This window comes from Salmo salar, chromosome ssa02 (genome assembly GCF_905237065.1).
Source record: "Salmo salar chromosome ssa02, Ssal_v3.1, whole genome shotgun sequence".
NCBI classification, from domain to species: domain Eukaryota; kingdom Metazoa; phylum Chordata; class Actinopteri; order Salmoniformes; family Salmonidae; genus Salmo; species Salmo salar.
The window spans coordinates 73,227,602-73,299,690 of record NC_059443.1 but is presented as its reverse complement, the minus strand read 5'-3'; the positions used below and the strand labels follow the sequence as shown (position 1 = coordinate 73,299,690).

Sequence of the window (72,089 nt, the reverse complement as noted above, 5' to 3'; positions counted from 1 at the left end):
GTTCCTATCACAGTAAGATCCTATTTTCTGTATATCATGTTGTCGTTTCTACTGTAGGTGCATACAGTATGTACAGTTGAAGTCTGAAGTTTACATACACCTTAGCCAAATACATTTAAACTCAGTTTTTCACAGTTCCTGACATTTAATCCTGGTAAAAATTCCTTGTCTTAGGTTAGTTAGGATCGCCACTTTATTTTAAGAATGTGAAATGTCAGAATAATAGCAGAGAGAATAATTTCTTTCAACTTTAATTTCTTTCATCACATTCCCAGTGGGTCAGAAGTTTACATACACTCAATTAGTATTTGGTAGCACTGCCTTTAAATTGTTTCACTTGGGTCAAACATTTCGGGTAGCCTTCCACAAGCTTCCCACAATAAGTTGGGGGAATTTTGGCCCATTCCTCCTGACAGAGCTGGAGTAACTGAGTCAGGTTCGTAGGCCTCCTTGCTCGCACACGCTTTTTCAGTTCTGCCCACAAATCTTCCATAGGATTGAGGTCAGGGCTTTGTGATGGTCACTCCAATACCTTGACTTTGTTGTCCTTAAGCCAGTTTGCCACAACCTTGGAAGTATGCTTGGGGTCATTGTCCATTTCGAAGACCCATTTGCGACCAAGCTTTAACTTCCTGACTGATGTCTTGAGGTGTTGCTTCAATATATCCCCATAATTTTCCTCCCTCATGATGGCATCTATTTTGTGAAGTGCACCAGTCCCTTCTGCAGCAAAGCACACCCACAACATGATGCTGCCACCCCCATGCTTCACGGTTGGGATGGTGTTCTTCGGCTTGCAAGCCTCCCCCTTTTCCTCCAAACATAACAATGGTCATTATGGCCAAGCAGTTCTATTTTTGTTTCATCAGACCAGAGGACATTTCTCCAAAAACTACAATCTTTGTCTCCATGTGCAGTTGCAAACTGTAGTCTGGCTTTTTTGTGGCAGTTTTGGAGCAGTGGCTTCTTCCTTGCTGAGCGGCCTTTCAGGTTATGTCGATATAGGACTTTTTTTTACTGTGGATATAGATACTTTTGTACCGGTTTCCTCCAGCATTTTCACAAAGTCCTATGCTGTTGTTCTGGGATTGATTTGCACTTTTCGCACCAAAGTACGTTCATCTCTAGGAGACAGAACGCGTCTCCTTCCTGAGCGGTATGACGCATTTTGAGGTCTTGGCTGATTTCTTTTGCAAAGAGGCACTAAGTTTGAAGGTAGGCCTTGAAATACCTCCACAGGTACACCTCCAATTGACTCAAATGAAGTCAATTAGCTTCTAAAGCCATGACTTAATTTTCTGGAATTTTCCAAGCTGTTTAAAGGCACAGTCAAGTAAGTGTATGTAAACTTGTGACCCACTGGAATTGTGATACAGTGAATTATAAGTGAAATAATCTGTCTGTAAACAATTGTTGGAAAAATGACTTGTGTCATGCACAAAGTAGATGTCCTAACTGAGTTTCCAAAACTATAGTTTGTTCTCAAGAAATTTGTGGAGATTAATGACTCTAACCTAAGTGTAGGTAAACATCAACTGTGTGTATATATGTAAGTGAATAGAGCATAATGTATGTGCAGTTTTATTCACATGTTTTCAATTACAAGTGACAAATAATGTATTCTGATTATTGCATATATTGTAATGGGCACCTGTGATGTGTGTAAAATACTTTTTTGAAGCTTGTACTGATTATAATGAGCTAATGCTAAGCTATTTGCCAGCTATGTGTGGCGCCATGTTTGTTGACATTATACAATGCATTCTGGGTGTCATGTAATCTGTCAGACCAAAGATGTTATAATGAGGTGAAGGAATGAGTTCACTCATCTTTCGGGTAAACTTCCGAAAGTGAATGAAGGGAAATGGATGATCATAGACGACACACCACCTTCAACATGAATACTATAAACAGACCAAACTCATCGTCTCATCTTATTATCTTTGGTTGATGCCAAAAAAACAAGCATGGAGGCGCGCACAAACTGCCATCGTCTGAATACTTTTGATTTCTAGGAAGTGTTTTACCCAATTATTTTGATCAATGGTGAGCTCACCTGTGATGTGATTAATAATAAATAATAATTGCTATTAGCTAATTCATATTGTAGTTTATGTCAGCCGAGAGTTATAAAAATATGTCCGCTTGTGTTGCGTCAATCTTTCCTCAATTAGCGCTAGGACAAATGTAGCCTACATTTTTCCGGTTTGGATGATTGTGTTATGATGTAGCCACTTCTGTGAATGTCTGAACATTGCATCCAAAAATAAACTGCTCAAATTCTGGACATAACTTTGTAAGGACTGTGTTTGTGTAAATAGTTTCTGAAAAAAGTGTGGCCAGCTCAAATGCTGATTGTCATTCGAAACTGGCCGTTCTAAAGAAGTGTTCTAATCACAGCGGTTTGATCATAGCTACAGGGACCACTGTAGAATGATCACACCCCTGTGTTGGTACATGTGAAAAGGTTCATCTTCCACACAGACCATAGCCTGGCATGGCGCAGTGCTATATTAACACACTACTTCACTTGCTTTGGCAATGTTAACATATGTTTCCCATGCCAATAAAGCCCTTCAATTTAATTGAATTGAGAGAGAGAGAGAGAGAGAGAGAGAGAGAGATCGAGATCGAGACAGAGAGAGAGAGGGTGAGATTCCATCACACAGCTCTACAATGTCAAGAGATGAAACAAGAGAAGAGTCCCCTCAGCCAGCTGGTTCTGAGGCTCAGTTCACAAACCCAAACCAACTTCATAGAGCCTCAGCACAGCACTCAGAAAATTTGGTCCAACCAAATCATCACATAGCAAAAAGAAAAATATATCGCCTATTGGAGACACCACAAAAAAATCAAAGTCAACTTCAATGCTATTTGGCTCTAAACAGACAGTACATGGTGGCAGACTATCTGACCACAGTGAATGATAGAAAACGGAGGAAAACACTGACTAGGTACAGACAGAGTGAGCACTGTCTGGCTATAGAGACCTGGCTACCCAGAGAGGACAGGCTGTGCTCACTCTGCTTCAGGGGAGAGGTAGAGACAGAGTTGTATTTCCTACTACTCAGACCTAAGAGAATCTTTCTTTCCCAAAATTATCATTCAGTACAAAGAATTTGAAACTATTAAATTAAGGAAAAATCTCATATTTATTGGGTGAAAAGCCAAAATGTGCAGTTTTGGCAGCCAAATATGTGTCCTCCTGCCAAAGCTTGAGGGACAGCCAGTGAAAAGTGCAATGTAATGTCGATAATATTTCCCATGTAGTTTTGGCTTTCATACCAGGTCATGTGGCTTCGCAGTCAGGTTGAGGCTGGTCTACTACTATTGCTTTAATGTAATATTATTCTCATTAATATTGTTGTTGTAGTTCTGTTGATGGTAATCCCATTTCCACTACTACTGGGGCGGCAGATAGCCTAGTGGTTAGAGTGTTGGGCCAGTAACCGAAAGGTTGTTCTTTCCCTGAACAAGGCAGTTAACCCACTGTTCCTAGGCCGTCATTGTAAATAAGAATTTGTTCTTAACTGACTTGTCTAGTTAAATAAAGGTTAAATAAAATACATAAAAATAAATAAACTACTATTAGTGCTGTTAGTACCACCATTTGTGTTATATGTATACTTTGACCATGTAAGTAATATAACTTGCCATGTCAATGAAGTCTATTTAACCTGTTGGGTCTAGGGGGCAGCATTTGCACGTCTGGATAAAAAAAATGTACCCGATTTAATCTGGTTACTAATCCTACCCAGTAACTAGAATATGCATATACTTATTATATATGGATAGAAAACACTCTAAAGTTTCCAAAACTGTTTGAATGGTGTCTGTGAGTATAACAGAACTCATTTGGCAGGCAAAACCCTGAGACATTTTCTGACAGGAAGTGGATACCTGATGTGTTGTATTGACTTTAAACCTATCCCATTGAAAAACACAGGGGTTTAGGAATATTTTGGCACTTCCTATTGCTTCCACTAGATGTCGCCAGCCTTTACAAAGTGTTTTGAGTCTTCTGGAGGGAGATCTGACCGAACAAGAGCCATGGAACGATGATGGCCCATTAGACACCTTGCGCCGAAGTTCATGTTGGGTACCCTCGTTCCAATACGTTATAAAAGAGTATGCATTCGTCCACCTTGAATATTATTCATGTTCTGGTTAAAAAAGGCCCTAATGATTTATGCTATACAACGTTTGACATGTTTGAACGAACGGAAATATATTTTTTCCCCTCGTTCATGACGAGAAGTCCGGCTGGCTTACATCATGTGCTAACGAGACGGAGATTTTTGGACATAAATGATGAACTTTTTTGAACAAAACTACATTCGTTATGGACCTGTGATACCTGGAAGTGACATCTGATGAAGAGAATCAAAGGTAATGGATTATTTACATAGTATTTTCGATTTTAGATCTCCCCAACATGACGTCTAGTCTGTATCGCAACGCGTATTTTTCTGGGCGCAGTGCTCAGATTATTGCAAAGTGTGATTTCCCAGTAAGGTTATTTTTAAATCTGGCAAGTTGATTGCGTTCAAGAGATGTAAATCTATAATTCTTTAAATGACAATATAATATTTTACCAATGTTTTCTAATTTTAATTATTTAATTTGTTACGCTGACTTGACTGCCGGTTATTGGAGGGAAACGATTTCCTCAACATCAATGCCATAGTAAAACGCTGTTTTTGGATATAAATATGAACTTGATAGAACTAAAAATGCATGCATTGTCTAACATAATGTCCTAGGAGTGTCATCTGATGGAGATTGTAAAAGGTTAGTGCATCATTTTAGCTGGTTTTATGGTTTTGGTGACCCTGTCTTTGACTTGACAAAACATTACACACAACTCTTGTAAATGTACTGTCCTAACATACTCTAAATTTATGCTTTCGCCGTAAAACCTTTTTGAAATCGTAAAACGTGGTTAGATTAAGGAGATGTTTATCTTTCAAATGGTGTAACATAGTTGTATTTTTGAAAAATTTGAATTTTGACATTTATTTGGATTCAAATTTGCCGCTCTTGAAATGCACCTGCTGTTGATGGAGTGCACCACGGGTGGCACGCTAGCGTCCCACCTAGCCCCAAGAGGTTAATTGAAATTGAATTGAATTGAGAGAGAAGAGAAGACAACAGCAGAGAGAGACAAGAGAAGATAAGAGAACAGAGAGAGAGAATAGATAGAGAGAGAAGAGAAGACAACAGCAGAGAGAGAGAAGAAGAGAAGAGCAGATAAGAGAACAGAGAGAGAATAGATAGAGAGAAGATAATAGAGAGAGAAGAGAAGACAACAGAGAGTGAGAAGAGAAGACGAGAGAGAGAGAGAGAAAAGAGAGAAAAAAGAGAAGACAACAGAAGGAGAGAGAGAGAGGAGAGAAAAGTGAACACAACAGAGAGAGAGAGAGAGAGAGAGTGGGCGAGCGAGAAGACGAGAGAGGGAGACAGAGAGAAAGAGAGAGAAAGACAACAGAGGGAGATAGAGAGAGAAGAGAAGACAGCAGAGAGAGAGAAGAGCAGACAACAGAGAGATAGAGAGAGAAAACAGAGAGAGAGAAGGCAACGGAGAGAGAAAACAACAGAGAGAGAGGACAACAGAGAGAGAAGAGAAGACAACAGAGAGAGAAGACAAGAGACACAGAGAGAGAGAGAGAGAGAGTGCAGAGAGATTCATTGAAACATTGAACTCAAATTAAATGATAACTCACAATACCAAAACAATAAAGAAGGTGTTGATTCAGCTACTCAAAACATCCATTGCATATTCCAAAAAGCAGCATCAAAAGCAAATTTGCAAAAACCAAAGAAATGCATCATCAGAAACAAAAAACAAAGTGTTTCTGAAAAATGGTTTGATAACGAATGTAAAACAATTAGAAAACACCTAAGACAAATGTTAAATGAAAAACATTAGCAGCAAAACAACCCAGAGCTACACTATGAATACTTGAAACTCTGAAACAATATAAACATACACTGAAACACAAGAAATCGAATTATACCAATAAGACACTTGAGCACGACAAAGCCACAAGAATTAGCCATACAAGATTAAGGAATTTGGAAACGTATTTTGATAATCTATACAAAAACGTCCCACAAAAAGACTTAAAACATAACCAATTAGAAATTCAAGAAAAATGTAACATCTTTGAATCAGTCAACAAGAACCAAATGAAAAGCTATAATCTATAAAACCAAAGAAGGCTTGTGGTCTAGATAATATCTGAAATGAGATGCTGAAAAACAGCACACCTAAGTTGCAAAATCCTGGGCTTAAATTGTTCAACATTGTACTAACTTCTGGCTGCTTTCCTGAAGTATGGAAGCAGGGGCTCATCTCCCCTCTCCACAAAAGTGGAGACAAATCAGACCCCAATAATTACAGGGGAATTTGTGTAAACAGCAACTTGGGATAGGTTTTCTGTAGCATTTTGAATTCAAGAATTCAAACCTTTCTTCAAGAAAAAAAATGTAATAAGTAAATGTTAAATTGGCTTTCTTCCCAACCATCGCACTACTGACCATATATACACCTTACACACACAAATAAATAAACATGTCCACCAAACAAAAGAGGGCAAAATCTTTAATTGCTTTATTGACTTTTAAAAAGCATTCGATTCTGTTTGGCACAAAGGGCTATTCTTCAAAATTCTCCAAAGTGGGCTTGGTGGTAAGGTGTATGACTTAATAAAATGTATGTACACAGAAAACAAGTGTGCAATAAAAAGTCTAAAACCAAAGACAATAATTATTTTCACAACGTCGAGGTGTGAGACAAGGCTGCAGTTTGAGTCCAAACCTTTTCAACATTTATATCAATGAATTAGCAGACATGTTGGACCCTTCTCCAGCCCCAGGACTCACACTATTTGACACAGAGGTAAAATACCTGCTATATGCTGATGATTTGGTTCTTCTATCACCAACCAAAAAAGGTCTTCAACAGAACCTTTACATTCTAGAGCAATATTGCCATTATTGGGCCCTGGCAGTAAAAAAAGAAAAAAATGAAAATCATGATTTTCCAGAAAAAACCCAGATGTCAGAAACACATATATAAATTCACCCTGAACAACACCATAATTGAACACACTACCTTGGTCTGACCATATCTGCATCAGGAAACTTTAATATGGCAGCAAATAGCACTCAAAGAAAAAGCCCGCAGAGCATTGTATGCAATAAAAATGAAATTTTTGAAAATCAACATCCCAATTAGAATTTGGACCCAAATATTTGACAGTGTAATTCTACCAATAGCTCTTTATGGAAGTGAGATTTGGGGGCTACTTGTCACGACTCCTGCCGAGGGTGACTCCTCTCCCTGTTCGGGTGGCGCTCGGCTGTCATCGTCACCGGCCTACTAGCTGCCACCGATCCCTTTTTCCTTTTCTGTTGGTTTTGTCTTTATTGGTTTCACCTGTGTTCCATTAGTGATTAGTTGGGTATTTATGCCCGTTTCCCCACCTGTTTATATGTGCGGGCTTATTTCTGTCTTTCACTGTGTGTAAGTGGAACGTGTTTTTGGGTCCTTGTATTTTTGATTACACCCTGTTGTTGTTTTGGGGTGTATACTCTCTTTGCCAGTGCATTTATTAAAGCACGATAGCGAATGCTCTTGTTTCCTGCGCCTGACTCCACACCCACTACATCAAGCGTTACACTACTCAATAGGATAGGGGGCGCCACAGCGCATTTTGAAAAAAAATAGTTCCCATTTTCAACGGCCTACTAATCAAACTCAGAAGCTAGGGCATGCATATACTTATTATATATGGATAGAAAACACCCTAAAGTTTCTAAAACTGTTTGAATGGTGTCTGTGAGTATAACAGAACTCAAATGGCAGTCAAAACCCCGAGACCGATTGAAACAGGAAGTGGAATTCAGAATTGTGGACTCGACTTCTCATCTTTCCCTATAAATCACACCGTTAACCATGGTTCAGTGAGCACTTCCTATTGCTTCCACTAGATGTCGCCAGTCTTTTCACAGTGGTTTGAGCCTTATACAGTCGAAACTCAGTGAATGAGAGTCATTGGAAATTGGTCACAGGGGATGGGCCATCACCATTATGACGCCGGCGGCCATGTCTACCCCCACCTTTGGAAACGGTTTTAAAGGCAATGAAATCATCCCCCTCAAATCTTATTGGCTCTCTTGGTGTTACAGGCCCTGAAGATGAATGTTTTACAACGTTTGACATGTTTGAACGAACCTACAGGCGGGAGAATCTCATTTTATCCGGAACTTTAGCCCTGCGCTTCGAGAGAGCCCTAGGACGCGCTACCAACAGCAGGCTAATGGAACGTGAAGTATGGACTTTTTCGACCGAAAATACATCTGTTGTGGACCTGGGATGCTTTCTGATGAAGACAACTAAAGGTAGGTGATTATTGACAATATTATACAAGATGAGATGTGACATGCGATTGTTCCAAGATGGCGCCGAGCTCTGTATATTAGCTCATTTTCTGAGTATCGCATCTCCTTTTATCGCAAAGTGTGATTACCCAGTAAAGTTAATTTAAAATCTGGTATGACAGGTGTTCTCAAGAGATATTCATCTATAAATGTTAGATTGACAATATAAATTTAAAAAATCGTTATCGGATAGTAATTTAGGGAATTGTAGCATTGTTTACCGGGACGCATTTGAGGGGAAATTATTTAGTCAACGTCAGACGCCGATGTAAAATGCTGTTTTTATATATAAATATGACCTTTATTGAACAAAAGAATGCATGCATTGTATAACATGATGTCCTAGGTGTGTCATCTGATGAAGTTTGTAAAAGGTTAGTGCTGCATTTAGCTGTTTTTTGATTATTTGTGATGCAAGTGGTTGGTCGGAAAATGGCTCTGTTGCTGCTTTTTACGATGGACTCATCTAACATAATCTAATGATTTGCTTTTCCTGTAAAACCTTTTTGTAATCGGACGACGTGGGTCGATTCAGGAGAGGTGTATCTATAAAAAATATATATATATATTAATTTTGTTTTTTTAATTATGATTTTTTTTAATGCTAATTGGCGATATGATTTTTCGCTGGATTTTGATCCCGCTGACGGGATGAGACGCTGAAGAGGTTTTAATATGTGGGACAATGTCACGCTTGTCGTCGGTTAAAGAGGACCAAAACGCAGCAGGTATGTGAATGCTCATCTCGACGTTTTAATGAATACAAAATGAACACCAAAATAACAAACAGAAATAACAATCGACTGACAGTCTGCAAGGCACAAGGCTAACACAGAACAATCACCCACAAATAACAAACACAAACACACCCTAATATATGGGACTCTCAATCAAAGGCAGATAGACAACACCTGCCTTCAACTGAGAGTCCCAACCCCAATTAACCAAACATAGAAACAGACATACTAGACTAAACATAGAATACCTGAAAACCAAACAGTGCCCAAAAACCCCGGAATACTTAAACCAAATGCCCCTTCAACAAAACACACCACCCCGAACCACATAAAACAAATACCCTCTGCCACGTCCTGAACAAACTACAATACCAATTAACCTTATACTGGCCAGGACGTGACAGACAAACATCCAATTGAAGCCCTACATGCAGAATTCTGTCAGAAAATGTTACAAGTCCAGAGAAATACACCAACTTATGCATGTAGGGCAGAATTTGACTGCTTTCCAGTGGTAATGAAAATACAGAAAAGATCATGAACTCTGTCTACATCTAAATTCAAGTCCAAATTCAAGTCTGAAATGTAAAGCACTTCAAACCCAAGAGCTGAGCCCAGAAACGAGCCCTCTCAGTCAGCTGGTGTTGGACCTAACCAACCAAGCTGACACCAGGACTGCTTCAAAAGAAAGAATTCCAATAAACAATATCATGAACCAATCAAAGGACTCATATTTACAACATTGGAAAAACAAAACAAAATCCCAAAGCCGACTAAATTGCTATCTGACCCTGAACAGAGAATATGAATTGGCTGATTATCTCTACTCTGTCAGAGATACGAAGCAGAGACAGATTCTTACCAAGTACAGGCTGAGTGACCACCGATTGGCAATAGAAACCAGCAGACATAAAAAGACATGGCAACCCAAAGAGGAGTGTGTATGTGGTCACTGCACAACAGGGGAGGTAGAAACAGAGATGTACTTTTTCCTTTACTGTGAGAAATATTCCTCACCAAGAGATTCATTATTCACAGAAATTACTACATTTATTCCAAATTTGAACTTATTAAACCAAGATGAAAAACTAAAAATACTCATGGGCGAAGGAACAATGGCTTCTCTTGCAGCCAAATATGTACTTGCCTGCCATAGCCTGAGGGACACTGAATTGTATTTTTTTTTTCAAATTTTATTTCGCCTTTATTTAACCAGGTAGGCCAGTTGAGAACAGGTTCTCATTTACGACTGCGACCTGGCCAAGATAAAGCAAAGCAGATCTACTGTCACGCCCTGACCTTAGAGACGTTTATTTTCCTCTAGTTTGGTGATTCACCATAGTGAAGGCATAGACTCAGGTTTTCCAGGTCTCTATGTTTTTGGTTGGAAAGGTTTCTCAATTTCTTTCTTAGATTTTTGCATTCTTCATCAAACCATTTGTCATTGTTGTTCATTTTCATCGGTTTTCTATTTGAGATTGTTAGATTTGATAGGGAAGCTGTGGCACGGGTGTCGTAGGATTTAGACCAGGACGCAGCGGGAAAATGTATACTCATCTTCTTTTATTAATGGACAAAGAAGGAAAACCAAAACAAACACGTATACAAAAAACACGTATACAAAAAACACGTATACAAAAAACACGACGACAAAAACAGGCCGGTAAGGCACAAAGCTATACACAGCAACAATCTCCCACAAAATCCCATGACAAAAACACTCCTAAATATAGGACCTTCAATCAGAGGCAACGATAGACAGCTGCCTCCAATTGAAGGCCCCAATCCCCATTACCAAAACATAGAAATACAAACACCTAGACAGAACATAGAAAACTAACATAGAACAATAACCAAAACCCTGGACTAATAAATCAAATACCCCTCTACATACACAACCACCCCGAACCATATAAACCAAATACCCCCTCTACATGAACACATACACTCCCTGAACCACATAAAACAAATACCCCCTGCCACGTCCTGACCAAACTATAATAACAAATAACCCCTATTACTGGTCAGGACGTGACAGTACACCCCCCCCCAAAGGTGCAGACCCCGGAGGCACCTCACACAAATAACCAAAAATAACCCCCAAAACAAAATAAATCCCAAAACTACATGGGAGGGAAGGGAGGGTGGCCACCGACGGTGGGTGGTCACCGACGGTGCTCCTGCAACACCCCCCCTTTCCCCAATACTCCCCCCTCAGGAGGTGGCTCAGGAGCTGGACGCAGACCCCGCTCCACCCCTGGCTCACTCCACTCACATAAAGTCTCTACAGCGATGTCCCTCTCCGTCGACCCCGGACTGTAGGGTGACTCTGGGAGCTCTGGACCGTAGGGCGACTCTGGGAGCACTGTTGCCGGAAGTTCTGGATGAGGCACTGTTGCCGGAAGTTCTGGACGAGGCACTGTTGCCGGAAGTTCTGGACGAGGCACTGTTGCCGGAAGTTTGGGACTGGGCTGACGCACTGGAAGCCTGATGCGTGGGGCTGGTAGTGGAGGTACCAGACTGGGGACACGCACCTCAGGGCTAGTGCGGGGAGCAGGAACAGGACGAGTTGGACTGGGCTGACGCACTGGAAGCCTGGTGCTGGTTTAGGAGACACCAGACTACGTACCTCAGGGTCAGCACGAGAAGCAGGAACTGGATACACCGGGACATGGGTAAGCACTGGAGGTCTGGAGCGCACCTCTTGCACAACCCGTCCTGGCTGGATAGAAATAGCAGCCCTGCACAAGCGGAGTGCTGGTACAGGGCGAACTGGGCTGTGCAGAGGCCTGATGGTTGCCGTGCATAGAGCAGGCGTAGGGTAGCCTGGGCCTAGGAGGTGCACTGGTGGCCAGATGCACTGTGCAGGCATCCTCCTTCCAGGCTGGATGCCCACTCTAGCACGGCACTTGCGAGGGGCTGGGATCGCTCGCACCGGACTGTGCGTGCGCATGGGCGAGATTGTGCGCACTACCGCATACTCCGGCGCTCTCCACTCCAAATGCTTCCCATAATAAGCACGGGGAGCTGGCTTAGGGCTCACCCTTGCCCCAGCCAAACTACCCGTGTGCCCCCCCAAAAATAATTATTGGGGGTGCCTCTCGTGCTTCCCCATCGGCGCATACATAGCTTCATACCGGCGCCGCTCCGCCTTGGCTGCCTCTATCTCCTCCGGTGGGCGACGATATTCCCCAGCCTGGTGCCATGGTCCAGCCCCTTCCAGAATTTCCTCCCATGTACCTGATTCTACTGGGCTCTGTTGCTGCTCCCTTCTCCGCTGCTTGGTCCGTGTATGGCGGGAGATTCTGTCACGGTTGTCATAGGGTTTAGACCAAGACGCAGCGGGAAAATGTATACTCATCTTCTTTTATTAAAGGACAAAGAAGGAAAACCAAAACAAACCCGTATACAAAAAACACGACGACAAAGAACAGGCCGGTAAGGCACAAAGCTATACACAGCAACAATCTCCCACAAAATCCCATGACAAAAACATTCCTAAATATAGGACCTTCAATCAGAGGCAACGATAGACAGCTGCCTCCAATTGAAGGCCCCAATCCCCATTACCAAAACATAGAAATACAAACACCTAGACAGAACATAGAAAAACTAACATAGAACAATAACCAAAACCCTGGACTAATAAATCAAATACCCCTCTACATACACAACCACCCTGAACCATATAAACCAAATACCCCCTCTACATGAACACATACACACCCTGAACCACATAAAACAAATACTCCCTGCCACGTTCTGACCAAACTATAATAACAAATAACCCCTATTACTGGTCAGGACGTGACAAGCTGAGAGTTCAAATATACTGTTAAGATGTTCTACTGCCAAGTTTACACCTTCACTATTACAGTGGAATGTTTTACCCAGGAATTTGTCTAAAAGGGATTGAATTTGTTGTTGCCTAATTGTTTTTTGGTAGGTTTCCACACTACATTCCTTCCATCTATAGCATTTCTTAATGTTACTCAGTTCCTTTGGTTTTGATGCCTCATGATTGAGTATTGCTCTGTTCAAGTAGACTATGATTTTGCTGTGATCTGATAGGGGTGTTAGTGGGCTGACTATGAACGCCTGAGAGACTCTGGGTTGAGGTCAGTGATAAAGTAGTCTACAGTACTACTGCCAAGGGATGAGCTGTAGGTGTACCTACCATAGGAGTCCCCTCGAAGCCTACCATCTTCTCTTGCCCTCGCTCTTTTGGCTTCTCTTCTCTCTCTCTCTCTCTTTTGTCTTCTCTCTCTCTCTGTTGTCTTATCTTCTCTCTCTCTCTCTCTCTCTCTCTCTCACTGTTGTCCTCGCACTCTCTCTGTTGTCCCCTCTCTCTCTCTCTCTCTCTCTCTCTCTCTCTCTCTCTCTCTCTCTTGCTCTCTCTCTGTTGTCTTCTCTTCTCTTTCTCTCTCTTTTGGCTTCTCTTCTCTCTCTCTCTCTCTCTGTTGTCTTCTCTTCTCTCTCTCGCTCTGTTGTCTTCTCTTCTCTCTCTCTCTCTCTGTTGTCTTCTCTTCTCTCTCTCGCTCTCTCTGTTGGCTTCTCTTTTCTCTCTCTGTGTTGTCTTATCTTCTCTCTCTCTGTTGTCCTCTCTCTGTTGTCTTCTTTTCTCTCTCATTCTCTCTCTCGCTCTGTTGTCTTCTCTTCTCTCTCTCTCTCTCTCTCTCTCTCTCTCTCTCTGTTGGCTTCTCTTTTCTCTCTCTGTGTTGTCTTATCTTCTCTCTCTCTGTTGTCCTCTCTCTGTTGTCTTCTTTTCTCTCTCATTCTCTCTCTCTCTCTGTTGTCTTCTCTTCTCTCTCTCTCTCTCTCCCTTTTGGCTTCTCTTCTCTCTCTCTCTGTTGTCTTATCTTCTCTCTCTCTCTGTTGTACTCTCTCTCTCTGTTGTCTTCTCTCTCTCACTGTCTCTATCTCTGTTGTCTTCTCTCTCTCTCTTTGTTGTCTACTCTTCTCTTTCTCTCTCTTGGTTGTCTTCTCTTCTCTTCTCTCTCTCTGTTGTCTTCTCATTCTAAAATTCAAATTCAAATTCAAGCTGCTTTATTGGCATGAAAAACATTGTGTCAATATTGCCAAAGCAACAATGTATACAATATACAGGGTAATAAAATAATAAATAATAATATAAAATGGTAGTAAATAATAATATTAAAAAAGTCAATAGTAGAAATATAATAAATATAAAAAGCTAAACATATAAAATGAAACTATAACAAACTCATAACTAAATAACGGTCATCTTCACCGTTACATCAGTACTACAACTACCATCATCATTACTACTACTACTACCACCATCCTCATTAAACTGCTATCATTACCATCACCCTACTACCCATACAATTTGGAATGATAATCACAACAACAATAATAATAGTAACAACAATAATAGTAATAATAAGTAAGTTACTGCTTACTATACAGATGCTATTATTCCATACAACTCTCCTTCTGTGGCCTCCAACTGCTCTTAAATGCTATTAAAACGAAATGCATGCACTTCAACCGATCACTGCCTGCACCTGCCTGCCCGTCCAGCATCACTACTCAAATCAAAATCAAATCAAATGTATTTATATAGCCCTTCGTACATTAGCTGATATCTCAAAGTGCTGTACAGAAACCCAGCCTAAAACCCCAAACAGCAAGCAATGCATGTGAAAGAAGCACGGTGGCTAGGAAAAACCCCCTAGGAAAAACTCCCTAGAAAGGCCAAAACCTAGGAAGAAACCTAGAGAGGAACCAGGCTATGAGGGGTGGCCAGTCCTCTTCTGGCTGTGCAGGGTGGATATTATAACAGAACATGGTCAAGATGTTAAAATGTTCATAAATGACCAGCATGGTCAAATAATAATAATCATAGTAGTTGTCGAGGGTGCAACAAGCACGTCCGGTGAACAGGTCAGGGTTCCATAGCCGCAGGCAGAACAGTTGAAACTGGAGCAGCAGCACGGCCAGGTGGACTGGGGACAGCAAGGAGTCATCATGCCAGGTAGTCCTGAGGCACGGTCCTAGGGCTCAGGTCCTCCGAGAGAAAGAAAGAAAGAGAGAAAGAGAGAATTAGAGAGAGCATATTTAAATTCACACAGGACACCGGATAAGACAAGAGAAATACTCCAGATGTAACAGACTGACCCTAGCCCCCCGACACATAAACTACTGCAGCATAAATACTGGAGGCTGAGACAGGAGGGATCAGAAGACACTGTGGCCCCATCCGATGATACCCCCGGACAGGGCCAAACAGGCACTACTCTGGATGGTTCTGACTTAGAATATGTGGACAACTACAAATTCCTAGGTTTCTGGTTAGACTGGATGCAGTCTATCACAGTGCCATCTGTTTTGTCACCAAAGCCCCATATACCACCCACCACTGCGACCTGTATGCTCTCGTCGGCTGGCCCTCGCTACATATTTGTCGCCAGACCCACTGGCTCCAGGTCATCTATGTCTTGCAAGGTAAAGCTCCGTCTTATCTCAGCTCACTGGTCACAATAACAACACCCACCCGTAGCACGCGCTCCAGCAGGTATATCTCACTGGTCATCCCCAAAGCCAACACCCACTTTGGCCACCTTTTCTTCCAGTTCTCTGCTGCCAGTGACTGGAACGAATTGCAAAAATCACTGAGTTGGAGACATATCTCCCTCACTAACATTAAGCATCAGCTATCTGAACAGCTAACCGATCACTGCAGCTGTACATAGCCCATCTGTAAATAGCCCACCCATCTACCTACCTTATCCCCATATTGTTTTTATTTACGTTTTTGCTCTTTTGCACACCGGTATTTCTACTTGCACATCATCATCTGCTCATCTATCACTCCAGTGTTAATTTGCTAAATTGTAATTACTTCGCTACTATGGCCTATTTATTGCCTTACCTCCTTACTCCATTTGCACACATTGTATATCGATTTTTCTATTGTGTTATTGACTGTACTATTGTTTATCCGATGTGTAACTATGTGTTGTTTTTTTGTAGCTGTCACGATCGCTATCTTCGAACTCCCTGTCATAGACCAGCCAAGGCGCAGCGTGCCGGTAATTCCACATACTTTATTAGTGAAACCGAACAAAACAAGAAACAGGTGAAAACAGAAAGAAACGTGACGTTCTGGGGCTGCTCAAAGGCAGCTACACAAAAACAAGATCCCACAACTCAAGGAGGGAAAAAGGGCTGCCTAAGTATGGTTCCCAATCAGAGACAATGATGGACAGCTGCCTCTGATTGGAAACCACACTCAGTCAAAACAAAGAAATAGAAAAACTAGATTACCCACCCCACATCACACCCTACACTACGGAAAAAGAAGGAACAGCACGTCAGAAATCAGCTCAATGTAATTGAAGAATCCATAGACTCTAGCCACTACTGGGAAAATTGGAAAACACTAAACAAACAACACGAAGATTTATCAATCCGAAATGGAAATGTATGGGTAAACCACTTCTCCAATCTCTTTGACTCTATAACAAAGAACAAACAGCAAAAACATATACATGATCAAATACAAATCTTAGAACCAACTATTAAAGACTACCAGAACCAACTGGATTCTCCAATTACCTTGAATGAGCTAGAGGACCAAATAAAAACCCTCCAACCCAAAAAGGCATGTGGTGTTGATGGTATCCTTAATGAAATGACCAAATTCCATTTGGCTATACTAAAACTCTTTAACATCATCCCTAGCTCTGGCATCTTCCCCAATATTTGGAACGAAGGACTGATCATCCCAATCCACAAAGTTGGAGACAAATTTGACCCCAATAACTACCGTGGGATAAGCGTCAACAGTAACCTTGGGAGAATCCTCTGCATTATCATTAACAGCAGACTCGTACATTTCCTCAGTGAAAACAATGTCAAATTGGCTTTTTAACAAATTACCGTACAACAGACCACGTATTCACCCTGCACACCCTAATTGACAAATGAATCCTACAGACGAAGAAACGTATATGTGACATTTTTCAAAAAAACGAGATATACATGAAAAATCATTATTGGACACCCTTTTTCTATAGTGAACCGGTTTCACAAGCTTTCCACGCGCTAATTAACAATATGTTTAAATTTAAAGATAGGCTCTCGTGGAATAACCGTTTATGTGCACCACTCAGAATGGACGGACAAGCGCACAACTTTTCTGTTGCTGATGAAAATCACCGAAATGTGGGAAAGAAACGTAAAACAAAACTAAAAGAATGGAAAGACAGGCAAAGGAAGATCTTACGGGATGCGGGAAAACCCTATACAAATCGTAAGGGTCAAGAAAAAACTGGGGAAAGCTGTCCAAAAGAGGTATGTGGAAGAACCGTATATCAAACAATCAAGCTAGCTAGCTATAGAGTACAGTAACTAACATGTATGTTCTGGGTTGTCTAATTTGTAACTATAGAGAAAACATATTAGCTAAAGTTCGTTGGCTACTAACTTATACATTATCGTTACAAATGTTATTGCTAGATTATAGAAGAAACATAGCTAGCTACTTTTTGTCCATCCACCGGATGATTCGACATGGCTACAGTAGCTAGCTAGTTATATGTATCATTACACTGTATCCTGCAGGGAAGAGCGTGTTCCACGACGTGCAGAAAGGATTGTGGAAAGTTGATTGATGAGCGCAAGCTGCATCTGTTCAACAGTTTCTACACTGTCCCATACGAGAAACAACAAGCACAACCAGCAAAACCATTCAAGGTGATGAGGATGCAATGTGAAGACTTCAGTCACCTCCCAGATTCTGTTCTCAAGCGACCAGCTGGACTACAGACCACTTCAGTGAGGTGGTTAAAAGTCACATGTATTGCACAGAGAATAGTTTACTAACATCCCATCAACATGCAACATGTTGTTCTAACAATAAAATATCCTAATGATTCCCTTTTTTTAATTCATTACAATATACATCTCTGTCACCACATTTAGCATCAACTCTAAGCAGTTAATACTTATTTACAGCTGTCACCTCAGTACAGGACGTTTCTTGCCTTTAGCATGGGTTTAACGCAATTCAAAACTTAATTGCAGATCATAGTGTTAAACGCAAAGAGAATGGTTTTCTGAACGTTTTGTAATATTGACCTTAGGGACCTGCATAATGGACATGCATATTGGCACATCACATTGATCCATATTTGATATGTACAAGTTGTGCTTCTTTTGATTGAGTTAATTTAATTGTATTCTATTTTTGTAGTTATTCTATGGTATGTTCACATTGAGGGCTTCATTTTAAATGAGACTAAGATTTCATGACTCAACTTTTAAGAAAAGTCATCGGTGCTAAAGTTGATAGACCACCTTTAAATGAACCTCCATTAAATGAATTAACTACATATTGCATTTAAGTTATTTACATGAAGGGCATCTGTACTTGAAAGTACTTAAAACATCATATCAGGTATTAAAAAAGGACATCTTACAAGTGTCATGCAAAATGTCACATATACTGTTCTTCCACAAACTGAAATCATCACTGGAGATATACTGTTCTTCCACATTCTAAAAATGAAAACGACAATAAAAAAAGTATTTTTTGAAATAACAAAAAAATATCAATTGTTGTTGGAAGATATGAGTATGGTGAATTATTTGTCAACCATAAAACACCCAATGTGGTACACACAATGAATAATATAAAAATAACTGATTATCTTAAAATGGAAAAATTGTCACATATATGGTTCTTCGTCTGTAGGATTCAAATAAACAAACTAAAACAAAGGCAAAGTCTTCTCATACTTTGTTGATTTCAAAAAAGCCTTCGACTCAGTTTGGCATGAGGGTCTGCTATACAAATTGATGGAAAGTGGTGATGGGGGAAAAACATACGATGATCTGATGCTTCTGTCACCAACCAAGGAGGGCCTACAGCAGCACCTAGATATTCTGCACAGATTCTGCCAGACCTGGGCCCTGACTGTAAATCTCAGTAAGACCAAAATAACTGTGTTCCAAAAAAGGTCCAGTCGCCAGGCCCACAAATACAAATTCCATCTAGACACCATTGCCCTAGAGCGCACAAAAAACTATACATACCTTGGCCTAAACATCAGCGCCACAGGTAACTTCCACAAAGCTGTGAATGATCTGAGAGACAAGGCAAGAAGGGCCTCCTACGCCATCAAAAGGAACAAAAGGAACATCAAGTATTTTTAGGATCTGGCTAAAAATACTTGAATCAGTTATAGAACCCATTGCCCTTTACGGTTGTGAGGTCTGGGGTCCGCTCACCAACCAAGAATTCACAAAATGGGACAAACACCAAATTGAGACTCTGCGTGCAGAATTCTGCAAAAATATCTTCTGTGTACAACGTAGAACACCAAATAATGCATGCAGAGCAGAATTAGGCTGATACCCGCTAATTATCAAAATCCAGAAAAGAGCCATTAAATTCTACAACCACCTAAAATTAAGCGATTCCCAAACCTTCCTTAACAAAGCCATCACCTACAGAGAAATTAACCTGGAGGAGAGTCCCCTTAGGAAGCTGGTCCTGGGGCTCTGTTCACAAACACAAACAGACCCCACAGAGACCCAGGACAACATCACAATTAGACCCAACCAAATCATGAGAAAACAAAAAGATAATTACTTGACTCATTGGAAAGAATTAACAAAACAAACTGAGCAAACTAGAATGCTATTTGACCCTAAACAGAGAGTACACAGTGGCAGAATACCTGACCACCCATACTTTTTAAAACCTTTATTTAAGGTTAAGAACAAATTCTTATTTTCAATGACAGCCTAGTGGGTTAACTGCCTTGTTCAGGGGCAGAACAACAGATTTGTACCTTGTCAGCTCAGGGATTTGAACTTGCAACCTTGTGGTTACTAGTCCAATGCTCTAACCACTAGGCTACCCTGCCGCCCCAACTTCAGGAAAGCTTTGACTATGTACAAACTCAGAGAGCATAGCCTTGCTATTGAGAAAGGCCGACGTAGGCAGACCTGGCTCTCAAAAGAAGACAGGCTATGTGCACACTACCCACAAAATGAGGTAGAAACTGAGCTGCACTTCCTAACCTCCTGCCCAATGTATGACCATATTAGAGACACATATTTCCCTCAGATTACACAGATCCACAAAGAATTTGAAAACAATCCCGATGTTGATAAACTCTCATATCTATTGGGTGAAATACCACAGTGTGCCATCACAGCAGCAAGATTTGTGACCTGTTGCCACAAGAAAAGGTCAACCAGTGAAGAACAAACACCATTGTAAATACAACCCATATTTATGTTTATTTATTTTCCCTTTTGTACTTTAACCATTTGTGCATCGTTACAACACTGTATATAGACATAATATGACATTTGAAATGTCTTTATTCTTTTTAAACTTCTGTGAGTGTAATGTTTACTGTTCATTTAAATGTTTTATTTCACTGTTGTATATTATCTACCTCACTTGCTTTGGCAATGTTAACATATGTTTCCCATGCCAATAAAGCCCCTTGAATTGAATTAAATTGAGAAGAGAAGATAACAGAAAGACAGAGAAGAGAAGACAACAGAGAGGGAAGAGTAAAAAGAGAAAATTGAATACAGACACTGTGGGTTTTTAGTCAGAGATAAGAGGAAGGGAGATGAGGAGTGGTGGAGGGAGGGAGATGAGGAGGGAGGGAGGGAGGGAGGGAGGGAGGGAGGGAGGGAGGGAGGGAGGGAGGGAGGGAGGGAGGGAGGGAGGGAGGGAGGGAGGGAGGGAGGGAGGGAGGGAGGGAGGGAGGGAGGGAGGGAGGGAGGGAGTATCTTTGAGTGGGTTTATAATGGCTTCTGCCTGTTTGCCAAGCAGAGACCCAGTTCCATTGTACTGATCTGTCCATCGTGTGTGTGTGTGTGTGTGTGTGTGTGTGTGTGTGTGTGTGTGTGTGTGTGTGTGTGTGTGTGTGTGTGTGTGTGTGTGTGTGTGTGTGTGTGTGTGTGTGTGTGTGTGTGTGTGTGTGTGTGTGTGTTGATGTTTAATTTGCATGCTGGAAGATTCAAGGATAGAAATTTATGGAACAGGAAGATGAGAGACAGAGAGAGAGAGACAGAGAGAGAGAGAGAGAGAGAGAGAGAGAGAGAAGGAGAGACAGAGAGAGGGGGGAAAGAGGGAGAGAGAGAGAGTGAAAGAAAGGGAGATGGCGATATGGGGGTAGGGGTTACATGGGGATAGGAGTCTTGTCCGATGCACTCATGCTGGTCTGTTTAAACCAATGAAGATAACAGGATGTGTACTACTGCTCTCTCTTCATACCCATCCCCCCTCTTTCTCTCTCTTTTTCCATCTCTCTCCACCCCACCCCTCTCTCTCTGTCTTTCTCTCTCTTTTTCCCTGTCTCTCTCTCTCCACCACCCCTTTCTCTCTTTCTCTCCCCTCTCTTTCTAGACTATCTCTCTCCACCTCCCCTCTCTCTGTCTTTCTCCCACTCTCTCTCTCCACCCCCTCTCTTTCTCCCTCTCCCTCTCCCCCTCTCTCTCCACCCCACCCCCCTCTCTTTCTCCCTCTCCCCCTCTCTCTTTCTCCCTCTCCTTCCCCTCCATCACTTTTTAAAGAGACTGAGGAAGGGGGTGGAAAGGAAATGATGGATCGATGAGAGTTGAAAGAGTGATGTGCCCTTTCTTTTTGTCTTGGCAGACCTAAGGGAACGTTTGGCTTAGACACGCTTCCTGATTGTCTCTGGATCACTTCCTGGTTTGGCCTGTATATCACATACTGAAAACACTTATAACATAACAAATATGTTAACACAGCAATTACCACACTAAACAACACTCACACCAAACCCACCGCTTTCGCACACGCACATACATACACACACTAACTCTATCACTCACTGACACAAACACGCAAACACACGAGCACACAATCACACACACACACTCCGTTCTCTTTTGCCAAAGTCCCTATACGCTCAATACCAGCCACAGGCCAACTGGCCAGCAGCCTTCCTCCTGCCATCATCTGGTTCCATCACATCACTATGACAGTCAACAGCAGCTCTAGTCTACAGTAGTCTGGATGACAGCTCTTCTCACATCACTATGACAGTCAACAGAAGCTCTAGTCTACAGTAGTCTGGATGACAGCTCTTCTCACATCACATCACTATGACAGTCAACAGAAGCTCAAGTCTACAGTAGTCTGGATGACAGCTCTTCTCACATCACATCACTATGACAGTCAACAGCAGCTCTAGTCTACAGTAGTCTGGATGACAGCTCTTCTCACATCATTATGACAGTCAACAGAAGCTCTAGTCTACAGTAGTCTGGATGACAGCTCTTCTCACATCACTATGACAGTCAACAGAAGCTCTAGTCTACAGTAGTCTGGATGACAGCTCTTCTCACATCATTATGACAGTCAACAGCAGCTCTAGTCTACAGTAGTCTGGATGACAGCTCTTCTCACATCACATCACTATGACAGTCAACAGAAGATCTAGTCTACAGTAGTCTGGATGACAGCTCTTCTCACATCATTATGACAGTCAACAGAAGATCTAGTCTACAGTAGTCTGGATGACAGCTCTTCTCACATCATTATGACAGTCAACAGAAGCTCTAGTCTACAGTAGTCTGGATGACAGCTCTTCTCACATCACATCACTATGACAGTCAACAACAGCTCTAGTCTACAGTAGTCTGGATGACAGCTCTTCTCACATCACATCACTATGACAGTCAACAGAAGCTCTAGTCTACAGTAGTCTGGATGACAGCTCTTCTCACATCACTATGACAGTCAACAGCAGCTCTAGTCTACAGTAGTCTGGATGACAGCTCTTCTCACAACATTATGACAGTCAACAGAAGCTCTAGTCTACAGTAGTCTGGATGACAGCTCTTCTCACATCACAACATTATGACAGTCAACAGCAGCTCTAGTCTACAGTAGTCTGGATGACAGCTCTTCTCACATAACAACATTATGACAGACAACAGCAGCTCTAGTCTACAGTAGTCTGGATGACAGCTCTTCTCACATCATTATGACAGTCAACAGAAGCTCTAGTCTACAGTAGTCTGGATGACAGCTCTTCTCACATCACATCACTATGACAGTCAACAGCAGCTCTAGTCTACAGTAGTCTGGATGACAGCTCTTCTCACATCACATCACTATGACAGTCAACAGCAGCTCTAGTCTACAGTAGTCTCGATGACAGCTCTTCTCACATCACTATGACAGTCAACAGCAGCTCTAGTCTACAGTAGTCTGGATGACAGCTCTTCTCACAACATTATGACAGTCAACAGAAGCTCTAGTCTACAGTAGTCTGGATGACAGCTCTTCTCACATCACAACATTATGACAGTCAACAGCAGCTCTAGTCTACAGTAGTCTGGATGACAGCTCTTCTCACATCACAACATTATGACAGACAACAGCAGCTCTAGTCTACAGTAGTCTGGATGACAGCTCTTCTCACATCATTATGACAGTCAACAGAAGCTCTAGTCTACAGTAGTCTGGATGACAGCTCTTCTCACATCACATCACTATGACAGTCAACAGCAGCTCTAGTCTACAGTAGTCTGGATGACAGCTCTTCTCACATCACATCACTATGACAGTCAACAGCAGCTCTAGTCTACAGTAGTCTGGATGACAGCTCTTCTCACATCACAACATTATGACAGTCAACAGCAGCTCTAGTCTACAGTAGTCTGGATGACAGCTCTTCTCACAACATTATGACAGACAACAGCAGCTCTAGTCTACAGTAGTCTGGATGACAGCTCTTCTCACATCATTATGACAGTCAACAGAAGCTCTAGTCTACAGTAGTCTGGATGACAGCTCTTCTCACATCACATCACTATGACAGTCAACAGCAGCTCTAGTCTACAGTAGTCTGGATGACAGCTCTTCTCACATCACATCACTATGACAGTCAACAGCAGCTCTAGTCTACAGTAGTCTGGATGACAGCTCTTCTCACATCACATCACTATGACAGTCAACAGCAGCTCTAGTCTACAGTAGTCTGGATGACAGCTCTTCTCTTCTCTTATTCCCTTTTATACCATTGTTATACTCGTTTCTGTTTGGCTTGAAGGGGCATTCTAGAGCGTGTGTTATTTCCGTACTTAATGACCTGCAATATTCAATGGCTGCGACCATCATTTTTACATGGTATATTGTTTGTCTGTTTTTGACAGCAGCAGTCGAATTGAAAACATTATTGCCATTGTTAAATCAGATGTTCATAACAGAAAGCTAGGACTGGTGGTTTGGCTGGCTAAACTAGCGAGTCTGTTTTGTTACCATGGCAACTACTGTAGCTATCTAGCAAACTTGCTAGCTACTGCAGTGGATGATGTCACATTTCTACTGGCAAATGAATACATTCTAGGGGCAAACATGTTAAATTATAGCCATGGTATGAAAGGGATAATCAACTCAGAGCTATGCGTTCTCTGGAAAATAATCCAACAGCGCTAACACACCTTCCACGTCATGCATTATTTCCCAGAGAACACATAGCCCCTCGTTGATTATCCCTTACTTAAACAGAAGAGAGAGAATGAGAGAAAAGAAAGGGAGAAGATAGGTTGTTATGAAGGGATGAGGAGTGGAGAGAGGGACATTTATACCAGATTTTATCAGTGTGTGTGTGTATCTTGCCCACCTCCCTTCTCTGTCCTCATAGCTTTGTGTGTCGGTGTCTCTGCACATGTGCGTGGGCCTGCTGAATGATTGCCTGTGGGCTTGTGAGCCTACTTGTTTGTGTACCTTGCCCACATCCCCACTCTGTCCTTATAGCTTTGTGTGTTTGTGTCTCTGCATGCTTGCCTGTGGGCTTGTGTGTGTGTGTGTGTGTGTGTGTGTGTGTGTGTGTGTGTGTGTGTGTGTGTGTGTGTGTGTGTGTGTGTGTGTGTGTGTGTGTGTGTGTGTGTGTGTGTGTGTGTGCACTCCTATACTTCTTAAAATAATTTGTAAAGATAAGTTAAGTCCTTACAGGGTTCTGCAGTGTTGAAGGGATGTAGATGAACCTGACAGGGTGCTGCAGTGTTGAAGGGATGTAGGTGAACCTGACAGGGTGCTGCAGTGTTGAAGGGATGTAGATGAACCTGACAGGGTGCTGCAGTGTTGAAGGGATGTAGGTGAACCTGACAGGGTGCTGCAGTGTTGAAGGGATGTAGGTGAACCTGACAGGGTGCTGCAGTGTTGAAGGGATGTAGGTGAACCTGACAGGGTGCTGCAGTGTTGAAGGGATGTAGATGAACCTGACAGGGTGCTGCAGTGTTGAAGGGATGTAGATGAACCTGACAAGGTGCTGCAGTGTTGAAGGGATGTAGGTGAACCTGACAGGGTGATGCAGTGTTGAAGGGATGTAGATGAACCTGACAGGGTGATGCAGTGTTGAAGGGATGTAGATGAACCTGACAGGGTGCTGCAGTGTTGAAGGGATGTAGATGAACCTGACAGGGTGATGCAGTGTTGAAGGGATGTAGGTGAACCTGACAGGGTGCTGCAGTGTTGAAGGGATGTAGATGAACCTGACAGGGTGATGCAGTGTTGAAGGGATGTAGATGAACCTGACAGGGTGCTGCAGTGTTGAAGGGATGTAGATGAACCTGACAGGGTGCTGCAGTGTTGAAGGGATGTAGATGAACCTGACAGGGTGCTGCAGTGTTGAAGGGATGTAGATGAACCTGACAGGGTGCTGCAGTGTTGAAGGGATGTAGATGAACCTGACAGGGTGATGCAGTGTTGAAGGGATGTAGATGAACGTGACAGGGTGCTGCAGTGTTGAAGGGATGTAGATGAACCTGACAGGGTGCTGCAGTGTTGAAGGGATGTAGATGAACCTGACAGGGTGCTGCAGTGTTGAAGGGATGTAGATGAACCTGACAGGGTGCTGCAGTGTTGAAGGGATGTAGATGAACCTGACAGGGTGCTGCAGTGTTGAAGGGATGTAGATGAACCTGACAGGGTGCTGCAGTGTGTGAGTGTGTGTGTAGGTGTCCTTGACTGTGGCTCAGTAGTTTTATGATGTTCCTTTATGTGTAGGAGGAGGACTTTCTGCTAACATCAGCACAGGAGTCACCTTTTACTTTATGATAATATCCTTTATTTTTTAAACATATATTACACACACACACACACACACACACACACACACACACACACACACACACACACACACACACACACTATGCATATTTATCTAATATATTACCTTTTTCTGTTTGTGTGTGTGTGTGTGTGTGTGTGTGTGTGTGTGTGTGTGTGTGTGTGTGTGTGTGTGTGTGTGTGTGTGTGTGTGTGTGTGTGTGTGTGTGTGTGTGTGTGTGTGCTCCTACCTGCGTGCGCGCGTGCGTGTGTGTGTGTGTGTGTGTCTGCGTACATGCGTGCGTGATATATGTTTAAGAAATAAAGCATATTATGATAAAGGAAAAACTGAATGAATAACATATTTTAAATATGAAGCATAACCAGAAGCAACAGTATTGTAAAACACACGAGGGGATTAGAGGAAACGTCATTATTCCAGTAAAAATATCAATAATGGATGCTGTGAGTTGGATGAATTCCCATAGAACCTGCAGACAGAGAAGCCTATTCCTTACAGAAGAAGGCAGGGAGGAACAGGCTGCATTTCTTCATCAAGGCCGCCATTATTATCCATATAATGATCAACTATTTAGACTGACCCACTGGGTCCAACTACCTTACACCACATTACTGGGTAATAATATCACATTACTGCTAAACCAGGGTCCTGTATAAACTCTAACACAGATCTCTGCTGCCACTCCATGGCCATTATTAAATCTAACAGTATGCGTTGCTACCATCAATTTTCGTAATTTAGCAGACACTCATCCAGAGCACCTTTGACTAGTGAGTGCATACATTTTCTCACTAGTCCCACATGGGAATCAAACCCACAACCCTAGCATTCCACACACCATGCTCTACCCACTAAGCCACATGGGACAATAAAGAACACAATACAAATCCTATTGACACAATGGACTGGACCATCTACTTCTAACACAATACAGGCCAAAACAGTATGTAGAAAATAAACTACCACCAAATAATATATTTATTTTATTTAACAGTCTACCTCTCTTATTGCACTTTTTCTCAGTGACACTCCTCTCTCTCATCCCTCCTCTCTCTCATCCCTCCTCTCTCATCCCTCCTCTCTCTCTTTCCCTCCTCTCTCTCATCCCTCCTCTCTCTCCATCCCTCCTCTCTCTCATCCCTCCTCTCTCTCATCCCTCCTCTCTCTCCTTCCCTCCTCTCTCTCATCCCTCCTCTCTCATCCCTCCTCTCTCTCTCCCTCCTCTCTCTCCTTCCCTCCTCTCTCTCCTTCACTCCTCTCTCTCATCCCTCCTCTCTCTCATCCCTCCTCTCTCTCATCCCTCCTCTCTCATCTCTCCTCTCTCTCTTTCCCTCCTCTCTCTCATCCCTCCTCTCTCTCCATCCCTCCTCTCTCTCATCCCTCCTCTCTCTCTTTCCCTCCTCTCTCTCCTTCCCTCCTCTCTCTCCTTCACTCCTCTCTCTCATCCCTCCTCTCTCTCATCCCTCCTCTCTCATCCCTCCTCTCTCTCTTTCCCTCCTCTCTCTCATCCCTCCTCTCTCTCCATCCCTCCTCTCTCTCATCCCTCCTCTCTCTCTTTCCCTCCTCTCTCTCCTTCCCTCCTCTCTCTCATCCCTCCTCTCTCATCCCTCCTCTCTCTCTTTCCCTCCTCTCTCTCATCCCTCCTCTCTCTCCATCCCTCCTCTCTCTCATCCCTCCTCTCTCTCTTTCCCTCCTCTCTCTCCTTCCCTCCTCTCTCTCCTTCACTCCTCTCTCTCATCCCTCCTCTCTCTCATCCCTCCTCTCTCATCCCTCCTCTCTCTCTTTCCCTCCTCTCTCTCATCCCTCCTCTCTCTCCATCCCTCCTCTCTCTCATCCCTCCTCTCTCTCTTTCCCTCCTCTCTCTCCTTCCCTCCTCTCTCTCATCCCTCCTCTCTCATCCCTCCTCTCTCTCTTTCCCTCCTCTCTCTCATCCCTCCTCTCTCTCTTTCCCTCCTCTCTCTCCTTCCCTCCTCTCTCTCATCCCTCCTCTCTCATCCCTCCTCTCTCTCTTTCCCTCCTCTCTCTCCTTCCCTCCTCTCTCTCCTTCACTCCTCTCTCTCATCCCTCCTCTCTCTCATCCCTCCTCTCTCATCACTCCTCTCTCTCCTTCCCTCCTCTCTCTCATCCCTCCTCTCTCTCATCCCTCCTCTCTCATCCCTCCTCTCTCTCTTTCCCTCCTCTCTCTCATCCCTCCTCTCTCTTTCCCTCCTCTCTCTCATCCCTCCTCTCTCTTTCCCTCCTCTCTCTCCTTCCCTCCTCTCTCTCCTTCACTCCTCTCTCTCCATCCCTCCTCTCTCTCCATCCCTCCTCTTGTCCATCCTTCCTTATCTCATTCCCTCCTCTTTGCCTTCCCTCCTCTCTCTCCTTCCCTCCTCTCTCTCATCCCCCTCTCTCTCCTTCCCTCCTTTTCTCCATTCCCCCTCTCTCTCCTTCCCTGCTCTCTCTCCATCCACCTCTCTCCTTCCCCCATCTTCTCCATCCCACTCTCTCTCACCTCCCCTCCTTTCCTCTATCCTCCTCTCTCTCCTTCCCTCCTCTATCTCCTTCCCTTCCCTCCTCTTCTCCATACCCTCTCTCTCCTTCCCTCCTCTTCTCCTTTCCTTCTCTCTCCTTCCCTCTTCTTCTCCTTTCCTCCTCTTCTCCTTTCCTCCTCTTCTCCTTCCCTCCTCTTCTCCTTCCCTCCTCTCTCTCCTTCCCACCTCTTCTCCATTCCCTCTCTCTCCTTCCCTCCTCTTCTCCTTCCCTCCTCTCTCTCCTTCCCTCCTCTCTCTCCATTCACCTCTCTCCTTCCCCCCTCTTCTCCATCCCACTCTCTCTCCTCCCCTCCTTTTCTCCATTCTCTTCTCTCTCCTTACCTCCTCTCTCCTTCCCTCCTCTTCTCCTTTCCTCCTCTATCTCCTTCCCTTCCCTTCCCTTCCCTTCCCTCCTCTTCTCCATCCCCTCTCTCTCCTTCCCTCCTCTTCTCCTTTCCTCCTCTCTCCCCTTCCCTCCTCTTCTCCTTTCCTCCTCTTCTCCTTTCCTCCTCTTCTCCTTTCCTCCTCTATCTTCTTCCCTTCCCTCCTCTTCTCCATCCCCTCTCTCTCCTTCCCTCCTCTTCTCCTTTCCTCCTCTCTCTCCTTCCCTCCTCTTCTCCACCCCCCTCTCTCTCCTCCACTACTCTCCCCCCTCCCCACTCCTCAGCAGCAGATCCCTACTGCCCCCCACTCCCGAGGCTCCTCCCACACAGGGATTTTTTCTCCCAGTCGTTGTGTTCGAAGTGGGCCGTGGTGGCAAAGGAGGAGTAGCCTGGTGGTGATCTGGTGGTGATCTGGTGGTGATCTGGGGCGGCAGGTAGCCTAGTGGTTAGAGTGTTGGGCCAGCAACCGAAAGGTTGCTAGATCGAGTCCCTGATCTGACAAGGTAAAAATCTGTTGTTCTGCCCCTGAACAATTGAGCTCAGGTGCATCCTGTTTCCATTCATTATCCATGAGGTCGAAGGAATTGTCCGTAGAGCTCTGAGACAGGATTGTGTCGAGGCACAGATCTGGGGAAGGATACCAAAACATTTCTGCAGAATTGAAGATCCCCAAGAACACAGAGGACTCCATCATTCAGAAATGGAAGAAGTTTGGAACTACCAAGACTCTCCCTAGAGCTGGCTGCCTGGCCAAACTGAGCAATCGGGAGAGAAGGGCCTTGGTCAGGGAGGTGACCAAGGACCCGATGGTCACTCTGACAGAGCTCTAGAGTTCCTCTGTGGAGATGGGAGAACCTTCCAGAAGGACAACCATCTCTGCAGCACTCCACCAATCAGGTCTTTATGGTAGAGTGGCCAGACGGAAGCCACTCCCCAGTAAAAGGCAGTCCACTTGGAGTTTGCCAAAAGGCACATAAAGACTCTCAGACCATGAGAAACAAGATTCTCTGGTCTTATGAAACCAAGATTGAACTCTTTGGCCTGAATGCTAAGAGGAAACCTGGCACCATCCCTATGGTGAAGCATGGTGGTGGCAGCATCCCTACGGTGAAGCATGGTGGTGGCAGCATCCCTACGATGAAGCATGGTGGTGGCACCATCCCTAGGAGGGAAGGAGAGAGAGGGGGATGAGAGAGAGGAGAGAGAGGAGGGAAGGCAAAGAGGAGGGAAGGAGACAAGGAAGGATGGAGAAGAGGAGGGATGGAGAGAGAGGAGGGATGGAGAGAGAGGAGGGAAGGAGAGAGAGGAGGGATGAGAGAGGAGGGATGAGAGAGAGGAGTGTCACTGAGAAAAAGTGGAATAAGAGAGGTGAAGCATGGTGGTGGCAGCATTCCTACGGTGAAGCATGGTGGTGGCAGCATCATGCTGTGGGGATGTTTTTCAGCGGCAGGGACTGAGAGACTAGTCAGGATCGAGGGAAAGATGAACATAGCAAAGTACAGAGAGCTCCTTGATGAAAACCTGCTCCAGAGCGCTCAGGACCTCAGACTGGGGCGAAGGTTCACCTTCAACAGGACAATGACCCTAAGCACACAGCCAAGACAACGCAGGAGTGGCTTCAGGACAAGTCTCTGAATGTCCTTGAATAGCCCTGCCAGAGCCTGGACTTGAACCTGATTGAACATTTCTTGTGAGACCTGAAAATAGCTGTCCTCATCCAACCTGACAGAGCTTGAGAGGATCTGCAGAGAGGAATGGGAGAAACTCCCCAAATACAGGTGTGCCAAGCTTGTAGCGTCATACCCAAGAAGACTCAAGGCTTTAATCGCTGCAACAAAATACTGAGTAAAGGATCTGAATACTTATGTAAATGTGATATTTAAGTTTTTTATTTGTGATAAATTAGCAAAAATGTCTAAAAACCTGTTTTTGCTTCGTCATTGTGGGGAATTGTGTGTAGATTGATGAAGGGAAAAAACGATGTAATCAATTTTAGAATAAGGCTGTAACGTAACAAAATGTGGAAAAGTCAAGGGGTCTGAATGTTTTCCTAAGGCACTGTATAGAGGGTGAGTATCAGAATCAGTTCCATGTTCACTGGGAGATCCCTTTGGCCTCTTCTGCAGGCACAGTTCATCAGTTATATTGGGAGACTTTACGATACCGCTCTCTAATCCATTTCAGACAACAGTCCCAGGCAAGCTAATCATGGGCTCCCGAGTGGCGCAGCAGTCTAAGGCACTGCATCTCAGCGCTAGAGCCGTCACTACAGACCTGGTTTGATTCCAGGCTGTATCACAACCGGCCGAGATTGGGAGTCCCATAGGGTGGCTCATAATTGGCCCAACGTCGTCTGGGTTAGGGCTTGGCCGGGGTAGGCCATCATTGTAAATGAGAATTTGTTCTTAACTGACTTGCCGAGTTAGATAAAGGTTAAGTATTTACCACTTGGTAAATAGACGTGGTATTTTATCCAATGATCTGAGCCCTGCTCTGCTCTACCTTTCTCTCCATCTCTTCCTCCCTCTCCCTGTCCGATCCTATCTTCTATTTCCTCACGTCTCTCTCCATCTCTTCCTCCCTCTCCCTATCCGATCCTATCTTCTATTTCCTCACGTCTCTCTCCATCTCTTCCTCCCACTCCCTGTCCGATTCTATCTTCTATTTCCTCACGTCTCTCTCTCTCTTTCTAACCATCCTCTTCCCCTCTTTCTCATTACCTCTCCTCCTCCATCACTTCCCTTTCTCTCTACCTCTCTATCTCTCCATATAGGACCAGGTTATAAATGGTTTATACACTCATCTCTGTCTCTATATAGGACCAGGTTATAAATGGTTTATACACTCATCTCTGTCTCCATATAGGACCAGGTTATATATTGTTTATACACTCATCTCTGTCTCCATATAGGACCAGGTTATAAATGGTTTATACACTCATCTCTGTCTCCATATAGGACCAGGTTATAAATGGTTTATACACTCATCTCTGTCTCCATATAGGACCAGGTTATAAATGGTTTATACATTAATCTCTGTCTCCATATAGGACCAGGTTATAAATGGTTTATACACTCATCTCTGTCTCTATATAGGACCAGGTTATAAATGGTTTATACACTCATCTCTGTCTCCATATAGGACCAGGTTTCTACACAGGTGTGTTTGTGGTCATAGTTCATTAGCTTACTTAATATTTCCCTTCATTTAATTAATCTTAATTAATGAACCACTCCCATCTATCCATCCATCCACCCATCCAAGAAGCCTTTGCTTTAAGAACAGATTAAAATCATTTGACTCATGTCTAATTTGGAATTGATTGAATTAAGTTGTTGGTCAAAAAAGATATGGTATTTTCCTTTATTTTCTCTCTCTATCTAAAGGGTCAGATTCAGTTCCAATGCTTTAATTTATCGCTTAGCAACGAATCATAATTTACATTTTCACTTAGTCTACCGTTGACTTCAAATCAAAATCAAATTAAATTGAATTTGTCAAATGCCAACGTAAACAACTGGTCTAGACTAACAGTGAAATGCTTACTTACAGGTCCTTCCCAACGACGCAGAGAGAAAGATAATAGAGAAATAATAGAAAAGTAAAACACGTAATACTACAAGTAATAATAGATACATAATGAGTAATGATACATGTCTATACATGTCTAAGGCTGGGATTCTATCTGAAGGCAGGTTAAAGGTACTGCGGCTTTTAAAAGGCAATTTCCGATTTCGCCGACATACGCAGTGGTTACTGTAAAAGGGAACATTGTCTTTAAAAGCCCCAATAGCCTTCCTACAACCAGCGAACGGTTTGAATCCGGGCATAAGTGAAAATCTGATTTTTGGAAGTCTGGTTTTATAGTCCAATCCACCTTTCTCAGTCAGTTACACTTAACAACCACACGGTGGCAGTACCACACATGTTATTGTGTCTCGTCTAAAAGAGTAGACTTCTACAGTGGTTCTCAGTCCTCTCGTCTGGGACTCCCAGACGTTTCACCATTTTGTTGTAGCCCTGAACTAGCTCACCTGAATCACCTGGTCAAGGGGGTCGTTCCAGTGGTAAGGGAAAAGCGACCGACTGTACACGAAAGTCGGACACTGATGTGGCTCAGTGCAACAGTGTTGCCATTGTTTATAATAATTGTTCTTTATAATGTCGACTCATATCACATACTCACAAACTAAAAATATATGTGTGTATATTATACAATCAATTGGTGAGAGAAAGAGCCTGAAATATCCCATTCATTTGTACATGTCCGCTGTATATGAACTGTAGCAAAGGTGTTCCTGTTTCAGTCGCGTCTCTTGTCACGTTCGCATGGTTCAAACAAAAACAGACGGATGATTGGTTGACAATAGAGACTCCCACAATGCAGGCGATGCCTGCAGGATAAAGTTGGTGAAGAGCAGTTTGAAAAACCACTGGACTACCGTACCTCTAACAAGAAGCTTTATCGTGCATTCCCTTTAGCCTGCATTTCGAAGGTACTGAAGTTATACACACGTTCAGTAGACAGCAGGTTGTGTGGCTCATGAAGGAATCAAACTTCCAAACTTGGTGTTGATAGAACCATACAGTATCAGAGAAAGAGAGAGAGAGAGAGAGAGAGAGAGAGAGAGTGAGAGCGAGAGAGAAAGAGAGAGAGAGAGAGAGAGAGAGAGAGAGAGAGAGAGGGAGGGCAGGAGAGGAGAGATAGAGAGCAGGAGAGATGAAGAGAGGAAAAGAGACAGGGGAGGAAGGAGATGAAGGAGAGGAGAGTGAGGGCAGAAGAGGTGAGAGAGAGGGCAGAAAAGGAGAGAGAGGGAGAGGGAGAATGAGAGAGAGAGAGGGAGAGAGTCCATGCAGTACTACAATCAACAGAATGATCATAACATGGTTGTGAAGGGACTGCTGACTGTGTCCCAAATGGCACCCTATTCCCTATGGGCCCTCTGGTCAAAAGTAGTGCACTACATAGGGAATAGGGTGCAATTTGGGACGGCATAATATCACCATTGACATTGAGTGGAACGATGAGTTTAGTCCGATTTTGTTCAAATGTAAGGGGGAGGGGTGATGATGAAACCAAACAAGAAGTACAGGCTAGACTCCTGACCATTACTACTTCCTCTAAACATGACTACAGTGTGAAGTCAATGGTGAGAGATGGGGTGGCAGAGGGAGTGAAAGAATGGGAGGAGAGAAAGAGATGGAGAGGGAGAGGGAGAGGGAGAGGGAGAGGGAGAGAGAGGGAGAGAGGGAGAGAGGAGAGAGAGAGACAGACAGACAGACAGACAGACAGACAGACAGACAGACAGACAGACAGACAGACAGACAGACAGACAGACAGACAGACAGACAGACAGACAGACAGACAGACAGACAGACAGACAGACAGACAGACAGACAGAGATGACAGAAAGAAAGTGACAGTGGTGAGTTGGTAGAGAACTGAAAAGGAGAGGGAGAAAGAGGGAGAGGGAGGAAGAGAGAGAGAGAGAGAGAGAGAGAGAGCAATGTAATCGGCCACAGACCACACGCACACACAAACACAGACGCACACAGATATCAGGAAGTAATCTGTTCAGTGCTGACTGTGCAGGCTGCTGTCTTGTATGTAAGCAGAAGAGTGTGTACCGAACGTCAGCGTGTGCACGTCAGTGTGTGTGTCTGCCGACAACAGGTTGCAAGTATGACCCTCTCACTCCAGACCTAAGGATCTCTGACCCCACTGGACAGACACATGGACACACAGCTACACGGACCAACACCATGGGCTCAAGATTAAAGTAAGTCTAACGGCTCTCTATTTTCTCTCAATCTTTCTAGTCTCTCCTCTCTGTTGTTGCGGCTTCTATCACTTCCTCTCTCTCGGCTGCACAGGAAGCAGGTTTGCACAGTTGCCCGCGGTAACACTGTTGCCGTCGGCAATGCGATGATACTAGTAGCCGTATTCAAAGAAGAATCAAGGCCTCACTTGTATTCTTCCACTACTTATGCTCTGTTCACCTGAATACGTTCTCCTTCCGCAGTTTGTTATGAATACTCAAACATTGAATACCACTATCTTTAAAGTTGATCATTTATTTCTACTTTTAAAGTTGATACTTTTCATTGTCAGTGATCTGGTAGTAGAGACAGGATAGAGGCCTCTACATGAGACAACCAAACAGACTGTCAGTCCACAGCCCTGGTCCTTCCTCCTATGTTCCTTGTTTATATTACTGGTGAGGTGTGATGTTCTTGTTGTGGTTTTACATTTCAGCAGGCACTCTTATCCAGAACGACTTCCAGGAGCAATTAGGGTAAAGTGACTTGCTCAAGGGCACGTCGTCAGATCTTTGACCTTGTCAGCTAGGGGATTCAAACCAGTGACCTTTCGGTTACGGGCCCAACGTTCTTAACCACCAGGCTACCTACCACCTAGATGTGTTCTGCTCTTGTTCCTAATGTGATGTGTTCTGATCTTGTTCCTACTGTAATGTGTTCTGATCTTGTTCCTACTGTAATGTGTTCTGCTCTTGTTCCTACTGTAATGTGTTCTGATCTTGTTCCTACTGTGATGTGTTCTGATCTTGTTCCTACTGTAATGTGTTCTGATCTTGTTCCTACTGTAATGTGTTCTGATCTTGTTCCTACTGTGATGTGTTCTGATCTTGTTCATACTGTAATGTGTTCTGATCTTGTTCCAACTGTAATGTGTTCTGATCTTGATCCTACTGTAATGTGTTCTGCTCTTGTTCCTACTGTAATGTGTTCTGATCTTGTTCCTACTGTAATGTGTTCTGATCTTGTTCCTACTGTGATGTGTTCTGATCTTGTTCCTACTGTGATGTGTTCTGATCTTGTTCCTACTGTAATGTGTTCTGATCTTGTTCCTACTGTGATGTGTTCTGATCTTGTTCCTACTGTAATGTGTTCTGATCTTGTTCCTACTGTGATGTGTTCTGATCTTGTTCATACTGTAATGTGTTCTGATCTTGTTCCTACTGTAATGTGTTCTGCTCTTGTTCCTACTGTAATGTGTTCTGATCTTGTTCCTACTGTAATGTGTTCTGCTCTTGTTCCTACTGTAATGTGTTCTGCTCTTGTTCCTACTGTAATGTGTTCTGATCTTGTTCCTACTGTAATGTGTTCTGATCTTGTTCCTACTGTAATGTGTTCTGCTCTTTTTCCTACTGTAATGTGTGCTGCTCTTGTTCCTACTGTAATGTGTGCTGCTCTTGTTCCTACTGAAATGTGTTCTGCTCTTGTTCCTACTGTAATGTGTTCTGATCTTGTTCCTACTGTAATGTGTTCTGATCTTGTTCCTACTGTGATGTGTTCTGCTCTTCTTCCTACTGTGATGTGTTCTGATCTTGTTCATACTGTAATGTGTTCTGATCTTGTTCCTACTGTGATGTGTTCTGATCTTGTTCATACTGTAATGTGTTCTGCTCTTGTTCCTACTGTGATGTGTTCTGCTCTTGTTCCTACTGTGATGTGTTCTGATCTTGTTCATACTGTAATGTGTTCTGATCTTGTTCATACTGTAATGTGTTCTGATCTTGTTCCTACTGTGATGTGTTCTGATCTTGTTCCTACTGTAATGTGTTCTGCTCTTGTTCCTACTGTAATGTGTGCTGCTGTACTTCTTTGTGTCATTTCGGCAACTAAATGGTCCTTTAGTCAAATGCAAATCATTTTATAAAGTTTTTCTGGATTTTTTGGTTGTTATTCTGTCTCTCACTGTTCAAATAAACCTACCATTAAAATTATAGACTGATCATTTCTTTGTCAGTGGGCAAACGTACAAAATCAGCAGGGGATCAAATACTTTTTTCCCTCACTGTACTGGAGGAGAAGTGCTGGTGAGAGGTACTGGAGGACAGGTACCGGAGGTGAAGTGCTGGAGGAGAAGTACTGGAGGAGAGGTACAGGAGGAAAAGTACTGGAGGAGTGGTTTGGGAAACACTACTCTATCACTACTGTTAATGTCATGGTGTTGTTGTGTGTTTCTGTCTTCAGAGAAAACCCTGACAGGACCTTCTACTGGTTCTTTGAAGCATCTTGTCCAATCGCAAGAGACAAAGGTGAGTTTTTAGACACACACACACACGGACACACACACACGCACGCACGCACGCACACACGCACACACACACACACACACACACACACACACACACACACACACACACACACACACACACACACACACACACACACACACACACACACACACACACAGTTGAAGTCGGAAGTTTACATACACCTTAGCCAAATACATTTAAACTACATTTTTCACAATTCCTGACAATTAATCAAAGTAAAAATTCCCTGTTGTAGGTCAGTTAGGATCACCACTTTATTTTAAGAATGTGAAATGTAGAGAGAGTAGAGAGAATAATTAATTTCAGCTTTTATTTCTTTCATGACATTCCTAGGGTGTCAGAAGTTTACATACACTCAATTAGTATTTGGTAGCATTGCCTTTAAATTGTTTCACTTGGGTCAAATGTTTCGGGTCACCTTCCACAAGTTTTCCCACAATAAGTTGGGTGAATTTTGGCCCATTCCTGCTGACAGAGCTGGTGTAACTAAGTCAGGTTTGTAGGCCTCCTTGCTCGCACACACTTTTTCAGTTCTGCCCACACATTTTCTATAGGATTGAGGTCAGGGCTTTGTGATGGCCACTCCAATACCTTGACTTTGTTGTCCTTCAGCCATTTTGCCACAACTTTGGAAGTGTGCTTGGGGTCATTGTCCATTTGGAAGACCCATTTGCGACCAAGCTTTAACTTCCTGACTGATGTCTTGAGATATTGTTTCAATATATCCACATAATTTTCCTACCTCATGATTTCATCTATTTTGTGAAGTACACCAGTCCCTCCTGCAGCAAAGCACCCCCACAATATGATGCTGCCACCCCCGTGCTTCACGGTTGGGATGGTGTTCTTCGGGTTGCAAGCCTCTCCCTTTTTCCTCCAAATATAATGATGGTCTTTATGTCCAAACAGTTCTATTTTTGTTACATCAGACCAGAGGACATTTCTCCAAAAAATACGATCCTTGTCCCCATGTGCAGTTGCAAACCGTAGTCTGGCTTTTTTAATGGCGGTTTTGGAGCAGTGGCTTCTTCCTTGCTGATCGGCCTTTCAGGTTATGTCAATATAGGACTCGTTTTTCTGTGGATATAGAAACTTTTGTACCTGTTTCCTCCAGCATCTTCACAAGGTCCTTTGCTGTTGTTCTGGGATTGATTTGCACTTTTCGCACCAAAGTCTCTAGGAGACAGAATGTGTCTCCTTCTTGAGTGGTATGATGGCTGCGTGGTCCCATGGTGTTTATACTTGCGTACTATTGTTTGCACAGATGAACGTGGTACCTTCAGGCGTTTGGAAATTGCTTTGAGTTTGAAGGTAGGCCTTGAAATACATCCACAGGTACACCTCCAATTGACTCAAATGATGTCAATTAGCCTATCAGAAGCTTCTAAAGCCATCACATAATTTTCTGGAATTTTCCAAGCTGTTTAAAGAGACAGTCAACTTAGTGTATGTAAACTTCTAACCCACTGGAATTGTGATACAGTGAATTATAAATTAAATAATCTGTCTGTAAATAATTGTTGTAACAATGACTTGTGTCATCCTAACCGACTTGCCAAAACTATAGTTTGTTAACAAGAAATTTGTGGAGTGGTTGAAAAACGAGTTTAAATGACTCCAACCTAAGTGTATGTAAACTTCCAACTTCAATTGTACACACACACACACTCATTTCTGGTGTAGGTAAGAATCTCACAAACTTCCTGTCATGTGACCCACCCAGAAAACCACAGCAGCCTGCCTGGTTACCATGGATATGGGCTGAGACCGACATACCCAGCGACCGACCGACCGACCGACAGACAGACAGACAGACAGACAGACAGACAGACAGACAGACAGACAGACAGACAGACAGACAGACAGACAGACAGACAGACAGACAGACAGACAGACAGACAGACAGACAGACAGACAGACAGACAGACAGACAGACAGACAGATAAATTGACAGAAAAGACAGAGAGGACCACAAATAGGACAGGACCTCAGCAGATAGGACATTAGTCAAACTGAAAGTGAGGGGGTGTGGTGGACCGTGTTCTTCAATTAAAAACATGACATGAGTTTGGTGTTTGTAGTTGTACGTGTGTGTGTGTGTGTGTGTGTGTGTGTGTGTGTGTGTGTGTGTGTGTGTGTGTGTGTGTGTGTGTGTGTGTGTGTGTGTTTATTCATCCTGTCTCTCATTTTGTCCTGTGTAGATCCTGATGTGTTGTTTCAGTATCCTGAAGACTTCAGTGATGAGGTAGACACCAGTCTTCCACACACACAAACAAACACACACACACACACACACACACACACACACACACACACACACACACACACACACACACACACACACACACACACACACACACACACACACACACACCTGTGCATACAGATGCAGTACAGATTCCTCCGTGTCTAACTTCATATACATTTCAAATATTTGGTCTGTTCATAATGCGTGTGTGTGTGTGTGTGTGTGTGTGTGTGTGTGTGTGTGTGTGTGTCCAGGAATCCCGCCAGACCCTACCAAGGTTCTGCTTTCCCTATGACATAGAGAGGTAAGTGAGAGATTATGAACATACAGAGATAAAGAGATTATGGACACATAGAGAGAGAGATTATGAACACACAGAGAGAGAAAGATTATGGAGACATGGAGAGAAAGAGATTATGAACATACAGAGAGAGAGAGATTATGGACACAGAGAGAGAAAAATTATGAACATACAGAGAGAGAGAGATTATGGAGACATAGAGAGAGAGATTATGGAGACAGAGAGAGAGAGATTATGGACACATACAGAGAGAGAGATTATGGACACATAGAGAGAGAGAGATTATGGACACAGAGAGAGAGAGATTATGGACACAGAGAGAGAGAGATTATGTACACATAGTGAGAGAGCGATTTTCATCTGTCCTTATTCCCTCCCTCCCTCCCTTTCCCCTCCATCCATCCCTCCTCCTACCCCTCCCTTCTCTCCCTCCCTCCCTCTGTTCATCCTTTTCTTCCTCACTTCATCCACCCTTCCCTCCTCCTCCTCCTTCCTCCACCTCCTCCGCCCTCCTCCTCCTCCCTCCTCCTCCTCCTCCCTCCTCCTCCTTCTCCTCCGCCCTCCTCCCTCCTCCTCCCCCTCCCTCTTCCTTCTCCCTTCTCCTCCTCCTCCTCCTCCCTCCTCCCCCTCCCTCCCCCTCCTCCTCCCTCCTCCTCCTCCCTCCTACTCCTCCCTCCTTCCTTCTTCTCCTCCTCCCTCCTCCTCCCTCCCCTCCTCCTCCCTCCTCCTCCTCTCCCTCCTACTCCTCCCTCCTCCCTCCTCCTCCTCCTCCTCCTCCCCCTCCTCCTCCTCCTCCCCCTCCATACTCCTCCCTCTTTCTTCTCCTCCTCCTCCTCCCTCCTCCTCCTCCCTACTCCTCCCTCCTCCCTACTCCTCACCCTCCTCCTCCCTCCCCCTCCCTCCTCCTCCTCCTCCCTCCTCCTCCCTCCTTCTCCTCCTCCTCCTCTTCCTCCTCCTCCTCCTCCTCCTCCTCCTCCATCAGAGTGAGAGATGTGGTAGCAGTGCAACACTTCACCTTTGTGTTGACTGACTTGGAGGGATGCCAACGCTTCGGCTTCTGTCGCCTCACCAGCAGTTCACACACCTGCCTCTGTATGCTTAGGTAAGAGAGAGAGTGAGTGTGTGTGTGTGTGTGTGTGTGTGTGTGTGTGTGTTCATTACTGTATTTAGTGACAACATTAACCATATACTACTGTCATAATATGTGTAATTGTGTGTTGTAGCTACCTACCTTGGTTTGAGGTGTTTTACAAACTTCTGAACAACCTGGCTGACTATCTGACCAAGGGACAGGTGAGTCTCTTAATAACCTGGCTGACTATCTGACCAAGGGACAGGTGAGTCTCTTAATAACCTGGCTGACTATCTGACCAAGGGACAGGTGAGTCTCTTAATAACCTGGCTGACTATCTGACCAAGGGACAGGTGGGTCTCTCAATAACCTGGCTGACTATCTGACCAAGGGACAGGTGGGTCTCTCAATAACCTGGCTGAGTGTCTGTGGGTTTCATCCCCTCCCTCCCTCGTACTTGATTGATAAATGAACGTCACTGTCTGAAGAGACTTGGGCCAGTAACCGAAAGGTTGCTGGTTCAAATCCCCTGGCCGACAAGGTGAAAAATCTGTCGATGTGGCCTTGAACAAGGCACTTAACCCTCATTTTCTCCAGGGGCGCTGCACTACTATTACGGAGCCTGTAAAACAACACATGTCACTGCACTTACCTAGTGTGTGACAATAAAACATCTTAATTGTTTTCATGGGATGAGTTTGACACCCCTGCTTTATACTGGACTGTATTGTGTCTACAGTTCTTTACAGTCAAGTTCCTTCACACATTTTCCTGGCTTTTATTTGTCAAGTCAATTTAATTAGTATTTCATAAGCAGTTAATTAGTATTTCATAAGTATTTCATTAGTATTTTAAAGTATTTCATTAGTATTTCAAAAGTATTTCATTAGTGTTTCATGAGTATCGCTTGCTTCTCAACAGACCAATGAGATGCGAGAACTGCTGGCCGCCCTCTACACACATCCCCTGCCATTGGCTGTCGGCTCTGTCACTCTGCAGCTGGTAAGCCTCAATTAGTCTATTCATCACAACTTAGTATTTTGTCCCACCAATTCTAATTCCAATTGGAAATTCCAATTCCAACCCATTATATAAGAAACACAATCATATTACATTACGCGGTTGTCATTTAAACTGTTTTTTGTGTTGTAGTGTATCATGTGGATTTGTTATTAGATAGAAGGGTTTTCTGGGCTGTGTGGTAGTGTGTTGTGTTTCTCTCTGAGGGAGAGAAGCTATTGGTCAGGACAGAGATGCCCCGCCCTCCTGGACATGCCCCCCTCACCCCAGGGAAGGGGCAGGAAGGGGTGAGTCCTGGAAACCTGCTAGGTCTGGACTAACACCTGGAACCTAAAACCTGGTCTGGACTAACACTTAGAACCTAAAACCTGGTCTGTTATAACACCTGGAACCTAAAGCCTGGTCTGGACTAACACCTAGAACCTAAAAATTGGTCTGGACTAACAGTGAGAACCTAAAACCTGGTCTGGAATAACACTTAGAACCTAAAACCTGTTCTGTTCTGACTCATAAAACCTTAAACCTGTTCTGTTATAACACTTAGAACCTAAAACCTGGTCTGGAATAACACTTAGAACTTAAAACCTGTTCTGTTCTGACTCATAAAACCTTAAACCTGTTCTGTTATAACACTTAGAACCTAAAACCTGGTCTGGACTAACACCCACTAGAACCTTAAAACTGGTCTGCTGCACTAACACCTAGAACCTAAAACCTGGTCTGGATTAACACCTAGAACCTAAAACCTGGTCTGGATTAACACCTATAATCTAAAACCTGGTCTGGATTAACACCTATAACCTATAACCTGGTCTGGATTAACACCTATAACCTAAAACCTGGTCTGGATTAACACCTATAACCTAAAACCTGGTCTGGATTAACACCTAGAACCTATAACCTGGTCTGGATTAACACCTATAACCTATAACCTGATCTGGATTAACACCTATAACCTATAACCTGGTCTGGATTAACACCTATAACCTATAACCTGATCAACTACTAAACCAAGACATAGTTAACACCTAAAACTAGACTAATCAAAAATGTAAATCACCTGGACACTCGGTGAACCCTGGTTCTCTCAAGATCATCTCTCAGAACCAGACCTGATAACAGGATCGTGATGGGTCTACCAGTACTAACATACACCCAGATGTTGTTCTTTCTGACTAGGACTGCACCTCAAATGGCATCCTATTCCCTGCATAGAGCCCTATGCGCCATGGTCAAAAATAGTGCACTTATGGAATAGGGTGCCATTTGGGATGGAAACTAACTGCTACTTGTTCCCTTCTTCCCCAGGTCCCGTACTTCATCGCTCCAGACCCCAGAGGGCTCCCTTCCATCCCTGAAAGTGTGAGTCTGCTGTCAATGTAATACACTAACCCTGACCCTAACCCTAACCCTAACCCTGACCCTAACCCTGACCCTAATCCTGACCCTAACCCTGACCCTAATCCTGACCCTGACCCTAACCCTGACCCTGATGTATTCACCACACTGGGTCGTACAGATGTTAGATGTATTCACTACACTGGGTCGTACAGATGTTAGATGTATTCACCACACTGGGTCGTACAGATGTTAGATGTATTCACCACACTGGGTCGTACAGATGTTAGATGTATTCACCACACTGGGTCATACAGATGTTAGATGTATTCACCACACTGGGTCATACAGATGTTAGATGTATTCACCACACTGGGTCATACAGATGTTAGATGTATTCACCACAATGGGTCGTACAGATGTTAGATGTATTCACCACACTGGGTCATACAGATGTTAGATGTATTCACCACACTGGGTCATACAGATGTTAGATGTATTCACCACACTGGGTCGTACAGATGTTAGATGTATTCACCACACTGGGTCATACAGATGTTAGATGTATTCACCACACTGGGTCATACAGATGTTAGATGTATTCACCACACTGGGTCGTACAGATGTTAGATGTATTCACTACACTGGGTCATACAGATGTTAGATGTATTCACCACACTGGGTCGTACAGATGTTAGATGTATTCACCACACTGGGTCATACAGATGTTAGGTGTATTCACCACACTGGGTCATACAGATGTTAGATGTATTCACCACACTGGGTAATACAGCTGCAAAGACAAGATATGAGGTCACAATCACATACAGTGCCTTGCGAAAGTATTCGGCCCCCTTGAACTTTTCAACCTTTTGCCACATTTCAGGCTTCAAACATAAAGATATAAAACTGTAATTTTTTGTGAAGAATCAACAACAAGTGGGACACAATCATGAAGTGGAACGAAATGTATTGAATATTTCAAACTTTTTTAACAAATAAAAAACAGAAAAATTGGCCGTGCAAAATTATTCAGCCCCTTTACTTTCAGTGCAGCAAACTCTCTCCAGAAGTTCAGTGAGGATCTCTGAATGATCCAATGTTGACCTAAATGACTAATGATGATAAATAGAATCCACCTGTGTGTAATCAAGTCTCCGTATAAATGCACCTGCTCTGTGATAGTCTCAGAGGTCCGTTTAAAGCGCAGAGAGCATCATGAAGAACAAGGAACACACCAGGCAGGTCCGAGATACTGTTGTGGAGAAGTTTAAAGCCGGATTTGGATACAAAAAGATTTCCCAAGCTTTAAACATCCCAAGGAGCACTGTGCAAGCGATAATATTGAAATGGAAGGAGTATCAGACCACTGCAAATCTACGAAGACCCAGCCGTCCCTCTAAACTTTCAGCTCATACAAGGAGAAGACTGATCAGAGATGCAGCCAAGAGGCCCATGATCACCCTGGATGAACTGCAGAGATCTACAGCTGAGGTGGGAGACTCTGTCCATAGGACAACAATCAGTCGTATACTGCACAAATCTGGCCTTTATGGAAGAGTGGCAAGAAGAAAGCCATTTCTTAAAGATATCCATAAAAAGTGTTGTTTAAAGTTTGCCACTAGCCACCTGGGAGACACACCAAACATGTGGAAGAAGGTGCTCTGGTCAGATGAAACCAAAATCGAACTTTTTGGCAACAATGCAAAACGTTATGTTTGGCGTAAAAGCAACACAGCTCATCACCCTGAACACACCCTATCCCCACTGTCAAACATGGTGGTGGCAGCATCATGGTTTGGGCCTGCTTTTCTTCAGCAGGGGCAGGGAAGATGGTTAAAATTGATGGGAAGATGGATGGAGCCAAATACAGGACCATTCTGGAAGAAAACCTGATGGAGTCTGCAAAAGACCTGAGACTGGGACGGAGATTTGTCTTCCAACAAGACAATGATCCAAAACATAAAGCAAAATCTACAATTGAATGGTTCACAAATAAACATATCCAGGTGTTAGAATGGCCAAGTCAAAGTCCAGACCTGAATCCAATCGAGAATCTGTGGAAAGAACTGAAAACTGCTGTTCACAAACGCTCTCCATCCAACCTCACTGAGCTCGAGCTGTTTTGCAAGGAGCAATGGGCAAAAATTTCAGTCTCTCGATGTGCAAAACTGATAGAGACATACCCCAAGCGACTTACAGCTGTAATCGCAGCAAAAGGTGGCGCTACAAAGTATTAACTTAAGGGGGCTGAATAATTTTGCACGGCCAATTTTTCAGTTTTTTATTTGTTAAAAAAGTTTGAAATATCCAATAAATTTCGTTCCACTTCATGATTGTGTCCCACTTGTTGTTGATTCTTCACAATAAATTACAGTTTTATATCTTTATGTTTGAAGCCTGAAATGTGGCAAAAGGTCGAAAAGTTCAAGGGGGCCGAATACTTTCGCAAGGCACTGTATATTTACAACCTCTGACTAACCACCCGCCCCTCGCCCCCCCTCTTCCCAAACAGACCCCCCTCCTGTGTCGAAAAACAATTCATTGTTAGACAGGTGGTGTTATTGTCCCAGCTTGAGTCCAGAACCTTTGGTTCTCCTCCACCCACCTCCCTGTCTTCTTATCAGCCAGGAGAGGCTTTGAGACTAGGGAGTGCACAGTCCTGCAGCCTGCTACAGTCCACTAGATAATTATCCTTCTCAGACAGAAAGAACTATTTCTGAGAATAAGCAATATACAATTATAAACATACTAAAACATGCTCAAGGCAATTAGTCCATTTCCAACGATAGTATATACATCTCATAGATGACCAGTGTCTTAACATTGATTATACTATACATCTCATAGATGACCAGTGTCTTAACATTGATTATACTATACATCTCATAGATAACCAGTGTCTTAACATTGATTATACTATACATCTCATAGATAACCAGTGTCTTAACATTGATTATACTATACATCTCATAGATAACCAGTGTCTTAACATTGATTATACTATACATCTCATAGATAACCAGTGTCTTAACATTGATTATACTATACATCTCATAGCTAACCAGTGTCTTAACATTGATTATACTATACATCTCATAGATGACCAGTGCCTTGACATTGACAGAGAGATTGTTACGGGAAGATAAGACATTATAAAGTGTCCATGGTTACGACAGGTCTTACATTACAGCGGTACCTGAATGCTTTAAGAAAAGTGGTACCTATTTTTTTTATACTGTGTGTGTGTGTGTGTGTGTGTGTGTGTGTGTGTGTGTGTGTGTGTGTGTGTGTGTGTGTGTGTGTGTGTGTGTGTGTGTGTGTGTGTGTGTGTGTGTGTGTGTGTGTGCTACAGAGGAACCTGACGGAGTTGGTGGTAGCAGTAGATGTGTCTAACCTCCTCCAGCTCTATGCCAGCATGTTGTTTGAGAGACGCATCCTCATCCTCTCCAGCAAACTCAGCACAGTGAGGACACACACACACTATACCTCAACAACTCACAAAACTTCATTCTTAAAAGTTGCTTTCCGTAATTTCTAACAGGAATGTATGCTGTTCTGATTGGTCTCCCTCCCTCCCACCTCGCTCTCTCCCCCCGTCTGTCTGTCTGTCTGTCTGTCTGTCTGTCTGTCTGTCTGTCTGTCTGTCTGTCTGTCTGTCTGTCTGTCTGTCTGTCTGTCTGTCTGTGTCTGCTCTCTCTCTCTCTCTCTCTCTCTCTCTGTCTCTCTGTCTCTCTCTCTCTCTCTCTCTCTCTCTCTCTGTCTCTCTCTGTCTCTCTCTCTCTCTCTCTCTCTCTGTGTCTCTCTCTCTCTCTCTCTGTCTCTCTCTCTCTGTCTCTCCGCTCCAGTTGACAGCGTGTGTTCATGCCCTCAGTGCTGTGCTCTACCCCATGTACTGGCAACACATCTTCATACCTGTCCTGCCCCCACACCTACTGGACTACTGCTGGTCAGAGAGAGAGAAAACACACACACACACACACACACACACACTGAAATGTATATATTAAAGCACTCAATCTCTCTCTGTCTCTCTCTCTCTCTCGCTCTCTCTGTCTGTCTGTCTCTCAGTGCTCCGATGCCCTTCCTCATAGGAGTCCACTCCAGTCTGACAGAGGTACAGTAACTACAGCATCTCCATGGTTTCCATAAGGATCTAATGGTATTTCATCCCTCTGACAAGCAGCCAGGACCTGCAGGGCAGTATGAATCATACAGTATACTATGAGACCACATCGGAAAATAACTGACTGATGGACAGACGGATGGACGGACGGATTGACGGACGGATTGACGGACAGACTGTTTTTGTGATTGATCGATTGACTGATTGATGGACTTACTAACTGACTGATTAGTTGATTGGTTGGTTTGTTGACTGACTGATTGATTAGTTGATTGGTTGGTTTGTTGACTGACTGACTGATTAGTTGATTGGTTGGTTTGTTGACTAACTGACTGATTAGTTGATTGGTTGGTTTGTTGACTAACTGACTGATTAGTTGATTGGTTGGTTTGTTGACTGACTGATTGATTAGTTGATTGGTTGGTTTGTTGACTGACTGATTGATTAGTTGATTGGTTGGTTTGTTGACTGACTGATTGATTAGTTGACTGATTGATTAGTTGACTGATTGATGTATTGATTGATGTATTGATTGATGTATTGACGTATTGACGTGTTGATGTGTTGATGTGTTGACGTATTGACGTGTTGATGTATTGATGTGTTGATGTGTTGATGTATTGATGTGTTGATGTATTGATGTATTGATGTGTTGATGTATTGATGTATTGCTGTGTTGATGTATTGACGTGTTGATGTATTGATGTATTGATGTGTTGATGTATTGATGTATTGATGTGTTGATGTATTGATGTATTGATGTATTGATGTGTTGATGTATTGATGTATTGATGTGTTGATGTATTGATGTATTGATGTATTGCTGTGTTGATGTATTGATGTATTGATGTATTGATGTGTTGATGTATTGATGTATTGCTGTGTTGATGTATTGATGTGTTGATGTATTGATGTATTGACGTATTGATGTGTTGATGTATTGATGTATTGATGTATTGATGTATTGATGTATTGATGTATTGATGTATTGATGGATTGATGTATTGATGTGTTGATTGATGTGTTGATGTATTGATGTATTGATCCAGAGAGTGAGAAGCCGGGGGTTAGAGGACGTGGTGATTCTGAATGTAGACACCAACACTATAGAGTCTCCCTTCGATGACCTGAAGAAGATACCATCAGATGTGGTAATGCGAATGTGTGTGTGTGTGTGTGTGTGTGTGTGTGTGTGTGTGTGTGTGTGTGTGTGTGTGTGTGTGTGTGTGTGTGTGTGTGTGTGTTTGCATGCCTGCTTTCACGCATCCGTGCATTTGAGCAAGTAAGTAAGTTTAGATGTGTGTGTGGGTAACTTGCAAGTGGACTTGTGTGTGTGTGTGTGTGTGTAACAACGTGTGTGTGTGTGTGTACCAGGTATCAGGTCTGAAGTTGTCTCTGAAACGTCAGGCAGCGTCAGCAGGTGTGGGCGTGGCCAAGGCCTTCCTCAGGGCTCAGGCTCTGCTGTTTGGAGGATATGGAGACGCTCTGAAGGGAAACACGGTTAGAACAATAATACTCTGGAATACTCTGGGAACACGGTTAGAACAATAATATACTGGAAACAAGGTTAGAACAATAATACTCTGGAATGCTCTGGGAACACAGAACAATAATACTCTGGAATGCTCTGGGAACATGGTTTGAGCGATAATACTCTGGAATACTCCGGGAACACGGTTAGAACAATAATACTCTGGAATGCTCTGGGAACACAGAACAATAATACTCTGGAATGCTCTGGGAACATGGTTTGAGCGATAATACTCTGGAATACTCCGGGAACACGGTTAGAACAATAATACTCTGGAATGCTCTGGGAACACAGTTAGAACAATAATACTGTGGAATACTCTGGGAAAATGGTTAGAACAATAATACTGTGGAATACTCTGGGAACTCAGTTAGAACAATAATAGTCTGGAACACTCTGGGAACACGGTTTGAACGATAATACTCTGGAATACTTTGGGAACTCAGTTAGAACGGTAATACTCTGGAATACTCCGGGAACGCGGTTAGAACAATAATACTCTGGAATGCTCTGGGGACACAGAACAATAACACTCTGGAATTCTCTGGGAACACGGTTTGAACGATAATACTCTGGAATGCTCTGGGGACACAGAACAATAATACTCTGGAATTCTCTGGGAACACAGTTTGAACGATAATACTCTGGAAACACAGTTAGAACAATAATACTCTGGAATGCTCTGGAAACACAGTTAGAACAATAATACTCTGGAATGCTCTGCCACCACGTTTAGAACAAAAATACTCTGGAATAGTCTGGCAACACAGTTAGAACGATAATACTCTGAAATAGTCTGGGTACACGGTTAGAACGGTAATACTCTGGGAACACAGTTAGAACAATAATACTCTGGAATACTCTGGGAACACAGCTAGAACAATAATACTCTGGAATACTCTGGGAGCACAGTTAGAACAATAATACTCTGGAAACGCAGTTAGAACAATAATACTCTGGAAACGCAGTTAGAACGATAATACTCTGAAATAGTTTGGGTACACGGTTAGAACGATAATACTCTGGAAACGCAGTTAGAACGATAATACTCTGAAATAGTCTGGGTACACGGTTAGAACAATAATACTCTGGAATAGTCTGGGTACACGGTTAGAACGGTAATACTCTGGAAACGCAATTAGAACGATAATACTCTGAAATAGTCTGGGTACATGGTTTGAACGATAATACTTTGAAATTGTCTGGGTACGTGGTTAGAATGGTAATACTCTGGGAACACGGTTAGAACAATAATAATCTGGAATACTCTGGGAACGAAGTTGGAATACATAACATTAAAATATAATAATGTGCAGATGCTTTTTACTCTGTATGCAATAATACTGTAGAATACTCTATAATACTGTATATAAAGACACCTGTTTCAATAAAGTGTCTTCTCTTCTCCATCTCTCTCTGCCTCCTCCCTCTCCATCCCCTCCCTCCCTCTGTAGAATGGTCAGGTCATGTTCTGTGAGGAGGTTTTCCTGGACCACAGGTCTTCCAGTATGAGACAGTTCCTACAGAGTGCTGTCCATCTGCAGCTCTTCAAACAGGTACCTGTGTGTGTGGTGTGGTGTGGTGTGTGTGTGTGTGTGGTGTGTGTATATCAGTATGAGTGCCCTCCTCCTCCTGCAGCTCTTCCAACAGGTACCTGTGTGTGTGGTGTGGTGTGATGTGGTGTGGTGTGTGTGTGTGTGTGTGTGTGTGTGGTGTGTGTATATCAGTATGAGTGCCCTCCTCCTCCTGCAGCTCTTCAAACAGGTACCTGTGTGTGTGGTGTGGTGTGTGTGTGTGTGGTGTGTGTATATCAGTATGAGTGCCCTCCTCCTCCTGCAGCTCTTCCAACAGGTGAGTTCATCTCAAGACAGGATGCTGCCCTCTGCTGTTCTGGGGATACCATAACAAAACAAACATGACAACAAGCAGCACACACACATGTGGATATCAAATGTCCTCGTGGTATGGAGGTGTAAAACAAACAAGAAAAACAGGTCAACATACAAACATCAAAAGGTCATTTGTAGTCTGGATGTCTGACCATCAGCAAAATAAAATAATCCACATTCTGCAATAATCCACATTCTTCAATAATCCACATTCTGCAATAATCCACATTCTTCAATATAGCTCCACTTCCTCAGGTGTTCATTGTCACAACAATTCAACCGTTATGTCTTTGTCAGGATTACAGGAAAAAACAGTTCTAAGTTTATTATTAGAAACATAGTGATATTCAGTAGAACGGTCTTCTCGGGGTTGAATAGGAGTCACTATGATATACTAACGAAGCAGTTCATTGACTGGGTTTTTGCTTTTCAGTTTATTGATGGACGTCTGGAGCTGCTGAACAGAGGGATAGAGCCAGACGACCTGTTTGAACAAGAGATGCTACAGTGTGGAACAGCAGAAGCAGGTGTCTGTCTTGTCTGTCTGTCTGTCTGTCTGTCTGTCTGTCTGTCTGTCTGTCTGTCTGTCTGTCTGTCTGTCTGTCTGTCTGTCTGTCTGTCTGTCTGTCTGTCTGTCTGTCTGTCTGTCTGTCTGTCTGTCTGTCTGTCTGTCTGTCTGTCTGTCTGTGTTTAAGTCCTCACAAACCGATGCTGGCCAAACAATCTAGTTTTCATCTATATTTTTCATAGCTGTCTAATTACCACAACAAACTGATGCTGGCACTAAGACCACACTCAACAAGCTAAATAAGGCCATAAGCAAACAAGAAAATGCTCATCCAGAAGTGAAGCTCCTAGTGGCCTGGGACTTTAATGCAGGCAAACTTAAATCTGTTTAACCTCGTTTCTACCAGCATGTCACAAGTGCAACCAGAGGATTAAAATAAAATAAATTAATTAAACTCTAGACCACCTTTACTTCACACACAGAGACACATACAAAGCTCTCCCTCGCCCTCCATTTGGCAAATCTGACCAGAACTCTATCCTCCTGATTCCTGCTTATAAGCAAAAACTAAGCAGGAAGTACCAGTGACTCGGTCAATATGGAAGTGGTCAGATGACGTGGATGCTACGCTACAGAACTGTTTTGCTATTACAGACCGGAATATGTTCCTGGATTCATCCAATGGCATTGAGGAGTTTGCCACCTCAGCCATCGGCTTCATCAATAAGTGCATCGAGGACATCGTCCCCACAGGGACCATATGTACATATCCCAACCAAAAGTCATGGATTACAGGCAACATCCACACCGAGCTAAAGGCTAGAGCTGCCGCTTTCAAGGAGCGGGACACTAATCCGGACGCTTATAAGAAATCCTGCTATACCCTCAGACAGGCAAAGCGTCAATACAGGACTAAAATTTAATCCTACTACACCGGCTCTGACGGTCGTCGGATGTGGCAGGGCTTGAACATTTTTACGGACTACAAAGGGAAACCCAGCTGCGAGCTGCCCAGTGACGCGAGCCTATCAGACGAGCAAAATGCCTTTTATGCTCGCTTTGAGGCAAGCAACACTAGAACATGCATGAGAGCACCAGCTGACGACTGTGTGATCACGCCCTCCATAGTCGATGTGAGCAAGACCTTTAAACAGGTCAACATTCACAAAGCCGCGGGTCCAGATGGGTTACCAGGATGTGTACTCAATGCATGCGCGGACTAACGGGCAAGTGTCTTCACTGATATGTTCAACCTCTCCCTGACCGAGTCTGTAATACCTACATGTCACAAATAGACCACCATAGTCCCTGTGCCCAAGAACACTAAGGTAACCTGCCTAAATGATTACCCGCCGCAGCGCTCACGTCGGTTGCCATTAAGTTTTTTTGAAAGGCTGGTCATGGGTCACATCAACACCATCATGCCAGAAACCCTAGACCCACTCCAATTCGCATACCGCCCCAACAGATCCACAGATGACACAATCTCAATCGCACTCAACACTTATGTGAGAATGCTATTCATTGACTACAGCTCAGCGTTCAACACCATAGTACCCTCAAAGCTCATCACTAAGCTAAATACCCTGGGACTAAACACCTCCCTCTGCAACTGGATCCAGGACTTTTTGACGGGCCGCCCCCAGGGAGGTAAGGGTAGGCAACAACACATCTGCCACGCTGATCCTCAACACGGGGGACCCTCAAGTGTGCGTGCTTAGTCCCCTCCTGTACTCCCTGTTCACCCACGACTGCGTGGCCAAGCATGACTCCAACACCATCATTAAGTTTGCTCACAACACAACAGTTGTAGGCCTGCTCACCGACAATGACGAGACAGCCTATAGGGAGGAGTTCAGAGACCTGGCAGTGTGGTGCCAGGACAACAACCTCTCCCTCAATGTGAGCAAGATAAAGGAGCTGATCATGGACTATAGGAAAGGGAGGGCCGAATAGGCCACCATTAACATCGACGGGGTTGAAGTGGAGCGGGTCGAGAGTTTAGAGTTCCTTGGTGTCCACATCACCAACGAATTATCATGGTCCAAACATACCAAGACAGTGGTGAAGAGGGCATGACAACACCTTTTCCCCTCTCAGGAGACTGAAAAGATTTGGCATGGGTCCCCAGATCGTCAAAAACACTGCACCATCGAGAGCATCCTGACCGGTTGCATCACCACCTGGTATGGCAACTGCTCGGCATCTGACCGTAAGGCGCTACAGAGGGTAGTGTGTACGGCCCAGTACATCACTGGGGCCAAGCTTCCTGACATCCAGGACCTCTATACTAGGCGGTGTCAGAGGAAGGCTATGCATAGTAACTTTACAAATTACCTCGACTAACCTGCACCCCCCACACATTGACTCAGTACCGAAGGCCCAGAAAATTGTCAAAGACTCCAGTCACCCAAGTCATAGACTGTTCTCTCTGCTACTGCACAGCAAACGGTACCAGAGCACCAAGTCTAGGACCAAAAGGCTCCTTAACAGCTTCTAACCCCAAGCCATAAGACTGCTGAAAAATGAATAACTCTCTCTCTCTCTCTTTCTCTCTCAGGAAGCACCAAAGCCTATCATCAACTGGTGGGTAACCTGAAGGTAAGAACTTACAGTGTTCTGTAATTTACACAACACACATCTCTTACACTTACTTGCTATTGGTTAAATAATGTCTCAAGTGTTCTGATTGGTCTGTCTGATTATTTTGCTCTGTTGGTAGAAAGGGGGAGGAGCTCTCATCCTTAACGTCAAGTCTAAGACTCACATGTACAAGTCGGTAAGTGCGTAGTCTGTGTGTGTGTCTTTGTGTGTGTGTGTGTGTGTGTGTGTGTGTGTGTGTGTGTGTGTGTGTGTGTGTGTGTGTGTGTGTGTGTGTGTGTGTGTGTGTGTGTGTGTGTGTGTGTGTGTGTGTGCTCCCTTAGTGAAATATGGTTTCCTACTAATTATTTTCTGTCTTTTCTTTCAGGCCAAACGTGGCTTGAGGAACTTTCTATCACCCAAGGTATGTGTTGTTGTTGTTTTGTAGTGTGTGTGTGTGTGTGTGTGTGTGTGTGTGTGTGTGTGTGTGTGTGTGTGTGTGTGTGTGTGTGTGTGTGTGTGTGTGTGTGTGTTCATCCTTTCTCTATATATGTGCAGGAGCACGTTGAGATTCTCTCCCTTAAGAGAGGCAACTCCGTGTCCGGAACACACACACACCGCCGCAAACAATCAGATTGCCTTCAGAGCCGTTTACCAATCACACAACACTTTGGGAAGGTAAGACCTGCCTCTAATATCAATCAAATGGATTTATAAAGCTCTTTTTACATCAGCAGATGTCACAAAGTGCTGTACAGAAACCCAGCCTAAAACCTCAAACAGCAAGCTATGCAGATGTAGAAGTACGGTAGCTAGGAAAAACTCCCTAGAAAGGCATAACCTAGGAAGAAACCTAGAGAGGAACCAGGCTCTGAGGGGTGGCCAGTCCTCTTCTGGGTGTGCCGGGTGGAGATTATAACAGAACATGGCCTTTTAAGGCCAGAATGTTCTTCAAGATCTTCAAACGTTCATAGATGGCCAGCAGGGTCAAATAATAATCACAGTGGTTGTAGAGGGTGCAACAGGTCAGCACCTCAGGAGTAAATGTCATTTGGCTTTTTATAGCCGAGCATTCAGAGGTCGAGACAGCAGGTATGGTAACAGGTTAGAGTTTCCTAGCCGCAGGCAGAACAGTTGAAACTGGAGCAGCAGCACGACAAGGTGGACTGGGGACAGCCAGTAGACATCATGCCAGGTAGTCCTGAGGCATGATCCTAGGGCTCAGGTCCTCCTGGAGGGAAGGGAGAGAGGGACAGAGAGAGAATTAGAGGGAGCATAATTAAATTCACACAGGACACCAGATAAGATAGGAGAATTACACCAGATTTAACAGATTGACCCTAGCCCCCCCCCCTGCACATAGACTGTTGCAGCATAGATACTGGAGACTGAGACAGGGGTGGGTCGGGGGACACTGTAACCAATCACTGGAGGTAGAAGTTAATCATCACCATATATCTAGGATTGGATTATTCAACCCACCAATCATAAACTTAACCTCTTCTATTGTGATGATTTTGCTATGTATTGCTGTGTCGCATTATGTCATGCCTATGTCTTGTTCTGTCGCGCTATGTCAGTCTCGTCCCCGTCGTCCAGTTAACAAACAAGGCTGTCTCCTTGACGACGAGAACACACAAGAGAACAGAGACACCTGGGAAGAAGACTGGCAGGACAGGTGAGAGCGAGAGAGAGAGAGAGAGGGCGGGAGAGTGAGAGTGAAAAGTATGAATGAGAGACAGGAAGAGAGAGGGTGGTGAGTGAGTGAGTGAGTGAGTGAGTGAGTGAGTGAGTGAGTGAGTGAGTGAGTGAGTGAGTGAGTGAGTGAGTGAGTGAGTGAGTGAGTGAGTGAGTGAGTGAGTGAGTGAGTGAGTGAGTGAGTGAGTGAGAAAAAGAGAGAGGGTGAGTGAGTCAGAGACACAGAGTGAGTCAGAGACAGAGAGTGATGGAACCAAAATGTTCATCCATATGTGTGTATCAGTGCTGTCTCAGGCCCCGTGGCAGACCCAGAGCTCCAGGAGGAGGAGGGGGGAGACTCGGGTATGTGTGACCCAGAAGAGATGGACCTCCTGGGGGAGATCTTTGACACGCTGAGTGCCCGGAGCTCCCATGACCGCGGCCTGCTCTACGGGACACGAAGTCTAGACCTGTTTGGACCTGATACTACTGACTACATCAGACAGGTGAGGACAGCACATGACAGGACACACACACACGGAAACATCCCAGACACAGACCTCATCTCCTCATTGTGTGTGTCAACAGAGGGGCCTGGCCACTCCCAGTCAGGAGAGTCTAGGCGTGTCCATTGGTGGGAGTGGCAGTCTGCACAGCTGGAACCAGGAGGAGGGGCTACATTACATGGGGGAGGGGCCAGAACAGACAGATGATTCTGATTGGCTAGGAGAGGGACAGGCGTTGTCAGAGGAAGCATCAGAAACACCTCAAGGAAGAAGAGAGGGTGGGAGGAGAGAGGAGGAGTGGAGAGAGGAGGGAAGGAGAGAGGAGGGAAGGAGAGAGGAGGGAAGGCGAGAGGAGAAGTGGAGAGAGGAGGGAAGGAGAGAGGAGGGGATGGAAAAGGGGTTGGTGGAGGCAGAGGAGCTTAAAGAGAGGAAAGAGGTGGGGATGGAGAGATGGAATGTTCTGAGGCAAGGAGGGCAGGATGAACAACGGATGGAGGAGAGGAAGAGGGATGAAGACATCACTATGGAGCCAGAGATTCAGTCTGAATGTATGGGTGAGAATGGGAAGGGGAAAGAAGTGGAGGGAGAGAAAGAGAGAGAGAAGATGCAGAATTACAGAGGTAAAGACCAGCAACAAGGAGAGGAGAACCAGGGGCAGGGGCAGGGGCAGGAGAGAGGCCCCAAGACACCAGGAGAGTTACCCAGGAACAGAGGCCCAAGGCCGGGTACTGAGTCTAGGGCCGGAGCCGGGGCAGTGGAGGACAACCAGGGAGAAGGGGACAGACTCACCCCCAAAACCACTGCTTTTCCTGGGCCTGAGAATGGCACAGCAACCCCTGCTTCTAAACAACCCCTGGGTCAGCAAGAAAGAGAAGAAAAGGGGGAGGAAATAGAGGTGGGACCCACGCCCCTTTCTCCCAGTGTTCCATCTGCTGTAGCACTGTTCCAGTCACCGGCCTCCGTGCAAACCCTCCATGGGAAGGCCCAGACCAGGGGCTCGCCTAAACCCAGTAAGCCCAGCAACACACCTCGGACCTGGGACACTATACAGAAGAGCTGCCCTCAGGAACCCAACAACATCCAGGTCTCAAATAATGACAGAGCTGGACCTGTCATAGCCACACCTGTCCTGACTACGCCTATAAATAACCAATCAGAACCAGGGGGGAACACCACAGCGCAGGAAGACCCGCCCCCTATCAAGGTGTCTGAGCTGAAGAAGAGATTTGAGGCTTGATGATTGGTGCAGGACTGTTTGAGTGGCGCATAGCTCAGCCAATGGTTTTGCAGTTTTCAAAGACTGAGGGACTTGATGAGTCAGAGAAGAAATTGGGATGGGAAGTGAAACTCAGGAACATGAAGCGCTCTGAATGTTGCAAGTAGAAATAGAATGAATAGAATTGACACAATCCCATATTCTAACCGGCAGACAGTAATTCCGATTTCGATCTGAACATTCTGTAACATTCTTATACAGGTCTATGATGTAATGCATAAGGCCAAAAGTTTTTCCCAGGGTGCATTCGCTTGGAAGCAAACGGAACCGAACGGGGAGGGACCTTTCTGAATTTTTGCAATAGAAACTCATTTTCATTGGAAAATACTTTCCGTTTGGTTTAAACTGTTACTGTTGCAAAACGTTTTGATACAACGCTAAACATTTTGCTACATTGTGCGACTATTGAATATCAGTTGTGGAAAAAGTACCCAATTGTCATACTTGAGTAAAAGTAAAGATACTTTAATAGAAAATGACTCAAGTAAAACTCACCCAGTAAAATACTACATGAGTAAAAGTCTAAAAGTATTTGGTTTTAAATATACTTAAGTATTAAAAGTAAATGCAATTGATAAAATGTAGTTAAGCATCAAAAGTAAAAATCATTTCAAATTCCTTATATTAAGCAAACCAGACAGCACCATATTCTTTTTTTTTCAGATTGCCAGGGGAACACTCAGACATCATTTACGAACTAAGCATTTATGTTTAGTGAGTCCGCAAGACCAGGTAGTAGGGATGACCAGGGACGTCCTCTTGATAAGTGTGTGAATTGGACCATTTTCCTGTCAAAATGTAACAAGTACATTTGGGTGACAGGGAAAATGTATGGAGTAAAAAGTACATTATTTTCTTAAAGAATATAGTGAAGTAAAGTTGTCAAAAATAATAAAGTAATGTGGGGATACCAAAAAAAACGACTTAGGTAGTACTTTACACCACTGCTGAATACACCCGTGATCATGTTACATGACATCCAGGATCCAGTTCTGTCCGATCCCTCTGACTGATGTCGCTGGCTGTATTGTCCTTAGATGACCAGCAGGTGGGGCTTGTGGAACATAAATACATTAACTCAATGCACTGAATACACACTTGAAGATCTTTTTTTTTTTTTACTAAATCAAATATTTTTCTCCTGGATGATATTAAATGCACTGAATAAATGGAAGTTTTATACTTTTTGAGAGGAGTTTTATTTTTTTCACATGGATAATATCATCAGAAGTGCATTAGAAATCATTCATAGTGTCTTACTCACCATCCTCGTCATTTTCAAGATATAAAAACACACACACCCACACACACTAATGTTTTATACAAGGGATAAACTTAAATCCTGGTTTGTATACATGTAACAGTATAACTGGCATAATAAAGAAAGACGTTTGCATATAGAGGAACTTTTAAATTCCCTTTTCTCTGTATGACTGACCTAATCAACAACTAGTCCACCGACAGGTAAACATGTCAACAACTAGTCCACCGACAGGTAAACATGTCAACAACTGGTCCACCGACAGGTAAACATGTCAACAACTAGTCCACCGACAGGTAAACATGTCAACAACTGGTCCACCGACAGGTAAACATGTCAACAACTGGTCCACCGACAGGTAAACATGTCAACAACTAGTCCACCGACAGGTAAACATGTCAACAACTAGTCCACCGACAGGTAAACATGTCAACAACTAGTCCACCTACAGGTAAACATGTCAACAACTAGTCCACCGACAGGTAAACAACACTCCCCTGACAGGGCATTCACCTGTTGACACACGGATGACAACATCAACACAGTTGGAGAAACTGGAGAGAACATGGAACATCCACCAGGCATGTTCTGCCATATTTAACAAGACATTTCATATACAGATACCTTTACACAATACATACAAAACATTGTTACCAATAACCCATTCTGGCTTCATGTACAGGGTAGAGGAGAGTGAGGCAATGGTAGTGACAGAGAGAGGGAGGAAAAGAGAGAGTTTATGTGTGTGTGTGTGCAGCGTCCAGGCTAGAGTGCGCGTATCAGATGAGTCTCTCCTCCTTGGGCAGGGGCAGGCCTGGTCTCTCAGCCCCCCGTGGTCTTGTCTGTTTGCTCTCCTCCGCACTGGGCCGATACATTCCCTCCGTCCTTCTCTTCTTCCTGATCACACAGCCCATCAGGGCCAGGGCCAGACACAGCAATAGGGCCAGACCTGGGACTAACACAGACCACAACCCCCACGACGGCCTTGGTAACGACAACACCATTTTCATGACGACGGGCCCTGAGTCGGAGAGAGAGGAGGGGATGAGAGAGAGAAGCAGGTACACAGGCAGACAGAAACACAGACAATAGGTAGACGGATGTCTCACTCACCTGAGGGTTAGAAGTGACACTGCTGGTCTCTGCTCTCACATCTGGACCAATGGGGACACAGCAGCCAGACTGACAGTGAGGGGTGCCTGTCTCTAGAGAGACAGAGTGTTGGAGAGCATCAATGAGCCAGGCCATATGAGTGAATTCAGCCCCTTTGAGGCAGTTTAGCTGTCTGTCCAAGTCTATGGAACACATCGGCATAGAAACAATGGCAGTGTATCATGGGTAAATTCTGACTGACTGACTGATCTACAAATAATATTGAGTAGTTATTTGTGATTACATTTACATTCCATTTTAGTCATTTAGCAGACGCTCTTATCCAGAGCGACTTACAGTAGTGAATGCATACATTTCATTAAAAAAAAAAATATTCCCCGTACTGCAACCCTGGCGTTGCAAACACCATGCTCTACCAACTGAGCCACACGGGACCACGATCCAAGGTGATTTGTAGATCGGTCAGTCTCGACAGTCGGCTGCAATGTCAAACGGGTCAAGAAACAGTCTGAAACAGTGTCTCTTAACCGGGTCCAGAGACGGTCTGAAACAGTGTCTCTTAACCGGGTCCAGAGACGGTCTGAAACAGTGTCTCTTAACCGGGTCCAGAGACGGTCTGAAACAGTGTCTCTCAACCGGGTCCAGAGACGGTCTGAAACAGTGTCTCTTAACCGGGTCCAGAGACGGTCTGAAACAGTGTCTCTCAACCGGGTCCAGAGACGGTCTGAAACAGTGTCTCTCAACAGGGTCCAGAGACGGTCTGAAACAGTGTCTCTTAACCGGGTCCAGAGACGGTCTGAAACAGTGTCTCTTAACCGGGTCCAGAGACGGTCTGAAACAGTGTCTCTCAACAGGGTCCAGAGACGGTCTGAAACAGTGTCTCTCAACAGGGTCCAGAGACGGTCTGAAACAGTGTCTCTCAACAGGGTCCAGAGACGGTCTGAAACAGTGGCTCTCAACAGGGTCCAGAGACGGTCTGAAACAGTGTCTCTCAACAGGGTCCAGAGACGGTCTGAAACAGTGGCTCTTAACCGGGTCCAGAGACGGTCTGAAACAGTGTCTCTTAACCGGGTCCAGAGACGGTCTGAAACAGTGTCTCTCAACTGGGTCCAGAGACGGTCTGAAACAGTGTCTCTCAACAGGGTCCAGAGACGGTCTGAAACAGTGTCTCTTAACCGGGTCCAGAGACGGTCTGAAACAGTGTCTCTCAACAGGGTCCAGAGACGGTCTGAAACAGTGTCTCTCAACAGGGTCCAGAGACGGTCTGAAACAGTGTCTCTCAACAGAGTCCCAAATGGCACCGTATTCCTTTTACACTTGACTACTATTGACCGGGGCCCATAGTCCACGAGATAAGGGTCAGTGTGTATATAATGGGTGTGGACCCAGGTGAACAGTAGTACACTACAAATAATAATAAGGGTATCATTTGGGAGACATCCCCAGTCAGAGATGAAACAGCACAAACCCAGGGTTGGAGAGTCTGAACATTCCTAGCTGTGAGATAGTTAATGATCTACTCTGGGTAAACAATAGTACATGATCAACACTACACTGAAACCACGGGTTGCACAACATACAGGAAACGCAACATATTGACTTTACTGTCCAAACAACCATTCCTAAACAACCACCGTGTGACTAGAATCTGAATACGGAATAATGAAATACATTTGAATATTTTAGCGCTCATATTATCACGTTCACAATTATGCCTATCAAGTAAGATGAAACAACTAATAAACTCTACGACTAGACCCATTTAAAAAACGACCGATTATTGGTGCTTTATTTTAAAATCAGCTCAAATTGCAAATTACCATTCCATTGTACGGATCGCCTGTCAAAGTAACTATTATAACTAAACTATTATTTGAATTCAGAGCGAAACCCAGCCACATACACACGTCATTTCAAAGCGCCGATAGAAGGAATGTCTGCCCAGCTGTTGGAATGCGACCGAGCCTGCTACACCTGTTTTCAGGTGCATCAATTCTAACGCGGTGCTGTTACGAAGAAATAAAACCAACCCAAAACGGTCTAAACACGGCTTTCAGCATTCGAAGCCTATCAATCTAAGGTTCCACTGCTAAAACTAGCCTAGGCATACTTTAACTACGTTTCAATAACACCTCTGCCAACTCTATCACGTCTGCACTACTATACGGACCTATCAAACAACACTGGCGATTGTTTAATTTAGGTGTTTTCCATGGACTTACCTACTGATTACAATGAGCTATTTTCCGAAGTCAATGGGCGGTATGAAACAGTAGTCCTCTTGGTGTAGACTAGCGATGTCCGAGGGCTACTTAGGAGATTTCTCGATTATCCTTAGAACTCCATTCACTGTGTCAGCCCGGTATCATTTCTACCACGCCCACCATAACGTACCTGTCCATATGCAGATGAGGACTGTTGTCACATGTACCGCAAGAGCCAATCAGTACCTAGGACTACTACCAAATGATCGCCTTTCTCTCTCTGTCTCTCTCTCACACACACACACCGTTGTGGAGGGAAAAAAAACAGGCCTTCTGTAGTCTACATCTTTAGCAAATAGTGTAAAACAGTGGCAGAGGGCTCTGGTCAAAATTAGTGCATTATATAAGGAATAGGGTGTTGACTGAAGGTAGACACCGTCTGTGAGTTCTACTGTATGCTGTGGCATAAATCATTGAAGCCTAATGCAGAGCGAATATGGACTGGAGAGGAGTTTTACCATTTAGGATTCTGTTAGAAACTGACCAGTCAATTTTGTACACAGTGACTGTCTGCCTATTCAGCTGTATGTATTGTTATGAAACAGGCAGGGAGTGTGGCTCGGACAGTCCATTTCCTGGCCCCAAGCCCAGTGCGCCATCGATTGTGCAACAAAAGTATGCTCAAGTGGCATAGTCGATATCAGCGTTTATAAACCAGGTTCGCTACAATATTCACACACACACAGACAGGGGGAGAACGGCTCGGCCGGGACAGAGCAAATGGAATGGCATCGAACACCTGGAAACCATGTATTTGATACCATTCCACTTTTTCCGCTCCAGCCATTACCACCCATCCTCCCCAATTAAGGTGCCACCAACCACCTGTGAACACACACACACACACACACACACACACACACACACACACACACACACACACACACACACACACACACACACAAAAGCTGGTCTTTATTTAAGTCACAATCCTGAGTTTGTGTTTCAGCAGAGTGCAACATCATCAGCTAATAGACGTTAATCACATGGAAATATTATCTCTCCTCAACTCATTGCTTAGTCATTTTGTTAATTGTGCAGCGCTTATGCTGCTAGTACTGTAGGCCTACTTTCTGCAAAATCTCAATCTGAACTATTCAGTCCCGTCACTAGATGGCAGCGTAAAGTTTATTGTTCAACCATCCTCAGTTCTACAGCCGGAAGAGAGAAGAAGAAACGCTGCTGGATTTCGTGACGTCACGTGGACCATTTCCGAACACACTGGCGGGAGTGCGAATGTTATCCTCTAGCTACAAAATAACCCCAAACTACAAAACAAATAACCTGCCAAAGCAAGCTTTTGTTTAATTTATTTTGAAAACGAATCTAACGCCAAGCAGGTGTTATATTGCAAGCAGTTGAATTTGACAAAGTTTGCAGGAGAGAAGACGGTAACAACCATCAGAAGACGCCACACACGTATCTTTAGTCAAAGAGACTGAATTGTTAACGTTAGCTGCTTTATTATTTTCCGTCCTGCCTTTATCTGCAACGTCAAGGGAGATAAACGAGCTAAATTCGGTACATTTTCTAATTATTCGTCAGCTACGCTTTCCAGACTACTGAAAACAAATGGCTAAAGTTCAAGTGTTGAATGTCGCTGTGTTGGACAACCCAAGTCCTTTTGGGAACCCGTTTCAGTTCGAGATTACGTTCGAATGCATGGAGGATTTACCGGAGGGTGAGTGGTAACGTTATTCAGTTGCTAACTTCTTTTTTTGTTGTTGTTGTAAAATCTAACAAACGTATGTAGATTACTAAGTATAGTATTATTGTGTAATTATAATGTAGCTAACCGTTGCCTTTTAGGTGCAACAACAGTTTGCTTAAATGTTCAATTACATTTACACGTATGTTTTTATAGCTACCTACTTAGATAAATTCAAATATGTTGGTATTGTTTGAGTAAATGAGCTATTCGTGTTGACACTCGATCAGAATTTGGCGCCCGCGCGTATTGTTCACGTTTCCGGTCCTTCTCTGAAGTCTGGGTGGACTCGGGCGGGTTGGTGCGCTAACAGAGTACCATGTCAGACAGTGGAACGACTTACCAATAAATTGCGGGAAAAACCTATCTCTTCTCCAAGGTCATTTTCTATAACCGATAAATAGTTATTTCCACTAATGAGAAGAAACCTATCCTTCCCGCATTAAAGTGGAGGTGGTGGGACAACACTTACTGAGTGGTTGTGTCTGAAATAGCAGCCTATTCCCTATATAGTGTAGTCTCTGAGCTTTATGGGACCTGGTGCACTAGTGAATAGATGGGTTTTAAACGTAGTGTGTGTGAAGTAAACTTCCTAAATTGTATTTGTCACATCTGCCCAAAACAACAGGTGTAGACCCGGCTCGGAGCGTTGTGTAGACCCGGCTCGGAACGTTGTGTAGACACGGCTCGGAACGTTGTGTAGACACGGCTCGGAACGTTGTGTAGACACGGCTCGGAACGTTGTGTAGACACGGCTCGGAACGTTGTGTAGACACGGCTCGGAACGTTGTGTAGACACGGCTCGGAACGTTGTGTAGACACGGCTCGGAACGTTGTGTAGACACGGCTCGGAACGTTGTGTCCTTTTCATCCCAGCAACACCTTTAGGTCTCCCTTCCAGATAATCTCCTGGATGTTTAGACTGTTGGGGCTTTTAAAGCAGGCCTTCAGACTCCTCATTTTTGGCAGACCTACCCTTCCTCCAAGACTTTGTTGATTTTATGATATGGTTTTATATATATAGAGAATTTAGTTGAATGTTTATTTTTATGCACTTTTATGCATTTTTGTATAATCAAAAGCGTTTAACCATTTTTTTAAATATTATTATTATTATTATTATTATTATTATTATTAGACTTACTTACGGGCCATTTCCCAGCAATGCAGAGTTAAAAAGCATGTGTGTTGGTAGAGCCCATTCAGTGTGCATAGAGCCGGTGCAAGAGTCTCAGTGCTATTAAAAAGGGGGTCAATGTAAATATTCAGGGTAGCCATGTGATTAACTGTTCAGTAGACTTATGGCTCGGGGGTAGAAGCTGTTAAGGAGCGTTTTGGACCTAGACTTGGCCCTCCGGTACCGCTTGCCTTGCGGTAGCAGAGAGAACTGGGTGGCTGGAGTCTTTAACAATTTTTAGGGCCTTCCTCTTGACACCGCCTGGTATAGGGGTCCTGGATGGCAGGGAATTCGGCCCCAGTGATGTACTGCACCATACGCACTACCCTCTGGAGCACCTTGCGGTCGGATGCCAAGCAGTTGCCATACCAAGCAACCAGTCAAGATTCTCTCAATGGTGCAGCTATAGAACATTTTGAGGATCTGAGGTCCCAAGCCAAATCTTTTCAGCCTCCTGAGGGGGAAGTGGCTTTGTCGTGCCCTCTTCATGACTGTGTTGGTGTGTTTGATAGGTCCTTAGTGATGTGGACGCAGAGGAACTTGAAGCGTTTCCTGTAGTCCACAATCATCTCCTTTGTCTTGCTGACGTTGAGTGAGAGGTTGTTGTCATGGCACCACACTGCCAGGTCTTTGACCTCTGCCCTATAGGCCGTCTAGTCGTTGGTGTCAGGCCTACCACCGTCGTGTCGTTGGGACACTTAATTATGGTGTTGGAGTCATGTGAGGTCATGGGTGAACAGGGAGTAGAGGAGGGGACTGAGCACGCACCCCTGAATGGCCACCGTGTTGAGGATCAGCGGGCCAAATGTGTTGTAGCCTACCCTTACCATCTGGGGGTGGCCCGTCAGGAAGTCCAGGATACAGTTGCAGAGGGAGGTGTTTAGTCCCAGGGTATTTAGCTTAGTGATGAGCTTTGAGGGCACTATGGTGTTGAACACTGAGCTGTAGTCAATGAATAGCATTCTCACATAAGTGTTCCTTTTGTCCAGGTGGGAAAGGACAGTGTGGAGTGCAATAGAGATTTCGCCATCTGTGGATCTGTTGGGGCGGTATGCGAATTGGAGTGGGTCTAGGGTGTCTGGGATGATGGTGTTGATATGAGCCATGACCAGCCTTTCAAAGTACTTCACGGCTACTGACATGAGTGCTACGGGGCGATAGTCATTTATGCAGGTTACCTTAGTGTTCTTGGGAACAGGGTGGTCTGTTTGAAACATGTAGGTATTACAGACTGGGTCAGGGAAGTTAATGTGTGTGTGTGTGTTTAGACCTGGAGTGGAAGATCATCTATGTGGGCTCAGCAGAGAGTGAGGAGTATGATCAGACTCTGGACTCAGTTCTGGTCGGACCAGTACCGGCAGGCAGACACATGTTTGTGTTCCAGGTGAGAGACACACTGAGTGACTGATACACACACACCCCTCCATCTCTCTCTATAGTTCTCTCCTCCCTCTATCTCTTTCTTCTCCTTCCTCTCATCAGATCATCTCTTTATCTTCCTACCTTCTTCCCACCCTCTTTTCTCTCCTCTTCTCCTCCCTTTCTCCTTCTCATCACCCCATCTGTCTCCTCCAGGCGGATGCCCCCAACACCGGGCTGATTCCTGAGAGTGATGCTGTGGGGGTAACCGTGGCGCTCATCACCTGCACCTACAACGGACAGGAGTTCATCCGTATCGGTTACTATGTCAACAATGAATACACCGACCCAGAGCTCAGAGAGAACCCACCGGTCAAACCAGACTACACACAGGTAATATACACACACACACCAGACTACACACACACCAGACTACACACACACACACACACCAGACTACACACACACACACACACACACCAGACTACACACACACACACACCAGACTACACACAGGTAATATACACACACACACACACACACCAGACTACACACAGGTAATATACACACACACACACACCAGACTACACACAGGTAATATACACACACACACACACACCAGACTACACACACACACACCAGACTACACACACACACACACACACCAGACTACACACACACACACACACACACACCAGACTACACACAGGTAATATACACACACACACACACCAGACTACACACAGGTAATATACACACACACACACACCAGACTACACACAGGTAATATACACACACACACACACACCAGACTACACACAGGTAATATACACACACACACCAGACTACACACAGGTAATATACACACACACACCAGACTACACACAGGTAATATACACACACACCAGACTACACACAGGTAATATACACACACACCAGACTACACACAGGTAATATACACACACACACACACACCAGACTACACACAGGTAATATACACACACACACACCAGACTACACACAGGTAATACACACACACACACACACACACACACACACACACACCAGACTACACACAGGTAATACACACTGATGCACACACACCAGACTACACACAGGTAATACACACTGATGCACACACACCAGACTATACACAGGTAATATACACACACACACACACACACACACACCAGACTATACACAGGTAATACACACTAATACACATACACACCAGACTACACACAGGTAATACACACACACACACACCAGACTATACCCTGGTAATACACACTGATACACACACACACCAGACAATACACAGGAAATACACACTGATACACACACCAGACTACACACAGGTAATACACACTGATACACACACACCAGACTATACCCTGGTAATACACACTGATACACACACCAGACTACACACAGGTAATACACACTGATACACACACACCAGACTATACCCTGGTAATACACACTGATACACACACACACACACCAGACAATACACAGGAAATACACACTGATACACACACCAGACTATACACAGGTAATACACACTAATACACACACACCAGACTATACACAGGTAATACACACTAATACACACACACCAGACAATACACAGGTAATACACACTGACACACACACACCAGACTATACCCTGGTAATACACACTGATACACACACACACACACCAGACAATACACAGGAAATACACACTGATACACACACCAGACTATACACAGGTAATACACACTAATACACACACACCAGACTATACACAGGTAATACACACTAATACACACACACCAGACAATACACAGGTAATACACACTGACACACACACACCAGACTACATGCAGGTAATATACACTGATACACACACACCAGACTACACACAGGTAATACACACTGATACACACACACCAGACTACACGCAGGTAATGCACACTGATACATACACACACACACACACACACACACCAGACTACACACAGGTAATATACACACACACACCAGACTACACACAGGTAATTCACACTGATACACACGTTCCAGACTACCGTAAATTCCGGACTATAAGCCGCAACTTTTTTCCCACGCTTTGAACCCCGCGGCTTAAACAATGACGTGGCTAATATATGGATTTTTCCCGCTTTCAATTTTTTTTCCTCCAACAAAACACATTCTGTGATGTGCTCAGTTTTTTGGCGGCATGAAGCTTTCATTAGACCAATGAAATTGCCGAACGGGTTAAGGTCAAACAACTTTTTTGTTTACTGTTTAGATTAAATCGAGTGCTCTCAAACTTCCCATCATTCTGATTACGGTAGTCATTTTGTCACCCTCATCATGGCAAAGACACGGAGAAATGCATATGATGCAGCTTTCAAGTTGAAGGCGATTGATCTGGCTGTTGGAAAAGGAAATAGAGCTGCTGCACGGGAGCTTGGTCTTAATGAGTCGATGATAAGACGTTGGAAACAGCAGCGTGAGGAATTGACTCAGTGCAAAAAGACAACTAAAGCTTACTGCTCATTTTTTATTTTTTGTTACAAGCCGTGTTTCGTTAACCTCTTACATCTAGACGTTCCGCTAGCCTATTTATTTTGTTACAAGCCGTGTTTCGTTAAAACCTATTTATTTTTGTTACAAGCCGTGTTTCGTTAAAGCCTGTGTAAAGTTCATTTGTTTCAATGTACCGGTAGGCACCTGCGGCTTATAGACATGTGCGGCTTATTTATGTTCAAAATAATATATATATTTTTTAATTCAGTGGGTGCGGCTTATATTCAGGTGCGCTTAATAGTCCGGAAATTCCGGTATACACAGGTAATTCACACTGATACACACATTCCAGACTACACGCAGGTAATACACACTAATACACACAGGTAATACACACTAATACACACACACACACCAGGTAATGCACACACCAGACTATACACAGGTTATACACACGATGATACACACCAACAAAAATCACAAAACATGAAAAATCAACGTGATGCAAAACAGGAATTGATTGTTGCAAAGGAATCAACTTCTTGTGAAGGATTCTCGGCACAGTTTGAAATCTGAAATAGACTATTTTTGGAATGGACTCCCAGCCTTAATTCGTAACCATAACCCTCCCTGTAATCTCCAGCTGCAGAGGAACATCCTGGCCTCTAACCCCCGTGTGACCCGGTTCCATATCAACTGGGACGGCTGTTCAGACAAGATGGAGGACAGTGAGAACGTAGACCCCTCCCCCAACAGCAGCAGTAGCAGCAGCATGGCGCCCTCCTCCTGTTTACCTGGCAAGGCGTTACCTGTAGGACTGATGTCTGGTAACTCTATGGACTGTCTGTAGAACACAGACACCCCACCAGCATTGCCTTGCCACGTTCTACTCCAGCAGCCGCCAGTCTTTGGCAGGAAGGTTGAGTCACTATTATAAACCAGCTGTACTGTAGGGTATACGGTCTCCCTCCTTCACACAGCAACACCTCTCTCTGTCTCCACTGGCCCTGGCACCCTATTCCCTCCATAGTGCACTATCTTTTTAAACAGGGCCCTCTGCTCCAATGTAGTGCACTATCACGGAACAGGGTGCCATGTCAGACTCCTGGTCCAAAACGTCCTGTTTTGTGTCTTCTTGTTTTACAACCCAACTTGACCTGGACTGGTTTCCATACCAACACCGCTAAAGCTCAGGCCCTGCTTCAGTACTGTAGAAATGTGTCCCTGTTTCCTTGAGGTGAGCAGGGAACCTGGAAGTGATTTGTATCGGTGGCAACAAGGTGACCACACTATTACTTCCACCTGTCCAACCAATCCCTGATCTGGGATTACTTCCACCTGTCCAACCAATCCCTGATCTGGGATTACTTCCACCTGTCCAACCAATCCCCGATCTGGGATTACTTCCACCTGTCCAACCAATCCCCGATCTGGGATTACTTTCACCTGTCCAACCAATCCCCGATCTGGGATTACTTACACCTGTCCAACCAATCCCCGATCTGGGATTACTTACACCTGTCCAACCAATCCCCGATCTGGGATTACTTCCACCTGTCCAACCAATCCCCGATCTGGGATTACTTCCACCTGTCCAACCAATCCCCGATCTGGGATTACTTCCAGGAAGGTAGGCCTCTAGAGGGAGACTGAGTTGTCTCTAGGAAAAAGCCTAACCCTACATGGTGACTCCAGGACTGTTCAGGCCTGGCCTCAATTCCATTTCAATTCAGGAAGTACTCTGTAACTCCAATTCAAATCAAGGCTTTTCAATGAAGAAAAATGTAGAATTGGAATCTGTTTTACTTACTGAATAGAATTTAAAAGGACTTGATCCCAAACCTGGTTCTGTGTCCCAAATGTCAGTCTGTTCCCTACATAGTGCACTACTTTGACTAGAGTTGTCCGGGGCCAATAGGGCTGTTGTCAAAGTAGGGTACTATGTAGGGGATCGGGTACCATTTGGGAGGTACATGCATTGTTGTTGGGGGAGGGGTTTGTTTATGTCAGTCATGTGACTGTTGTGACTTTACTGTATATACCTGTGATTCATTAGCGCTTAAGAGATGTCATGTTTTTTTTGTATTTTGTTTTGCATTGTAATATTTGTAACAATGAAAAGTAATAATAATAAACATGTGTTGTTTTTAAAGGGTGTGTGTGTGTATTGTAAATGCTGTGTTATGTTTTCAATTGGAGAGATTACATCACAGAGAAGGTGAGTGGGGGAGTAGGGGTGAGTGTTGAGAGAAGGAGAGGGGAGATTAGGAGGGGTGGGGGAGAGAAGGGGGGTGAGGGGTGGAGAAGGGAGGCTTGCTAGAAGCTGTGAGCCTGACTGCTTCTCTCTTGCTGTGTTTCATTCATAAAATGCAGCAGGAGGAATAGCTTCTTCACCATTTTCACTATGAGACAGTGCAGACTTGCCTCATGTTGCTAAGCAACTGCATCGGAGGGGGGTGGGGGGCTCTGCTCATTCTTATCCCTCTTGAATGAACCAATCAGATCATCATCCCTCTACACCCCCTCCATTCCTCCATCCCAATGTGTTCAGTGATCCTGTCTCTTCTCCCTCTACACCCCCTCCATTCCTCCATCCCAATGTGTTCAGTGATCCTGTCTCTTCTCCCTCTACACCCCCTCCATTCCTCCATCCCAATGTGTTCAGTGATCCTGTCTCTTCTCCCTCTACACCCCCTCCATTCCTCCATCCCAATGTGTTCAGTGATCCTGTCTCTTCTCCCTCTACACTGATCTTAGAACAAATGATGGATCAAATCACTGTGGTAGATATTAAGATTAGTACTTTGTGTTCTTCTCATAACTGTCCAGTACCTTCACCTTAGTGCTGAGGAAGGCGAGAGGAGACGTCTGCATGCTCCTCCATCTGTTTGCAACCTCTGAAGTTGACCCCGTTTTAAGTTCAACTGTGTCCTTGACAGGGATGCACTTGCATATGTTTCCTATATTCCCAAATATATATGTAGCATCACCGATATCCTTTAAAATAATCTATTGGTCCTCACAATAAAACATGATTTATTAGCGTGTGGAGTCAACGTTGATACTGTTACTACAATGTAACATTAACAATGGAACAACCCTAGAGATTAAATAGAATGATCACTGTATCGGAAGAAACTGTTTCAAATATCTTTATCGTTACAGTTTATTTGATCAGTTACATGTTATTGTAAATATATCCCGAGCCAGGGTACGTTTCCTCGTGCGTCGTTCGTTACACAAACAAACTGAATGTGGAAGTCCTGCCGTAGCGCGGCGGCGTGCGTTACATTCATTCTGAGCAACATTCCTAAAAATAGCCTTTGCTGCTTGACGTCACTCGGCCAATCACGG

At 44.1% G+C, this 72,089-nt stretch overlaps 2 protein-coding genes and 1 long non-coding RNA gene across 5 annotated transcripts; 2 read left to right on the top strand and 1 right to left on the bottom strand.

Annotated features, from left to right (window-relative positions):
* The first annotated feature begins 34,686 nt into the window (after positions 1–34,686).
* LOC106592158 (DENN domain-containing protein 1B) lies at positions 34,687–57,968 on the top strand. Of its 2 annotated transcripts, XM_045709752.1 has the most exons (23): positions 34,687–34,960; positions 37,179–37,243; positions 39,466–39,509; positions 39,767–39,816; positions 40,796–40,915; positions 41,037–41,106; positions 41,807–41,887; positions 42,112–42,192; positions 43,214–43,267; positions 46,599–46,709; positions 47,092–47,192; positions 47,315–47,360; positions 48,419–48,520; positions 48,744–48,869; positions 50,355–50,456; positions 51,223–51,316; positions 53,858–53,898; positions 54,020–54,076; positions 54,266–54,301; positions 54,436–54,555; positions 55,458–55,555; positions 55,859–56,060; positions 56,143–57,968. In XM_045709752.1, the coding sequence occupies exons 1-23, from the start codon at positions 34,944–34,946 to the stop codon at positions 57,295–57,297; spliced, it is 2,973 nt and encodes a 990-aa protein (XP_045565708.1). In that variant the 5' UTR covers positions 34,687–34,943; the 3' UTR covers positions 57,298–57,968. The 2 variants fall into 2 exon arrangements, with proteins under 2 accessions (XP_045565708.1, XP_045565709.1); XM_045709753.1 differs by lacking the exon at positions 42,112–42,192.
* Positions 57,969–58,118: 150 nt separating this feature from the next.
* Positions 58,119–62,188, bottom strand: LOC106592151 (uncharacterized). The gene is made up of 3 exons (XR_001325581.2): positions 61,933–62,188; positions 59,711–59,802; positions 58,119–59,618 (listed from the first exon to the last, which is right to left on the bottom strand). It is a non-coding gene; the product is annotated as an uncharacterized lncRNA (long non-coding RNA).
* A 966-nt stretch (positions 62,189–63,154) lies between these two features.
* as1la (Histone chaperone asf1-A) lies at positions 63,155–70,890 on the top strand. 2 transcript variants are annotated; one of them, NM_001279003.1, is given in 5 exon segments: positions 63,183–63,655; positions 66,128–66,243; positions 66,435–66,611; positions 69,379–70,175; positions 70,249–70,890. In NM_001279003.1, coding segments are annotated over 4 exon segments (609 nt in total). In that variant the 5' UTR covers positions 63,183–63,546; the 3' UTR covers positions 69,586–70,175; positions 70,249–70,890.
* The last annotated feature ends 1,199 nt before the right edge of the window (positions 70,891–72,089 follow it).

Excerpts from the sequence above, each read along its gene's own strand:
- LOC106592158 (XM_045709752.1), top strand. Across the intron at positions 41,107-41,806 it reads ACTATCTGACCAAGGGACAG|ACCAATGAGATGCGAGAACT; the intron begins GTGAGTCTCTTA and ends GCTTCTCAACAG. Across the intron at positions 42,193-43,213 it reads CAGGGAAGGGGCAGGAAGGG|GTCCCGTACTTCATCGCTCC; the intron begins GTGAGTCCTGGA and ends CTTCTTCCCCAG.
- as1la (XM_045696269.1), top strand. The coding sequence starts at position 63,547 with ATGGCTAAAGTTCAAGTGTTGAATGTCGCTGTGTTGGACAACCCAAGT. Across the intron at positions 66,244-66,434 it reads GACACATGTTTGTGTTCCAG|GCGGATGCCCCCAACACCGG; the intron begins GTGAGAGACACA and ends TGTCTCCTCCAG. Across the intron at positions 66,612-69,378 it reads TCAAACCAGACTACACACAG|CTGCAGAGGAACATCCTGGC; the intron begins GTAATATACACA and ends TGTAATCTCCAG.